The sequence below is a fragment of the Mus musculus genome, chromosome X (genome assembly GCF_000001635.26).
Source record: "Mus musculus strain C57BL/6J chromosome X, GRCm38.p6 C57BL/6J".
NCBI lineage: Eukaryota > Metazoa > Chordata > Mammalia > Rodentia > Muridae > Mus > Mus musculus.
The window spans coordinates 114,585,069-114,657,157 of NC_000086.7; the positions used below are offsets into that span (position 1 = coordinate 114,585,069).

General features: G+C 35.6%; 1 pseudogene; it reads right to left on the reverse strand.

Moving 5' to 3' along the window:
- On the reverse strand, positions 6,064–7,481 carry Gm1866 (predicted gene 1866; annotated as a pseudogene).

Below are 72,089 nucleotides of genomic sequence, written 5' to 3' on the forward strand. Positions count from 1 at the left end.
ACACCAAATACTCTAAAGACACAGATCTCATAATATTCAAGTTGAATCTAATCCAAAGAATCTTTACTGAAGTAGAGTTTGCATGGTACCAGAAAGTACTATGAACCTTCCATGAGATGGAATTAATTAATAGTCCTACCCAACTGTGATACCTATAACCCACAACAATAACCAACATAGCAAGATATCGTTAAAGGTGTAGCAGGGGAACTAACATTCTGGTGCTAACAAAAGCTCTCTAAATGTAGTTAAGGTCCATTCAGAAGATGGTAAATCACGCCCTGGTACCAGAAACTTAGTCAAAAAACCAGAGTTAGTGATGTTATGTATATTGGCAGAGAATACACTACTCTCATTTTGTTGCTGAGGGTAAGTCTGTAACTACAATAAAAATCTTATCTTTATGCTTACAGATAAGTGTAACTAACATCTCTTATCAGAGCTTTTCTTTAAAGCAAATGGAGAGCATCATACACACACACACACACACAACCACAACTGTACCCAATGCAGTAATCAGTGGATTATGTAGACCTCCATCACAAAGGACATATTTGTAGTAGCACAACGTTGTCATCTGTGTCTCAGATAATATTGTGGAAGAGGCATTGGAAATATTGCAAGAGCCAGAATGCTAATAACTCTAAACTGTGACTCTCTCTCTTAGAAACTGATTCATAAGCAAGACCTAAACAACTACAGTATCAATAAACATAGTAATGTGGAAGGGAAATATTGTGAGATTCTTTCTCTAAACAAAGAACAAAGGGAGAAATAATGCATGTTAAGAGAGGGAGTATTAGCTTTTCTCAGGTATGATCATGTTTATTGGTTATTCTATACACAGTGGTCAGCCATGAAACCATATACATACAAAAACAAGTATGGACTCAGTAGGTTGTATTTATATGGTTGCACATATTACTACTACTACTACTACTACTACTAATAATAATAATAATAATAATAATAATGATGAAAAAGGAAGTTATCGATTTGAGAATGTATGTGAGGGACATGGGAAGAGCTGGGTATAGAAAATGGAAAGGGAAAATTATGTCATTATATTTTGATAAAAATGTGATTTAATAATAACATAAAGAAAAGATCCACTATTTTCAACCATTACTCCTCTCAGACCAACACAGGTATTAGGGTTTTTGGATTGTTGAAATGCTCTTACTAATACCTGTCAGTAGCCAGGGTAAGGTGACCAATACCTAACTTCTAAAGTCTTAATTATTGTGTTGTGATGTTATCTTTCTAAATTAATGTGAGTGATAGAATCATTGTTGCCCAATCCAGAGCCTTCTGGTGTCTTCTCATTTTATTATTAGCTATTTTATCACAGACCTCTACTCATGAAATTCAGCAAACAATCTGGGTAACATTTGCATACTATACACAGAATGATTTTTTTTTACTTCATCTCTTTTTATTTCCCATGAACAAGAATGAGTTTCTCAATTTTCTTTTACCATCAATTATCTATCAAGAGCTGTAGTACAATATGACTTAATTCTTTCCTTTGGGTACAGTAAAGAAATGATTCACTAAGGGATAATATTTAACCTGAGACTTAAATGATGTGAAACATCTATAAAATTTCAAGTAGCTGAGTAGGTGGAACAAAGAAACAGAAAATAAAAGGCACAATGAATTGAACATAGTGAAAAAGGGAGTGCATAGTGCAGGATGAAATCAGTCTGACAAGCTCCAACTCCTGTAGCAGTCACTCCATCATGGATCCACTGCAATACACTGATATACAGAGCTCATGTAAACTGTTCACACCTCACAATATGGTTAAGAAGATATATTAACCAGGCATTACACAAATACACCTTTAATCTTAAAGTCCACTAAATATTATGAGTTCAATCATTAGATGTCAGATTTTATGACTAAAGTATACAACGTGTCCTAATTAGTGAGAAGAGAGCCCCACAATGGAGATGAGAGGAAGGAAACATAGCCACTAAAGTTGAGAAACAGACAACTATAATGCAAACCAAGTATGTTGCATTCTTCTAGTTTAGAAAAAAAAAACTCTTTTTTTAAAAAAAAAATACTGTAAATCAGCAAACTGATGTGTTTTAAAGAAATAAATTTAAAATTACAAAGTAACAAGCGTTTTGTTTTTATAAATCACTGTAGTTAGAAAAATCAGTAAGTCCACAAGGACTAACTCTAGGTTTCTTATGGTCATTGCCTTCTCACTTGGAACTGCTGTGATAATGTAACTTAGAAGTGAGAGCCTCACTTAGAGTATGTGAAGTGAAGCCAGTGTAAACGGACCCCTAATTACTGTTGCCACTTTCTAAGGTAGCTGAAGAGCTATTTTGGGCAGGCAGTGTTATCAGCTTTTTGAAAATTTCACTATCCTAGGTATTTGTATGTTTTCTGCAATTTTCTTTCAATGTCTGTCTGTGAGGAGTGCCTACAAAGTCTTACCCTGATGGGGTTCCAGAGTAAATCGTGAAGGTTGTTTGCTGTGTGTTTTCCTCAGTACACTATCTTAGCATGACTGTCTATAGCAGGATCAAGTACCCCACTGGAAGAAATTCTATACTATCAGATGCCCTTATGGTGACCTCTGTCTACTTTATTCTTACTATATAGTCACTTTCTCAGAAAGCTCTGGTAAAGACAGAATAATGTTTAAGTGGGTGAGATGCAGAAAAGGCAACAAAATTAAAGGAGAGAGCTGAAAGAAACAGGCATTGTTTATAAATACTAGAGGACAGACACTCATGAAAGAATATGAAATATGAAACAAAGCACTGTTTGAAAATATATACCTGTGTGCATATATCAGTAAAATGGCAGGAACAAATAAAACAATTGACTGTATAGGTAAAGCGAAATTTAAATGTATCACATATAAAGAACTGAAGCAAATCCCTAACTTGGTCCAGTGCCAGAGTCTTCTTTTTAGAAAAGATGTTGTTGTGATAGTATTTAAAATATTTCTTACTCGATATTTTTAAACACTGCTACTTCTCAGTGTTAATATTGATGCTTCCAAATGTGAAAATGCATATAGTTATCACCACCACCAGTAAGCTGTCTTGCTGGTATTTAAAAAGTAAGATGAGTGTTAATCTGGTGACAGACATATCTCATACCCCGAGAGAAGTTAGGAGATGCTTAAAAATGCTAAAGGACATGTTCTTTAAAGTAGATCTGAGTAATATTTCTTTGAAGACTAAAATTTGGATACTCTTAGGTATCAAAAATGAAAAAAAAGAAATTGTTATAGTCCCATATCTGACTGTTTCATAAATTTTGATGCCATTTGATTTTTAGAGACCAAATATATCGGGCACTGGAAAACTGAAAAACTTTAGGATAAAAAAAAAAAAATCTGTCAGTAAAATTGAAATAAGCAAACAAATGAGCTAACTTACCTTTGTTTTCTCTCTCTGTCTCTCTGTCTCTGTCACTGTGTGTGTGTGTGTGTGTGTGTGTGTGTTTGCACATGTTGTGTAGTGTGCTTTCTCCTGTTATTACTGGACGCACGTTGTCATGCTTGGCAACATGAACCTTTACCTGATGGGGCCTATAAATGCTTTTACTTAATTTTGAGTTAACCTGTAAAACATTGTGATTTACTATGCAGTTTTTGAATATACACATTTTAATTTACTCATATATTCTCCATTGCCTTCTTGAATGATATATTAAATTCAGTTGAAACATTTTATGTGGAGACAAATTAGATTACAGCAACAGTCTGAATACAAATATTGGTGAAATGATAAAGCATAATATTTTCTTCAGAAAATAAATTTTGGAAAATATTTGTGTAATTGTTTATACCAGAAATATTTTGTAACTACTCCCAAATATTACTCTAATATTATGATATTCAGTATAAAATAAACTATTCAGTATTTACCAAGAGGTTTTTGACAAAAAGCAATTAATATACCTCTTCATTGTTATGAAGTTTCTATTGAGTAATAATATTTTAAAGAGTCTTCTAAATGTAAGTACCTCCTTTTGTCTTTGATGTCAATTATTGGTTAGAATTTAAATATATTTAAAAAACTGTCACTTAAAAACAAAGCCCCCTTTATAACTATGTTCAATTAGACTTTTCTATTATTATAATAAATTGCTATTAGCAAATGAGTACTTATTTTTAATTTTTTTCAGGATCAGTTCATAGTCTTTAATGTACTAAGAATGAAATACTTCCCACCACCTCCACCTGTACTTTACTTAGCTTTTATTGTGTCTCGATAATTGAAAATAAAATTTGCTGTTATACAAAAAAACAGACCAGGAATGGATACTCAGGAAGATGAGACAGGACATTAAATTCATGGTGAACCTGGATAATATATACAACCTTGTGTCCAGTGAAAAAGGAGACCTGAGTGTATTTAGCTCAGTAGTAGAGAGCTTTCCTTGTGTACACAAGTTCCATGATTCAGTGTACAGTAATGAAATGAAATGAGGAAGAATAGAAAAGAGAGGGCCAAAACAAGATGAATAGAACTTAAATTGTGTTAAAAATGAAATTCATAATTTTATATTTTATTTTAGAATACCTTGGCTTGTGAGGAGAGGAACTTTTTTAAATTTAATTTTAAATCTGTTGAATTATTCTCTTAATAAGATGGAAAAATTGTCTTTTACTTTTCCACACATAAATGTTATAAAATATTCAGTAGTTTCCTAGATAACTTCTCAGTTATTTTGCAGTTTGAAACATATTTATTGATGGAACAGACTTTTAACAAAGATCAGAAATGATGCATCTAAATCAATAAGCACACAATTCATTATAAACAGTAGGATTGAGAATATAGTCTAACGAGAAGAATTTTCTTTGAGCTTTCTAGATGCCCCAGGATCTAAAGACAAACAAGCAGTGAATAAATACATCAATATCGAGTACATATCACCCCCAATTTATGAAATGTAAAACATGACTATGAAGAATATTTCAGTAAATATTAACAATAGTAAGACTGTATTTTAAAATATACTCAAATTACCACAACCAGTAACTTTGTTGGTGCTTGGAATTAAGTGTTCTGGGCAAGTTGTAGCTCCAATCTCTTTTTTAACAGAAAAGTTCATTCACAGCAGAGTCTCAATCAAATTTCTTGCCTTCTTCCTGGAATTTTAGGCATATTCAACCACTTAAGGCTTCATGTGATATTTTGTATTCAGATCAATAATTTGTCTTTAAAAATGTAAGACTTTAGTTTTTGAAATAGTTTCATTTTGGAAATGGTCTTTTAAATTTTACTTTTATATGCATATATGCCTGAGAATTTAGCCTGGTTGCTTATTTATGTATCACATACACGCCTGGTGCATGAAAAGATCAGAAGAGATCATATCCTATGGAACTGGAGTTACATATGGCTGTGAGCCACAGTGGATGTGGTACATATTTAACTCTGGTCCTCTCTAAAAGCAACAGATGTTGTTAAACCGATCTACCTCTTTAGATGCTTGAGACTAATTTTCTTATATGATCATTTTTGTTGTTTTGTTGATGTTGTTTTGCATGTTGTACTATATGCAGAAGAAAAGAAGGTGAATCACATCAAATGTTAGGGAGAAAATGAATGGATCACACTCAAAGCATCAAGAGAAAGAGTGAAGAAAAGTCACTGTCAGAAAGGAGTTAAAAACTAAAATAGCAAAGCAACAAAGACTCTATGAAACCATCCCCACAAACTTTGGAGCATGTGGTGATTGTCAGTGATGTTTTCCATGGAAAAGTGAATTTTGATTCTTTTGTATGTCATTCTTGATATTGTTTTCACCTAGGGTGGTCATGAAGGTGCTTAGAAAAGTAATAATTACTCAAGTACCCACTTCTACTAGTAACAGGAAATCCCATAAGCATCAGGTTCAGGATGCACAAAAGCCAATAGTAACTCTGCAGTCCACATGAGCAAAACTGCCTGCCATATGGCATGAATGGCATGAATAAGCCATAACACTAGCTCAAAATCTGCAGTAATTAATACTGAGAGAACAGTGAAATTTTTTACAAAATAAATATTTAAAATATAATTTTACCTTTTTTTTTTTGGATTTGTATCTCAGTTGTATTTGATAACTTCCCAGTTGAATTCATGTTCCTTTCTGACATACATTCATATAAATTTGAGGTCTCTTTTCTGAAAATACACAAAAATTACTCATGCTTGCCTATAACTTTGTAAATTGCCGATGAGAGAACACTTACAAACACATACCAGTATTTAAGCACACTTACTTTTTTTTTTTTTTTTTAAGCAAAGTGGCTCAAACAAGAACAAAGCTCAGGAAAGTAGACAAAAACCAAGTAAGACTGAAGATGGTAACTTTATCCATCTGCTGCTCCCATCCGTTATTTTTGTTCCCCTTTTAGACAGGGTGTCACTGTCCAGCCCAGGACGGCCTGCTGGAGTCCCAGGCCCATCAGCACATCCAGCATCTCCTCTCTCAAATCCTTCAACACCCTCAGTGTGTCTGAGCTTAAACTGCCAGCGTTAACTGGAAGGCAGCCGTGAATGGAGCTATTGTCACAACGAGAGCCTAGAGTAGAGTGTACACGGCAAGCAAACGGCACACTGGGTGCGGGTCATGCACACACTCCACTTAGACCAGACGACCCAGGCTTGCCAAGCTCAGAGGCTGACCTGGACCTTCTAGGTCACTCTTACTTTACTGGGTTTTTGTTTTTGTTTTTGTTTTTTTTGTTCCATATTTGCTTGTTCCACTGTTTTGTAATCACCGCAAGGTCAGAGGTTTAGTTAGTCTAAGAATGCTTAGCCACACCTCAAACTGTCTGACTCAAATGCTTTTATCCTTCTGAACATATGCCTAATTCCCACCTACAATTATTTTAAAGATATACAGTAAGTCAGCTGAAAAGAGAGGTGGGGTATGGGGCTAAGGACTGCCACCACCCTTGGGCACAGCACTGATGAGTGAGCTGCTCAATGGTGGGGCTTAGGACCAGCTAGTAAGTCTTCTCCAGGAAGGCCTTGCAGCACCTAAGGCATTGCTGGTACACCACCTCGAAGTCAGAGTCATTGCCATAATAGGCATCTTCAATGATGAGCTGTTTCTGTGGATCATAGCTCCCAAGTAGCTCAATTTTAGCTTTGCAGTTTTTAACTTGATTAGTTTTTCTATTGAGATCTCTCAGATTGCTTTCATCCATACATAGTATATAATCGAATGTGGCAAAGTCTTCTTTTGTAATCTGCCGTGCAATGTGCTGCATGTGGATGCCATGTTTTCTCATGCAGTTCTGCCCTCGATAGTCAGGAGGGTTCCCCACTTCATAGGTGGATGTAGCCGCACTGTCTATCCTCCAATTATCTGAAACTTTTTCATCAGTTACCAGTTTCCTGAATACTGCTTCTGCAATGGGTGACCGGCAAATGTTACCGAGACACACGAACAGCACTGACTTGGACCCAACCTCTGTCATGTTTCGGTGCAGACCCTGGCGCCCAGAAACCGCGTCGGCTATTTTTACCTTTTTTATAGGTGTTTGTGACAATAGTGAAAAAGGGGAGGAATTTAAGAGAGTGTATGGGGGGGGGAATAGGAGGGGCTCCAGGTAGGAAAGGGCAAGGAGAGATGAAGTAATCTTAATTAAGATGTAAAATTACAAAATTATAGAGGAAATAAATAAAATAAAACCAGGTTATACTCTAGGGATATAGATAGATAGATAGATAGATAGATAGATAGATAGATAGATAGATGATAGATAGATAGATAGATAGAGCAATAACCTAGCTTATACCATTCCCTAATTTCATTCTGCAGTTACTCCATTATGCAAATTAGTTTACTATTCTACAAATATAGTTAGAGTAACTTTTAAGATAATATATGATTTAAAATGTATATATACAGTTCTATTTGGTTTGTTTTGACCTTCCTCTTCACTCTGTTAAGTACTGTAGTATAGATTTGTAGACTAGTTTTCAGATTCACTATATTCATTATCCAGGTTCATCAAAGTCACTAGAAGTACCTGTGAAAAGCAAAATGCAGATTTTTTTTTTTTAAATGAGAGTCTTTGGGAATAGTCTTGGATCAGCTTTCTCAAAGATTATTAGTCATACTAAATATTCAAAGGCACTTAATATTCAAAGATAGTGAGGTGAAACTTGTGTGATATGAGAAACAAGTCTCATGGGATCTGCACCAGAAAAAATGGTTTATTTAGTCTTTTATCAAACACCATATTCAAAACAAAGCATTCTTTTTCATAAGCAATAATTTCAAAATATTTTCTTCTTCTGAATGCAATCCGTTTTCATTATAGAAAATTAAAAATTTATTGAGAGGAAATTAAACATGCATTCTACCTCCCTCTGAAGAAAACAGTTCTCGTGGCTCATATTATCCTCAAATATTTGATTTGGGGAATTGCCTTCTACAGTGTTACTTATTGAAGTTTAATTTCAAAGAAGATTGCTTCTATTTCTGTTGAGTGTAGTAAGTCCAGTAGAGTTATACAACAAGTGTATAGACAAATTATGGTGAATGTTTTATTGCTTGTATAGTGTAATTTGTACACAGTTGAATTATACAGAATACTATTGCATGGCTTAAACTTCTAGCTTTAGCTCTGCCTTACTGCATATCTTTAGAAAGTTACTTTACCCCTCTGTGTGTCAGTGTGTGCATCTATGGAAAGGCAGGTCAGTATAGTATCTACCATGCAGCATTGGCAACATCAAATTAAATATAGAAAAAGCACTTAGGGTATTGTGAATGCTGTTGAGTGTTGACAAAATTTTAAGCTTTATTTGCATGGATATCATCTGTCTTAGCTCAGTTAGGGACAAGACTAATTTCAATATTTTCATTCTCAAAGGGCATATTACCTCTCTGAAGGAAAAAGACAAAGATAACATTTTTCCTCTTAAGGATTATTGTATTTATTTTTTAATTTCCTTTAACATCTACTTTTCTTTTCATCTTTTGTTCATTAGCAAAGATTAAATTTAACATAGTGGTTATACTAGGCATTCACTATATCTGTGATCTATAATGTTTGATATTCACTCATCACGTTAAATAAAAATTCTTACCAATTTTATAGGATCAGTACACATCTTGGAATTACCCTTATTTATTACCCTATCCCAATCAATAATTATTGTTAATGCCCTACTTCATATGTACACACACACACACACACACACACACACAGAGAGAGAGAGAGAGAGAGAGAGAGAGAGAGAGAGAGAGCACATTAAGAATACTTTTTCCTCAATTAATATTCATTAAAGCATCAATAACAGGAGAAAAAAATCAGAATATTAACTTAGCTTTTCTTTGTGGAAAGCTACAAAATTGAAAATGGGACTGTTTCTATGCTGAATAAAGATTTGTATATAGCCAACATATTTGTCAGTCTATCTTCATCAATTTTTGACTTACCATGTTTACTTTAGTTTTATTTTCACATCAGATTTAGATATGCAAAAGGGTACAATTAGTTTTGAATCTGGAGCTTTCATTAAATGAAGTGTAATTGTGAATGTGGATTTATGTGTTCTAAGTCAAATTAATAGTACAATTATGATTCATTTTGAATATTGTAGAAATATTTCAGTTGTCCTTGAATATGCATAAATTTCTAACTTCTATTTAAACATACCATTTTTATTTATTTTACTTCTGTCAAATAAAGAATGGCCATGGATTCTAGGTGTCATAGGTTATATCTATATGCTTCTACTAAGGAGGCTGAAGAAGGAGGATTACAACTAATTTGAAGTAAGACTGGGGTATATAATGAGTGCCAGGTCAGTCATTAGTAAAAGCCCAAATCAAAAACAAAGAAACAAAAGGCAAATATATAGTTAGCAGAGGTATTATCTAAAAGGATTATTACCCGAAGAGGTTGACTGTTGGAACAGGGTAAAAGTTGCATGGCTAAGACTTGTCAAGTAAAATAGAAAGAAATGTTCATCATGGCAAGGGATAAACAGGGCTACAGAACACATGAGAATGAACTAGAGAAAACAGAAAATGTGATTGGAGAGTTCAAAACCTGAAATTATTCCTTTGCAGTCAGCCAGATCTTAAGTATAGACAAGGACTTGTGCTGTTTTATAGTAAGGTACGATTCAGATGGATGTTAGGGACCAAAGGATAGAATTAAAAATAAAACCTCTGTTTTATTATAAATATCCACTTATAAGTGAGTACATACAAAGCATGTCCTTTGGGGTCTGGGTTACCTCACTCAGAATGATATTCTCAAGTTCCATTTATCTGCCTGAAAAATTCATGATGTATTTGTTTTTAATAGCTGGATAGTGTTCCATTGTGTAGATGTGCCAATTTTCTTTATTCATACTTTATTTGAGGGACATCTAGGTTGTTTCCAGTTTCTGACTCTTATAAATAAAGCTGTTGTGAACATAGTTGAATAAATGTCTTTGCGGGATGTTTGAGCAACTTTTGGGTATAGGCTCAAGAGTGGAACATCTGGGTTTCTGGGTTTCCTGGGAAACCACCAAATTTATTTCCAAAGTGGTTGTACAAGTTTGTATTCCCATCAGCAATGAAGAATTTATCCCCTTGGTACATATCCTCACCAGCATGTGCTATCTCTTGTGTTTGTTATCTTATCCATTCTTATGGGTGTAAGACAGAACCTCAGAGTTTTGTGGATTTCCTTTTCCTTGTTGACTAAGGAATTTGAATATTTCATTACATGTTTCTCAGCCATACAACATTCCTTCGTTGAGAATTCTGTTTAGTTCTGTTCATTATTTTTAATTGGGTTATTTGGATTGTTGGTGTCTATTCTTTGTAATCACTGGCCCAATCCATGGGCTAGTGATTCGCCCTATTGAAGATGTTCTTTGCCTTCCCGGAGCCTTACAATTTCATGAGGTCCCATTTATCCATTTTTGATCATAGAGCCTGAGCCATTGGTGTTCTGTTCAGAAAATTGTCTCCCGTACCAATTTTTTCAAGGGTATTTCCCACTTTTTCTTTTATTAGATTTAGTGTATCTGGTTTTATGTTGAGGTCCTTGATCTGCTTGGACTTGAGTTTTGTGTAGAGTGATAAATATGGACCTATTTTTGTTCATCTTCATGTAGACATTCGGTTAGTCTACACCCATTTGTTGAAAATGCTCTCATTTTACCATTGATTGGTTTTAGCTTCTTTATCAAAATTAAGTGTCTATAGGTGTGGGAGTTATTTCTGAGTCTTCAATTTGATTCCTTTGATAAATATGTCTGTTTCTGTAACAATACTATGCAGTCTCTATCACTATTGCTCTTTAGCATAACTTGATGTTAGGGAGGGCAATTCCTCCCAATTTGTTCAGGATTGTTTGTGCTATTCTGTTTTTTTTTTTTTTTTTTCATATGAAGTTAAGAACTACTCTTTCGAGGACTATAAAAAAAAAGTCTGTTGGTTCAGACTCTGTGACTCTATCAGTGTTCCTGTGGAGTTCCTATCCCCTTCAGGACCAGCAATTCTTCCTCCTATTCTTTCATAAAAGTCCCCAGTAACAATATAAGTACAATTAATTTTTTAAAAATAATGTGGTGGGATTTTTATGGGAATTCCATTGAATGTTACATCTCACAAATCCAAAGAAGCTAAACAAGAAAGAAGGCCCAAATCAGGAAGCTTGAATCTCAATTAGACAGAAAAATGAAATAGTCATAAGAGGCAAATGGAAGCAGGGAAGTGGGAAAGAGGGAAATTAGATAAGAGAATGGGGGATTCAGGATCAGATGTAGGGATGGACAGGACTTATGGCGATGAAAATGAATGGAAATCAGCAACTGATGGGGATGAGAAGGTCTCGGGCATCTCCAGGACCAGTGACCTGGCATAAGGGAGGTACACAAGAATCAATAGGGGTGAACTTAGCTGTGACATAGGGGATATGGAACTTGAAGAGGCCACCTCCTGTAGTCATGCAGAAACCCCATTGGACCAATAGAAACACCAACCCATCCACAAAACTTTTAATGCAAAACTTACCCTGTCTACAAGAAATGCAGGCATGGGGGCTGGAGTAGAGACTGAAGGAATAGCCAATTAATAACTGATCCAACTTGAGATCCATCCCATCGGCAAGCACCAATCCTTAACACTATTAATAATACTCTATTATGCTGGCAGACAGAAGCATATTGTCCTCTGAGAGGCTCTACCTAGAAGCTGATTCAGACACATATGGACACTCACAGCCATACAGTGAATGGAGCTTGGGGACTCTCATGGGAAGAATAGCAGGAAGGATTGCTTGTCCAGAGGGGATAAGAACGCCACAGGAAGACCAATAGAGTCAAATAACCTGGACCCTTGGGCTCTCAGAGTCTAAAACGCCAATCAATGAACATACAGAAGCTGGACCTAGACCTTCCCACACATATGTAGCAGATGTATTGCTTGGCTTTCATGAGGGTCCTGAATCACTGGAACAGGGGGCTATCCCCAAAGCTGTTGCTTTTACTTGGGATATGTTCTACTAACTGGGCTGCCCTGCCTGACCTAAGATGGAGAGGGAGTGCCTAGCTTTGCAGTGACTTAAAGTGCCAGGCTTTTGGGGGAGGGCATAACAGGGGGGCCTACACCTGCTTAGAGGAGAAGTGAAGGGGGAGGGAGAAGAATTGTGGTTGGAGTGACTGGGAGGGGAATAGTGAGTGGAACGAAAAGTGAGTAGTTAAAATACTAAAATATTTTTTTTAAATAAAATCGTATTAAAATTTTGTCAAGTCATATTATCCAGTACTAAACCCTCATCATTACATGGATAAAATAAGACTATTAATACTGCAATAATGAGAATTTGAAGCTTATTTTCTGGCACTGTCATAGATAAACTATAAGAGTGTTACACAATCATTGAAATTTATATCTTCTTTTTACGTGAATTGTTATTACATACATATGTGAATATTTTTTAAAGTTCATGTACTTTGTATTCATTTATTTTTAAATATTTATGTAGATAGTAAGGATTTCAAGTAAATAAGTAGAAATCTGTCATGCAAATCAACACTAAATTAACCAATGAGTAGTAATGTAATAAGGAAGTGAGTCCATCTTTTTTTTATTTTTGTTGTCATTGTCTGTTTAATTTCCTAGCTGCTATTTTGTTTGAAAGTTATCTTAATAGAAGAAGGGTGACAATATATGAAATTAGTGAAAGCATATCATCAGAAATGTAAGTAATATTTAAAATAGGTTATATTATCCTTTTATATTGAACTAAACTTACGGTTTCATTTGTATGTGTATATATACACACATATATTTGTATCTTTATTAGTAATCTTGAGACTACTAGATTTAAAAAGTTTGCAATTCAAGGGGATTCTTTTTCTTTCTTTCTTTCTTTGTTTCTTTGTTTCTTTCTTTGTTTCTTTCTTTCTTTCTTTCTTCCTTCCTTTATTTCCTTCCTTCCTTCCTTCCTTCCTTCCTTCCTTCCTTCCTTCCTTCTTTCTTTCTTTCTTTCTTTCTTTCTTTCTTTCTTTCTTTCTTTCTTTCTTTCTTATTACATATTTTCCTCAATTACATTTCCAATGCTATCCCAAAAGTCTCTCACGCCCCCCCCTACCCTACCCACCCATTCCCATTTTTTGGCCCTGGCGTTCCCCTGTACTGGGGCATATAAAGTTTGCCTGTCCAGTGGGCCTCTCTTTCCAGTGATGGCCGACTAGGCCATCTTTTGATACATATGCAGCTAGAGTCAAGAGCTCCGGGGTACTGGTTAGTTCATAATGTTGCACCTACAGGATTTCAAGGAGATTCTTATGAATGAACAAGACTTAAGTTTCTGAGATGCATTGACAATTCAAAGAATAGTACATACAATTAGAGCTGAGGTGAAATATGAATATTAGTTAGAAAAATAAAAATTGAGTCTTAAAAACCATTGAACTCAACAAAAAATGTTTTGAGATATGAAGAAAGTTACTTGAGACTATTTGGTTTTTGAAAGAAGAAAGGATCCAACCCCAAGAATAATTAAATGTGTATTGTCCATTCTAATGAAAACTCTCTCTGCTTGCTCTATCTATCTATCTATCTATCTATCTATCTATCTATCTATCTGTCTGTCTGTCTGTCTGTCTGTCTGTCTGTCTATATATCTATCTCTTCCTGTACATTTCACATTATATGTTGTGTTTTATGTGAGAATATTTAAGTTCTTTAATATAATTTAAGAAATCCACCAAAACTGGGATGGGTAACCAGGACAATATTAGCCAAAGTGTTAAGATCTCAACAGGTTATATGAGTGTTAAAGAAAGAGAGAGGCAGGTTACAATAGAATGCAATAGCTCTAACATAGCTATTGCATTTGACTTAACAAGTGAATTGATGATAAAGAAAGAAATTCTAATCCATGTGCAAAACTACTAGTCTTCCTGAATATTATATTACTTCAGGTCACAAGAGCCTTCTTACAGCTAGAAGATGCTCAAAAATTTATCAATAGCCAGAGGATTTCTTCAATGTGACTGAATAAAATAGATTCTCTAAAGAATGTATGAAAGGAACGTTGAAGCAGAAAGTTTCCTTCTTCAAAAATGAATGACTAGAGCCACAATGAACTTGTTTGTTACCTGACTGAAATTTCTAAAGAAGATTTTATCTACTGTCGATACCAATTTGAGGCTATTGCTAACTATTCCATTTTAAAGAAGACATGCTTTCTATAGAACACAAAACCTCAAAATGTCAATGATGTTTTTCTTCCTCTAATATTATTATCCAGTCTTTTCTCACAGATTGAGTGTTTTGTCAAGAGGACAGTGTGTACACATTGAGTCATAGGGGATGTAACTTAGATAGGATTTCTCAAAGATGTCTCAGTAACTGTGCCCCAGTCAATTAGCCTTGGATGTGACCCTAGAGAATGAAAACTTCCATAGAGCTCTGAGAAAATTATTCTAAATTCAGATGACAAAGTAAAAGTTAAAGTTCCAATTTTTATTATTAATAAGGTTTTAAAACTTAAATTGCCTATAAGAAGAAGCACTTTATATAGAAGCCTATAAGCTAGTCAATATGAATTTTCTAAATTACTTTAGCCATTTTCATATATTATATATTGTTTTCCTCAGGATTAAGAGTCTGTGGATATACAATACTTCAAATTATCTCCAAACTACTAGGTGATAAATTTTAGGAAAATGTGTACTATCTTATAATAATGAAATCCTCACTCTGTAGTTTTGTGAGAAAAATGGTATTTTATTAAGGTAAATTAAGACAAGAAAGGAGCAAATTGAAATGGTGAATAAATGTATTTTTAATTGTTGATAACCAATTTATTTTTATCCTAAGTAAAATTTAAGAACAGTGAATACCTTTTACTATTTTTGAAATATATACAATTACATAAACATAATCCTAATTAATATATTAACATTTTAATTATTCCACCAATTTCTACAAATATGCTTTTACTCAGTCTTGGTACCCTTTTGCAGATACATTTTTTTAAAGATTTGTATTTTTTTATATATATATATATATGTGTATATATGTTTCACTATATGGGGATTATAAATTCAAGAGGCCAGAGTCATTACTAGGCATTGAGGTCACTGCCCATAGAGCTACAGGAGCTTGTAAGCCACTCTTTGTGGGTGCTGCATACTGAATTTAGCCCTCTGAACGAGCAGAGCAGCACATGCAGCACTTAACTACTGAGCAATCTCTTCAGCCCCTCAAATGTCATTCTTATATTATCTAACAAAATTTAACTTTGACTGTTATATCTGGAATCTTGAAAAGTGAAGTTATCAAATGTATAAAATTTTGTTCCTATCTTCTTTTGGTCTGCATGTTTTTCTACATTCTTTAATAAACAACATTGAGTCACCTTGTTTTATATGCATAGCTTACATAATTCTTGATTTGTCCTGTAGAGTTGTTAAGCCAGGTAATAAATATATCTCAACTCTAAAAAGACTTGCAAAACTTTTCCTAAAATTGATTGAAATTTATGCTCCTACCAGTAGTGGAGAGTGAAACAATCCTATACAAGCTTATTTTCCTTTTACATTGATTCATTACTCAGACCTTCATAGTAATAAAATTAAAGGACAAGAACTTGTCATCTCTGACTTTATTTTCCGTTTGTCTCTTTTACTTTGAGCCACCCACATACTTCTTCACACTTGCATGTTAACCACTTGAGGTGTATCTATCTATCTAGCCTATCTCACCCTTCTTCATAATTAAAGGCATTACTATGCAATTATCTTAAAACCTCAAGTCAACCTGAGGATCCAGAAGAACAAAAGTTAGAAAAACAGTCTATGAGATGAACCAGTTATCCACGAATATGACATACCACCCTGACACAGAAGCAATCTTTGTCTGAGAACCAATTTGTCCTTTCAAGCGAGGAGGACCACCTTTGCTTCGTCGTTAATACAAGACCAGGAACAATAGTTAACAAGACCATATCCAACTGCTTGATTATGCATACTTCCCTCATTGCTCCAAGTACTCTTTATTTTAAGCCTACAGCTGCTGTCAGTGTTCCAGAGTCAGACTTAGAGCCACTGGATCTTTTATCTGTATGTTTCTCAAAGTCGTCAATTTAAATAAAGATCTTTTTGAGTGCTATTCTTTGTTGTCAACTAGACTGCTATAGAATTAGCTAAATCAAAAAAAATGGCAAACACACCTGTGAGGAACTTTTGTTTTATATGGAGGAAGATCCACTGCCAATCCTCATCTTGAGGCAAGAAGAAACATACCTTTAATCTGGGCCATACCTTCTGCTGGAAGCTTATATAAGGACATGAAAGAGAGAAGCTTTTGTTCTTTGCCTGTGTGCTCTTGCCGACTAGCAACATTTATTTCTTCACTGGCATTAGAGTCCACTTCGAGATTCCAGAGTCTACTGAAGACCAACTAAGACTTCCATTCTCATGAACTAAACAATTTCTGTTATTCTTGTATTAAGTGAACCACAGACTATAAGTCGTTCTAATAAATCCCCTTTATCTTTATATATGTATATAAAGATCCATCTCATATGGTCTGCTTCTCTAAAGGACTCTGACTAACACAATGTTCTTTCTGCTTATAATCATTATCTGTCTCTCTAATCGGCATATTGTGAATAGGAAAGGTGTAGTTTGTTCCAGTTGCTGGACTTTCAGTTTTTGTTTTAAAAATCTCCACTTACAATAATGATGCCATTTATTTTATATCTTTATAAATATTTAGTATATGATGGGCTTTACATTTTATATATTTTGGAAAATTGTAAATGATATCCCATTTATTTTAATTTCTATTCAACTATTTTATAATAATGCCTGTATTTTCATCTTTATAATGACAAATTTATATATACTTTTTGAAATATTTGCAGAGATTTAGATCACCATTGTATTTTTTGATTACCATTAACTAATAGGAATTCTTTATATATCATGCATGCAAATTACTGATTTAAATGTACAAGCATTTCAAATAAGTGATAGCTTTTTTTAAAAAACAGAAATAATATAATTGAGTTTATTTCATATATGTATTGCTTTCTATGGTCAGTCTCTGTCTACACATGAGTGCATTTTCTTATGTTTTAATGCAGAAACTGTCTGGAGTTAATATGTACTGTTAAGTGTATATCACAAATTAGTTTTGTGTAGGGGTTTAGATTCACAGATCTCTTCTTTTCATGAATAATTATTTCTTCTAACACTGTCTGTTGAAAAAAGCCCATTTCTTACATTGAACACAATTTCTTACCCTTTTAAAATGAAATCAATGTGAAGTGACATCAGAAAAAAAAAAACAGTATGGGTAATTGTAAGAGGCTTTCTTGCTGGTAATCAAAGAAAAATATAGTAAAACTGTCAGAATCACCCTGCCTGTGCTGCTAAAGAAGCCAGAAATACACACTGTATAAAAGAGTTTCTGCAACAAATTATACTGGTCAAACTGGACAGTAACACATAACAGAATATAACTAGATACTTAGCTTTCATTCTGTAGAAAACACAATCCCTAATTGATCAAGAACCTCAGGATAATATCTGATATCTGGAATCTGATACTGAAGAAAGTAGGGAATAGAATTCAACGTAAAGACACAGGTAAGACTTTCTCAATAGGATTCCACTAACATTCACATTAAGACAAACAAATGACAAATGGAACTTCATTAAACTAAAAAGCTTCTATACAGGAAAGAACACCATGATTTGAGTGAAGAGACAATGACAAAATATCTTTAGCAGATATACATCTGACATAGGGTTTTTGTCTATAAAAATGCAAAACATGAAACAACAAGAAAACTAACAAATCATTTTTAAAAACTAATTTTTTAAAAAGATTTTTTAAAAACTAATAAGAAAACTTTGAAGTTGGGAGTTAGGGAAATTATGATTAAGATGATGAGTTGAAAGGAATTGCAAGAGGGAAGTGAGTATGTTCAAAATATAGTATATGGAATTCTAAAAAAGTGATTACATTTTTAAGTGAGTCATAGAACTAGTAAAGTTTTCAAAAGAAAAAATAAAAGTACATGAGGTTTTTAACAATATATTCAACCTCCTTAGCTGTCAGAAAGATGCAAATTAAAATTTAATTTTTCTCCACTCAGAATAGTTTATAATAAAAACAAAAATGACAATAAATACTCTGATGATATGGGAAAGGTGAATCAGTTATCCACTGTTGGCAGGAAAGCAAATTGGTCCAAGCATTGGTGGAAATTATTATATATGTTCTTCCTGGTAAAAATGGATATACCACATGACCCAGATACTACCATACCTGGAAACACCTCAGAGGTCATTGTATAAGTGAAAAGGTTGAAAAAGCCAGATTGTGTATGAATGAATTAAAACTGTACATTCTACACATGAGAACATTCTTTTAGTCATAAAATAAGTTGAGGCAGGAATGGCAGATCCATCTCTATGTAAACACTGGGGGTAGGGGCCTGCACAGCCACAAAAGCATCTCCTGAAGGAGGACCTAATTGAGTATTGCCCAAGAGACCAAGGATTGCTGGTGCAGACAATGCCAGCCAATCAGGAACTGCTGTTCAGAAGAAATGCTTTCTTGAGACCAATGGGGATGCGGATGGAGGGTACTAAAGGAACTTGCAGCAGTATTCAGAGAGCTTGCTGCAGCATTTCTCACCTGCTCTAGGAGTCTGTGTCATTGACTATGTGCCATGTCATTTCCAACCCCTAAGGGCAGGTAGGGTCAGGAGGCAAACAGACCAGAGCACGGGCAACACTCAGTCTCTGTGAATACAAGCAAAATACCTACAGAAGGTCAAGCCAGACAATAACCAAACACTGTTCGGAGATGGGGTTCTGAAGTCTTACCCATAGTTGAGGAGATATTTGCAATTTGTAGCTGATTCAGAGTGGACTGTCAGTTTTTGTCTGGGAGGCAGGCCCACAGTGACTACCCACACTCTTGTAGATGGTCCAACCTACAAGTACAGATGGCACTAAGTGTACTCATGTGTTTAAATAAAAACTAAAAAACACACATGAAGTTGGGCTGGAATAGCAGGAGGATAGAAGAGATTCTGAGGAACTGGAGGGAAGTAGGTTGGGGATAAAAGATATATTTTATTATTATTATCTACTCATAAAAGTTAAGTCAAATGTAGTTATTGGAAAACACCAAAATATACAGGAATAGGATTAAAACAAGGGAAAAAAGTAACTTGCACACTGAGAATTGTAGAATACTACTGAGAGAAATTAAGTATGTATGTTAAGTAGACAAATATGGTCTTTTCACATATTTAAAATGTAATATATTTTAGACATCAACAATCCAAAATTAAGCCACATATCCAATACCTATCAAGTCCAAATAATTATTTTGCAGAGCAAATAAGAAGTTTTCATTTATAATTAATCTGAAGAAAACTGATTATTATTGCAAATAAAAGTTGGAAATACTTGGCTTCTTGATTTGAAAACCTACTATAAACTTGCAGTAATTTAAACACTGTAATGTCAACAAAAGTTCAGGTACATATACCACCAAAACAGAGTAGATATTACACCAATAAATCTTTTCAAGGTATTTTTAGACAGGTAATAAGAAAATTTAACAAAGTAAATGATGTTGAGAAAAATGAAAGTCAAAAACAAGTATTCACATTTAAATGACTTAATTTTGCCTGATCTTAACATGACAAAATTATCAAAATATACCAATGACCAATGGGTTTGACAATGATTTTTGAAGTATGCCAAGAAAGTAAAATCTATGTAAACAAAAAGTAAATGTACTAGACTTGCTAGAATTTTTATATACTTAGAAATAGGACAAGCTAAAATCATGAAAATTCTATTCTGGTTGGGTAAGAATATCTACAAGGAAGATAAGCAATAGTTAAAAGTATATGACAGGTTTTTTTATTAATCATTATAGGATTACTAGTGATGTAATATTCTATACCATCTATTATGGCTAATACAAAAACCATAAATAAAATAAAATTTAAGTCAAATATGTTAGCCTGTCTCTACAAAACTAGAAGAAATAGGCATGTCAGATAAGAGTTATAAGTTCAAGACAACACGTGAATGTTAGGATTCGGTCTGACAAAGAAAAACACAGGACTGGTAAGACGGCACACATAGTTGAAAGGGCATTAACTGTTTAAAACTAGTAACCTGAAATCTGGTACTTGGTTACATGTAAAGGTAGAAGGAAAGAACTGATTTTAAAATGTTGACCTCTGATTTCCTCATGCAAGCTATGGCACCTGTGACCAACATATGCCATGCACATACAATGTCATGCACACCAAATAGTGATAATAATAATTTTTAAACATAAAAACATACATACAGACTATTCTCAAAAATATTCCAAAATGAAAAAAAAAAAAAAAAAAAAGAAAAACCTCTTTCTAAGTATGTATCCAGACAACAAACCCAAACAAGTATGTATATTTCAAGTGTAATGTTAGGACACACACAATACTATTTTTGTCCATTTTTATTAGGTATTTAGCTCATTTACATTTCCAAAGCTATACCAAAAGTCCCCCATACCCACCCACCCCCACTCCCCTACCCACCCACTCCCCCTTTTTGGCCCTGGCGTTCCCCTGTACTAGGGCATATAAAGTTTGCAAGTCCAATGGGCCTCTCTTTCCAGTGATGGCCGACTAGGCCATCTTTTGATACATATGCAGCTAGAGTCTAGAGCTCCAGGGTACTGGTTAGTTCATAATGTTGTTCCACCTATAGGGTTGCAGATCCCTTTAGCTCCTTGGGTACTTTCTCTAGTTCCTCCATTGGGAGCCCTGTGATCCATCCATTAGCTGACTGTGAGCATCCACTTTTGCTGGCCCCGGCATAGTCTCACAAGAGACAGCTACATCTGGGTCCTTTCAATAAAATCTTGCTAGTGTATGCAATGGTGTCAGCGTTTGGATGCTGATTATGGGGTGGATCCCTGGATATGGCAGTCTCTACATGGTCCATCCTTTCATCTCAGCTCCAAACTTTGTCTCTGTAACTCCTTCCATGGGTGTTTTGTTCCCACTTCTAAGGAGGGGTATAGTGTCCACACTTCAGTCTTCATTTTTCTTGAGTTTCACGTGTTTAGGAAATTGTATCTTATATCTTGGGTATCCTAGGTTTTGGGCTAATATCCACTTATCAGTGAGTACATATTGTGTGAGTTCCTTTGTGAATGTGTTACCTCACTCAGGATGATGCCCTCCATGTCCATCCATTTGGCTAGGAATTTCATAAATTCATTCTTTTTAATAGCTGAGTAGTACTCCATTGTGTAGATGTACCACATTTTCTGTATCCATTCCTCTGTTGAGGGGCATCTGGGTTCTTTCCAGCTTCTGGCTATTATAAATAAGGCTGCTATGAACATAGTGGAGCATGTGTCCTTCTTACCAGTTGGGGCATCTTCTGGATATATGCCCAGGAGAGGTATTGCTGGATCCTCCGGTAGTACTATGTCCAATTTTCTGAGGAACCGCCAGACTGATTTCCAGAGTGGTTGTACAAGCCTGCAATCCCACCAACAATGGAGGAGTGTTCCTCTTTCTCCACATCCTCGCCAGCATCTGCTGTCACCTGAATTTTTGATCTTAGCCATTCTGACTGGTATGAGGTGGAATCTCAGGGTTGTTTTGATTTGCATTTCCCTGATGATTAAGGATGTTGAACATTTTTTCAGGTGCTTCTCTGCCATTCGGTATTCCTCAGGTGAGAATTCTTTGTTCAGTTCTGAGCCCCATTTTTTAATGGGGTTATTTGATTTTCTGAAGTCCACCTTCTTGAGTTCTTTATATATGTTGGATATTAGTCCCCTATCTGATTTAGGATAGGGAAAGATCCTTTCCCAGTCAGTTGGTGGTCTTTTTGTCTTATTGACGGTGTCTTTTGCCTTGCAGAAACTTTGGAGTTTCATTAGGTCCCATTTGTCAATTCTCGATCTTACAGCACAAGCCATTGCTGTTCTGTTCAGGAATTTTTCCCCTGTGCCCATATCTTCAAGGCTTTTCCCCACTTTCTCCTCTATAAGTTTCAGTGTCTCTGGTTTTAAGTGAAGTTCCTTGATCCACTTAGATTTGACCTTAGTACAAGGAGATAAGTATGGATCGATTCGCATTCTTCTACATGATAACAACCAGTTGTGCCAGCACCAATTGTTGAAAATGCTGTCTTTCTTCCACTGGATGGTTTTAGCTCCCTTGTCGAAGATCAAGTGACCATAGGTGTGTGGGTTCATTGCTGGGTCTTCAATTCTATTCCATTGGTCTACTTGTCTGTCTCTATACCAGTACCATGCAGTTTTTATCACAATTGCTCTGTAGTAAAGCTTTAGATCAGGCATGGTGATTCCACCAGAGGTTCTTTTATCCTTGAGAAGAGTTTTTGCTATCCTAGGTTTTTTGTTATTCCAGATGAATTTGCAAATTGCTCCTTCTAATTCGTTGAAGAATTGAGTTGGAATTTTGATGGGGATTGCATTGAATCTGTAGATTGCTTTTGGCAAGATAGCCATTTTTACAATGTTGATCCTGCCAATCCATGAGCATGGGAGATCTTTCCATCTTCTGAGATCTTCTTTAATTTCTTTCTTCAGAGATTTGAAGTTTTTATCATACAGATCTTTCACTTCCTTAGTTAGAGTCACGCCAAGATATTTTATATTTTTTGTGACTATTAAGAAGGGTGTTGTTTCCCTAGTTTCTTTCTCAGCCTGTTTATTCTTTGTGTAGAGAAAGGCCATTGACTTATTTGAGTTAATTTTATATCCAGCTACTTCACCGAAGCTGTTTATCAGGTTTAAGAGTTCTCTGGTGGAATTTTTAGGGTCACTTATGTATACTATCATATCATCTGTAAAAAGTGATATTTTGACTTCCTCTTTTCCAATTTGTATCCCCTTGATCTCCTTTTGTTGTCGAATTGCTCTGGCTAATACTTCAAGTACTATGTTGAAAAGGTAGGGAGAAAGTGGGCAGCCTTGTCTAGTCCCTGATTTTAGTGGGATTGCTTCCAGCTTTTCTCCATTTACTTTGATGTTCGCTACTGGTTTGCTGTAGATTGCTTTTATCATGTTTAGGTATGGGCCTTGAATTCCTTATCTTTCCAGAACTTTTATCATGAATGGGTGTTGGATCTTGTCAAATGCTTTTTCTGCATCTAACGAGATGATCATGTGGTTTTTGTCTTTGAGTTTGTTTATATAATGGATTACATTGATGGATTTTCATATATTAAACCACCCTTGCATCCCTGGAATAAAACCTACTTGGTCAGGATGGATGATTGCTTTAATGTGTTCTTGGATTCGTTTAGTGAGAATTTTATTGAGGATTTTTGCATCGATATTCAAAAGAGAAATTGGTCTGAAGTTCACTATCTTTGTTGGGTCTTTCTGTGGTTTAGGTATCAGAGTAATAGTGGCTTCATAAAATGAGTTGGGTAGAGTACCTTCTACTTCTATTTTGTGAAATAGTTTGTGCAGAACTGGAATTAGATCTTCTTTGAAGGTCTGATAGAACTCTGCACTAAACCCTTCTGGTCCTGGGCTTTTTTTGGCTGGGAGACTAGTAATAACTGCTTCTATTTCTTTAGGTGATATGGGACCGTTTAGATGGTCAACTTGATCCTGATTCAACTTTGGTACCTGGTATCTGTTTAGAAATTTGTCCATTTTGTCCAGGTTTTCCAGTTTTGTTGAGTATAGCCTTTTGTAGAAGGATCTGATGGTGTTTTGGATTTCTTCAGGATCTGTTGTTATGTCTCCCTTTTCAGTTCTGATTTTGTTAATTAGGATTTTGTCCCTGTGCCCTCTAGTGAGTCTAGCTAAGGGTTTATCTATCTTGTTGATTTTCTCAAAGAACCAACTCCTCATTTGGTTAATTCGTTGAATAGTTCTTTTTGTTTCCACTTGGTTGATTTCACCCCTGAGTTATTATTTCCTGCCGTCTACTCCTTTTGGGTGAATTTGTTTCCTTTTTTTATAGAGCTTTTAGATGTGTTGTCCAGCTGCTAGTATGTGCTCTCTCCCGTTTCTTCTTGGAGGAACTCAGAGCTATGAGTTTCCCTCTTAGAAATGCTTTCATTGTGTCCCATAGGTTTGGGTACGTTGTGGCTTCATTTTCATTAAACTCTAAAAAGTCTTTAATTTCTTCCTTTATTCCTTCCTTGACCAAGGTATCATTGAGAAGAGTGTTGTTCAGTTTCCACGTGAATGTTGGCTTTCCATTATTTATGTTGTTATTGAAGATCAGTCTTAGGCCATGGTGGTCTGATAGGATATATGGGACAATTTCAATATTTTTGTATCTGTTGAGGCCTGTTTTGTGACCAATTATATGGTCAATTTTGGAGAAGGTCCCATGAGGTGGTGAGAAGAAGGTATATCCTTTTGTTTTAGGATAAAATTTTCTGTAGATATCTGTCAGGTCCATTTGTTTCATAATTTCTGTTAGTTTCACTGTGTCCCTGTTTAGTTTCTGTTTCCATGATCTGTCCATTGATGAAAGTGGTGTGTTGAAGTCTCCCACTATTATTGTGTGAGGTGCAACATGTGCTTTGAGCTTTACTAAAGTGTCTTTAATGAATGTGGCTGCCCTTGCATTTGGAGCGTAGATATTCAGAATTATGATTTCCTCTTGGAGGATTTTACCTTTGATGAGTATGAAGTGTCCTTCCTTGTCTTTTTTGATAACTTTGGGTTGGAAGTCGATTTTATCCGATATTAGAATGGCTACTCCAGCTTGTTTCTTCAGAGCATTTGCTTGGAAAATTGTTTTCCAGCCTTTCACTCTGAGGTAGTATCTGTCTTTTTCCCTGAGATGGGTTTCCTGTAAGCAGCAGAATGTTGGGTCCTGTTTGTGTAGCCAGTCTGTTAGTCTATGTCTTTTTATTGGGGAGTTGAGACCATTGATATTAAGAGATATTAAAGTAAAGTAATTGTTGCTTCCTGTTATTTTTGTTGTTAAAGTTGGCATTCTGTTCTTGTGGCTGTCTTCTTTTAGTTTTGTTGAGGGATTATCTTCTTGTATTTTCTAGGGCGTTGTTCCCATTCTTGTATTGGTTTTTTTCTGTTATTATCCTTTGAAGGGCTGGATTCGTGGAGAGATAATGGGTGAATTTGGTTTTGTCGTGGAATACTTTGATTTCTCCTTCTATGGTAATTGAGAGTTTGGCTGGGTATAGTAGTCTGGGCTGGAATTTGTGTTCTCTTAATGTCTGTATAACATCTGTCCAGGCTCTTCTGGCTTTCATAGTCTCTGGTGAAAAATCTGGTGTAATTCTGATAGGCTTGCCTTTATATGTTACTTGACCTTTTTCCCTTACTGCTTTTAGTATTCTATCTTTATTTAGTGCATTTGATGTTCTGATTATTATGTGTCGGGAGGAATTTCTTTTCTGGTCCAGTCTCTTTGGAGTTCTGTAGGCTTCTTGTATGTTCATGGGCATCTCTTTCTTTAGATTTGGGAAGTTTTCTTCAATAATTTTGTTGAAGATGTTTGCTGGTCCTTTGAGTTGAAAATCTTCATTCTCATCCACTCCTATTATAAGTAGGTTTGGTCTTCTCATTGTGTCCTGGATTTCCTGGATGTTTTGAGTTAGGATCTTTTTGCATTTTCCATTTTATTTGATTGTTGTGCCGATGTTCTCTATGGAATCTTCTGCACCTGAGATTCTCTCTTCCATCTCTTGTATTCTGTTGCTGATGCTGGCATCTATGGTTCCAGATTTCTTTCCTAGGGTTTCTATCTTCAGCGTTGCCTCACTTTGGGTTTTCTTTATTGTGTCTACTTCCCTTTTTAGGTCTAGTATGGTTTTGTTCATTTCTATCACCTGTTTGGATGTGTTTTCCTGTTTTTCTATAAGGACTTCTACCTGTTTGGTTGTGTTTTCCTGTTTTTCTTTAACGACTTGTAACTCTTTAGCAGTGTTCTCCTGTATTTCTTTAAGTGAGTTATTAAATTCCTTCTTTATGTCCTCTACCATCATCATGAGAAATGCTTTTAAATCCAGGTCTACCTTTTCAGGTGTGTTGGGATGTCCTGGACTGGGCGAAGTGGGAGTGCTGGGTTCTGATGATGGTGAGTCGTCTTGGTTCCTGTTAGTAGGATTCTTATGTTTACCTTTCGCCATCTGGCAATCTCTGGAGTTAGTTGTTATAGTTGTCTTTGTTTAGAGATTGTTCCTCTGTTGATTTTGTTACCCTCTATTAGCAGACGTGGGAGACTAGCTCTCTCCTCTGGGTTTCAGTGGTCAGAGCAGTCTCTGCAGGCAAGCTCTCCTCTTTCAGGGAAGGTGCACAGTTATCTGGTGTTTGGACCTCCTCCTGGCCGAAGATGAAGGCCCAAAACAGGATCTTTCTCAGAAGCTGTGCTGCTTTTTCCAGGAAGGTGGCCGGTTGTCTGGAGCCGAAGAAGGTGCCGCCTCAGAAGCTCTCTGGCTCTCGCCTGTCCAAGAAATGGCTGGCCTCTGTATTCCACACCTTCACTCTTGCAGCCTGCCCTCCACGGAGTCCTGGAGCCAAGGAGACTCCCTATGCCGCAGGGGCCTGAGGCACAAACCTCTTGGGCTGGCGGATCCCTGTGCACTCACCAGGAAGGTGGCCGGTTGTCTCCACAATACTTTTTAAAAACCATTTTTATATAATAGAGATTATATAAAATATAAGTAAAAGGTGTGCTCTTTTAGTGCATCCTTAGCTTCATTCCAATAACTCTAGCTTCATCCTCATACCTGTAGCTTTGAAAATGGCTTTCTGTTATTCCAGTTTCCATGTTTCTTAAAGGTTAGCCAAGAATCCTTACTAAGGTAACCATGTAAACAGAACTGAGTGTTCTAGAGTATCTGTAGCTGTCTACCTCTGAATGCTTACCATTACTTGCAGTCCTAAGCTAAACAAAATTTCATGTAGCAAAAACTGTGTCTTTTTGTTGGAAGATTATATTTTATGACTACAGAACTTTCTTTAAGGACATAGAAAGTTAAGCATGGTAACAACACATGGATGAGTTTGTGGCACAGCAGAAAGCCCTAAGGATGCTTAAAAATCAGCCTCTGCTAAGAAACTTGCCCAAGGCTTTTACTTGTTTTTCCCTGGAAGAAGAGGTTACCTATTGTTTATACTGAAGAAAAAACAAAACAAAATCAAAAATTGTACTCTCCAACCAGGAGTGTATAACAGTCAAATATAATTAACAAATGTCACTAATGTCTTTTTTAAGACTAAGTATGAAGACTCAACAGAGAATTGTCTTGTGACACAATAGCAAAATCTTCATGTCTGAATTATTACAACTATTCCAGAATATGAGATTTGTGTTCACCTCATGTAAGTTCTGAACAGTTCAATCTCAAGTAGCATAACTCCTATTGTTTCTGAAAAATTGGTATTATGTACTCCACAAAAGGAAGTGTTGAGATGAGGTTACACAACTCTGAGTCTTTTATACATTACTGATTGGTACACTGGCTTGGGGCAAGTTACTAATGTTTTCCAATTTTCAGTTTCCTCACCTGACAACTTATGGGAAAATAAATGTTTCATAACAGAATTGCTATATAAAATTTCAACATTCATGCAGAAGAAAACTATACTTTAAAATTATACTTTATGTGCAAGTATCCTCACTTATTTATTCATTATCAGCTTACTAATGATAAATAAGTTATGAAGTAGCAGCAAAATAATTTTATGGTTGGGGCTCATCACAACATGAGAAACTGTATTAAAGGTTCACATTAGGAAGGTTGAGAACCACTGCTGTAGGGAGCACATTGTGTATGTATCAGCTGAAAACTGGGCACCTCATGATCACTTCTCTACATTTTGAGAAATGTGGATCTCTGTAATAGTCTTCATGTGTTGTAAATAAATTGATGAGCAGTGAGAGCTATGCTTATCAGTGGGTATAAGCATAAGATTTCAGAATGCACTTAGAAATTTTACTGGTATAGGTAAGTGGCAATAGTCACTTCTCCTTTAGGACCTATGATCTTACCAGCAGTTGGCTAGCTTTACAGTGTGAGACATGAATTCCTTCCTATTTGGCAGTTCTTAAATCCAACTGCATAGCTGTTGATTACTCCTCAAATGCAGGGACAATTATTGTACTACTGGGAATATCTTTCCAAGCCAGTCGCTGTTGTGGTTCATAGGCATTACAGATTGCTAGGACTATTTTTTGCTTCCCCCCTTGGAAGCTTACATAACACCTTTGCATCCTTGCATTATAATAGACATTAGAAAAGGATGTAAATGTCAATTTTGTGTATTGTTCTGAATCTGAAGAAGCAATCAATAAACTCTACAAGAGTATAAATTCTGTCTAGTCAATCTATGTCATCATATCACAGATTCCATTCTACAAAATTGAATGCTTATAGCAGCAAGAAATGCTAAAGAGGTATTACCTTAAAAACTCTCTGCATTTTGGCTTTCGTGGCACATTCCTTTAATCTCAGCACTTTGGGAGGCAGGGGTAAGCAGATCTCTGTAAGTCTAAGGACAGCCTGGTCTCCATAGTCAGGTTTACGATAGCCAGGTATACATAAAAAGACATTATCTCAAAGCAAACTAATAAAGCAAACAAAAATCCATAGCAAACTAAGCATGGTGGTTTGAATATGCTTGGCACAAGGAGCAATACTACTAGGAGGAATGGCCTTGTCTGGGTAGGTATGGTGTTGTTGGAGGAATTATGTCACTGTAGGGGTGGGATTTCAGCCCCTCCTCCTAATTGCCTGGAGACAGTCCTCTCCTGGAGGCCTTCAGTCCAAGATGTAGAACTCTCAGCTCTTTCTGAGCCATGGCTGCCTGGATGCTGACAAGCCCCAGCCTTGATTATACTGGATTAAACTTCTGAATCTATAAGTCAGACTCAAGTAAAGGTTATATCTTATAAAATTTGCCTTGGTCATAGTGTTTCTTCACAGCAATGGAAACCCTAACTAAGACACCAGGAAAGGATGGAAACTCCAAGTTTTAAAGAGCAGGATAAGAATGTGTATAATAAGATGAAAAGATAAAGTATATTTATTTTTACTTGTAGTAAACATTATTTAGCAGTTCTAACTAAGGCAATAAGATGCCAAAAGCATAGAAGATGAAATGGCTCTATGGATAGTTGTGTTTTTGATAAAAGACTTATGATCTGAGTTTGGTTTCTAGGCTACATATAAAGGTAGAAGAAGAGAAGCAGCTGACCAACTGACTCCCCATAATTATCTTCTGACTTCCACACAGGTGCCCTACCACTTAATAATTTTTAAAACACAGTGAAAAGAAAGAAAATGCATATGCATCTTGGTAAACACTAAAAAAATTCTTGTTCTCAGATAAGATAATAGTTTATAGAAAATTCTAATGAATTGAAAAGGATGTGGAACTAATAAGGAATCATAAAATGGTAGATATAGACAGGAACAGGATCGGACCTGGATAAGGCACAGAAGATGTTCCAAAACTTACATTGGAGATGAAAAAATAATGAGGATACAATCAGGATAAAGACCAGATTTGATACCAGGGTATAGCACACCGTTGGGGATAGGGTGAGTTTCACAACTTGCACACAAGCTGCAAACCCAGGATCACACACACAATTGCCATTACCTTTGGTAATCCAACATAGCTACATGGCAAGATGGTATTGCTGATACCACCACATTTTGGACCATAAAGTTAGCAATCTCAAACCAAAATGGAAATTCCCTCCTGTTGACTAGATTTAGTAGTGCCAGAAAGAGTTATGCTTTGCTGTTTGGTCAAAGGAGCTGTAGGACGTAAAACCATGCCAGGAAGTTTGGAAAGGTAGAGCAAGTCAAGAACCAGAGACTCAATGGGTGCATACCTGAGGCTTTGGTGACTCCCAGCTCCCTGCCAAACTACTGACTTGGAACACATGCAATGCTTCTCACATAAGAGGTGTGACTTGGGGTCAAGTAGGCTGAAGACATAGTTCTCCATCCTAATGAGGTGCCTAGAGGCCTGGAAGGCTTATCCAATAAGCTTCCTTTCCCAGATATTCCTTCCTTTCAAAAGATATTTAATCTCAGGCCCACCCTGTGAAGTGGGCATAGTTTTACACATCCAGTTTCTGCCATGACAATAAACTGGTTAGAAATACTAACTGTCTCTTTACATCAGGATCCGCCATGGGGAGCCATGGAGAAGACCTTTGCCTACAGAGGCACACACAGCCTAGTGTCCCTTAGAAGGCCTCTGTGCTCTCAGCCACCACTACCACCAAGCCTGACACAGACAAGCTAAGGACCATCTGTGCTGGCACAATCGCCCCACCCCCAACCTCAACCCCAACCCCTGCTGCCCCCTACAGGCTAGATTCTGTCCCCAGCTAGCAGCTCCCAACTACTTTCTCTGCTCTTCTCTGACTCCCAGTGGTGCCTGGGTGTCTAAGAGCCTGAGAACCCCACAATCTAGCCTCAATTCAAGGCACGGGACCCTGGAGCCAGCTCCAGATTTCCCACATCTCAGACTGCACTTTCCCACCCCCAGAGTATTACCTAGGTGCTTCCTTACAGCCCAACACCCACCCCAGTGATGGTATGGGATAAAAGCAGTCAAACTCCCCTTATTCTGCCTCCCCAACCAGCTTTGCCCTGTGGCAGAGTGGATTTGGACCAACAACTCTACAAGACACTTGTTTTTGTAGTGGGTGGCATGCAATGAAGATTTGCCTGACTGGTCAAAGTGTTGAGAAGAAGAGACTGAGTATTCATCCTTAGATGGAACATCTTTTGTCAACTACACTGTCTGCCCTAATAAAGCTCTGGGAACATTGTAGAATAAGAAAGCAGCAGAAAGAGTATAAAAGCTGGAGTATTTGAAAGAATGCTGTGAAATAGTGCTTTCTGGACATGGTACAGTTAATATAGCCATAAACTCAGCCAATGTGGTGACATGTTCTGGATCTGCACAATAACAAGCAATCCAAAAATCCAACATAGATGGAGGAGCTCTCAAAGCCTTATTGAGGGGCTAATGGAAGTTCATGAGTGATGGAACAGGAGAATTGTTCTCTTTTAGCACTAGTAAAATTTTTGTACTAGTAAATTATGTACTAGTAAAATGTGCAAAGGGAGGAAGGGACCTGGGAAGGAATGTGGATGGGCGGGAGGGGGAACCTGACCAAAGATAGTTTGCTACTAGCACGAATTCACTTGTGAAATATTTCTTATGGGAGAACTGTGTATTTAGCAATAATCCAGGGCCTGCTTGCTACCACCAATTTAACAAAGCAATTTGGTATAATTAATAACATTGGTCCATCAAGAATTAACCATGAATCTAAGATTTGAGGAGTTTTCACTTGTGCTAATCAGTAGGCTCAAACTTCATAGCACAGATGAAGCTTTTCTATGTGGAAGACACGAAGTTCATGTTTCTTCAATCAGGTGTCTCAAAAACTTTCCTTTAAACAGCTACTTAATGGGACTTCATGCAGGAAGCATTGTCATATGCAACACAGGTCATTCTGACTATTCTGAATACAGTAATAGCAGTCCACTGGAAAGGGGGAAATTAGAAGAACCCAGCACAAGAGAATTTAATGGACTAAGCATTATAGCATTATAAAAGCTATATGCCATCATTTTGCTAAAGATCATTTATACAACTGTATACAAATTTAAGGAATATATATATATATATATATATATATATATATATATATATATGAAGAAAATAGAGGTTTTTTTTACAGAGTCTTCCAAAACTGCCAAAGTTATAGAATGAAATTTCCATGTCTAGAGATGAATTGATAAGCCTGTTTTCCTAGCACCAAACTGCCACACTAACTCTGGGAACTTAGGGAGTCAAAATCAGTGGCAGACAAAAAAATTTGCCATTCAATAATGCTTTATTAAATGCATTAATAAATGAATGAATTAGAATGAGTAAATGAAATAAAGTAATTCATGAGTGGATGAGTCTGTAAATCTAACATTTAATTACTTAAGGAAAACATAGCTCTTTTAATTACAGTGTAATGGTAACATAGTGCTCTACCGGGGTGGGGTTGGGGATTGAAATTCAACACTGATTCTAAAGCTTAATTTTTTTCTAAATGTAACTAGGTACTAATCTTTTTCTTTTCTTTTTCTACTTTTCATTGTGTGTGTATGCATGGATGTGTGTGTACAAATGCATGCTTGCATGTGTGTGTGTCTGTGTCTGTATGTGCCAACAGATTATGTCAGTTATCTTCTTACCCCCTCCAAATCATAGCTCTCCAATTTGGCTAGAATGTCTAACCAGCAAGTTTCCAGTATATTCATGTCTTCATTTTGTAGCACTTCTATTATAGGAGAATGTTGCCATTCTGGAATTTTATTTGAGTGCTGGGGAATTCAAATTCAAGTCCTTATGTTTGTCTAGTAAACACTTTACACACTGAGCCATCACCCTGTACCTTATTTCATGTAACCCGGGATACCTTCAGACTTGTTATGTAGCAGAGGATGACCTTGAACTTCTAATGATGCTCCAGTTTTTACCTGCAGAGGGCCCATATTATAGGTACAAAGCATCACTAACATGTTTTACTTTTTTTAAATGCAGTAGGAATCTTTCCCAAGGTTCCCTGCATGCTAAGCAAGCATTTTACCAATGGTCATATTTCTAGCCTGACTTAGTTTTAGTAAGATTTAGTATCTTTTAAAAAATTTTATTGCTGTATTATTGTATCAGTTGCCTTTCTGTTGCTGTGATAAAACATCATGACCAAAAGTCTCTTATGGAAGAAGTTATTTTGGTGTACTGTTGGATAAGGGTTCCAGCTGGCTAAGAGTCTCTCCTGGCAGGAAGGCATGGTGGCAAGTAGCAGCTACAGCAGCAGGAAGAGGAAGATGTACTACAAGCACAAAGCAGAGAGAGTGAATCAAAATAGCACAAAGCTTTTAATTTCAAACTCTGCCCTCTTTCACATACTTCCTCTTGCCAGGCTGTACCACTGAAACATCCAAAACCAGGGCCAACAAAGGGACCAAGTGTTCAAGACTATAGGGGATCTCATAGAAACTACCATACCTATTCATTATAAAAAGTATTGTGTCTTGTGATGACAATTTCTTTAAGATAAAGCATGTAAATTTACAATATTTATTCCCCTTACTCTTCCTTTATATTCCTCTCCTCCCATTCCTATTATGCTTCTTGCCTCTAGTTTCTTTTCTGCTTTCATATTGCAAATATAAAACAGCAGTATGTATCTACATAAAATATGTGATCCATAATTAAAGAAAACTTAGCTTACAGAGCCTTGATGGTTTTGTTAATATAATGATATCCAGTTGAATTTTTTATGCAAACATCATTATTTCAATATTATTTACCACTGAATAAAAGTCATTTTCTTTTCATTTATCCATTGATAAACATCTAGACTGGTTTGCTTTTTTGGTTATTGTGACTAGTAAAATTACAAATATGGATGTGAAAATACCTCTATGGTATGTTCATTTCAAAACAAAGAACAGTATACAATGCTTATTCATAGGCATTCAAAGCTGGTAATTTTTCCTTCTGTTATGATTGTTTTTACTACTACAAATGAAAAATTTGAGAGTAATACTAATTTCTAATAGGACATCAATGTTAGTATTGAATGGTTGCTTATTAAAATAACTAAAGATGGAGTTTAGCATGGCCTCACTTCTTCTCTGAGTCTTTGTTAGTCTTACTTTTCCTATTTTACACACGTTATAGACCAGTTTTAATATACTTTGAGTATTTGCATTTACAATATAGTTCATTAGCAAAGAAAAGTCCTCTAGCATAGCAAGGCTTTATCATTAGAAGCAAACTGATAAAATCAAAGTTACACTATAAAATTGAGCAAATCCAGTCATCTGATATCGATATTGTTAGGAATTATATTGTATAATTACAAAATTATCCTCGGTAAGAAAAGCACAATGAACTCATACGAATTTATAAACTTTCTGTTTCTCATTATTTTGAATAATTTATAACCTCAAGGTTGACTAATCATATACATAATTGTACAAGTTGTCATATTTTGTTTTCAAATTTTCAATAACTTTTTACAGTTTTCTTCCAAATTGAAGTATATTTCTTGTTCCATTTCGATTTTACTTTGAATTCCACACTCAAGTAGCAGTAAAATATTCAAATTAATTACCCTGTGTCAGACTTCAATTTCAACCAATTCTTTGTATATAAGTATTTAGGCTTTTCAAGTGACTTATAACACCAAAGTGTTTAAAATCCTTAAAAACACTTTCAGTTTGTTAAATTCCCAGGAAATCTATATAAAATACTTATGCCTCCCTTGACATCTTTTCACAAGTTTATATTTTCAAGGGACCAAAGCTGCAATTCTAATAGTTATTAGGATTTAAGAACTTATTTAGTAATTGAAAATGCCTTAAAATATTTAAAGTCTCAAAGGTAGAACTGAAAGCTTAACATTATTTCTACAATGTATACCACAAATATGTAATTATTTTGGATTGTAACATTTGATACATTAAATCATCTCTCAGGAACTGTAAGCCACTACTCTTGAATGACCAAAAGGTCATCTTGTAAATACAGATATTAAACAGACTGGCTTTGGCAAGAAGTCAAAAAAAAAATCATCCAGTGTTTATTCTGAAAATGCAGTAGAAAGTAATAATTCCTTGAGGGCTGACTGATTATCCTCTCAGAATAAGATTGATATATAATAAAAATATTGATATCAAATGAGAAAATCAAAAATATACTTTGAAATTCTTAATTTGAAGAATAATGTAACATCTATAACTGTGTTGAAATTATAGTTATTATATGTGTTCCCACTGCAGTTTAAATTTTAAATTAGCTTAACACATAGTTTATAAAATACTATTTAGAAACATTTAATTTTACCCATAAAATCTTAAAACATTAACAATAAAAATTATTAGTATAATCCTTATTAACAGGAGACCAATGAATTGTCATGAAATCCCATAGGTCATGTCAGTATATTAGAAGAGAAAAACAAGCCTTCTGCCTCTTTACTGGATTCAGAAACAGAAACATTCACATAATCAGGAGAAAAACGTATGTTTTATCAGCAAAAAACTTTTCCATTTACTATTGTAATATCAGAAAAGATAATTACTTCATAAAATGCACCAATGAAATGTACCAAAATATTATACTATTCCAACATTATTTGATGTTCAATGCTACCGCCTAATGAGCCATTTAATGAAAGTTATTTAAACACTGACTATTTAGAGTTAAGATCAGTAACAGTTTCTTCAAGTTCACAAGAGTACTCCTATGAAAAGCTTCCAAAAAGTGAAGAATGAAAAATAGTTTGAGAAAGAAATAAATATAAATCAATAATAACAGAAAACCCTCATGAATTTCCCAAGTGACGGGCTTGGTGACAGTTTTAGTTGTGTCAACTATTGCAATCAAATATGATTGATGAAATACAATGTGATGTGTCTGGTATAATGCATCTAAAGGGAAATACTAATCATGAGGAAAGTCAGCTCAGAACAACAACCAAAAAATACAAACTGGAAAGCCTGTCTGCTGGATGCTATGAATACATTTTTCTCCCAAAAGAAGCAAACAATTTTTAAAGTGCAAACATAATGTGCACCTTTACATATGACCAACTATTTAATTCTGATATTTTTATATATTCTAATGGAATTGGCAAGCAAACAGATAGTCCTCTAGTAGAAGTTGTGAAAATCAAATCTTCCTAAAACCCTCAGTAAGGCGTTTCTTTTACAAATATGAGAATAAATCTGAGAGTTTTGCTAAAAAAAAAAAAAGTAACAAAACATGATGATGCTGCCAGTAGGAGGATTTGTATATAACCATCAAAATTATCCTCTGTCAACATTTTCAGTGTTTCTATAAAGTTTTCACATTCTGTCCATATCTATATTCATTGTAACTTTTAGAGTGACTTTATATAGATATCAAAATATTACCACTCAATGTCTGTGATATCATAATGACATGTAAATTTTAATGGCTATATAAGTTAACTTTCGAGAAGATGTCAAATACAAAAAAAAAAATAGCGTATGTAAGAAACCTAAAATAGATAAATTCATGAGCTTACTTCAGACCTGTTTAATAGAATTCCTGAAATTCCCTATTATTATAACTTATTTTATTAACTTACAGGCATAGAGTTTAGGAATAGAAAACAGATAACAAGTAAGTAGATACATTATTTGAGGAATTGACATTATGCTGTTCTTTCCATGCAAGACACTATTTGGTGTCTACCCAACAAATATCTTCTTACTAGTTTCTCAAATATATTAAATAAAAATTACTAGATTTCAAGAAAAGAGGTCCTGTCTTTACATTACTGTTAGCCATGTGATCTACTTTTGTACAGTAAAGTAAGGATAACTTTCCCAAGTAAGAAACACTAGAAAAATGATCTCTTCCTAGCTACAAAATAAGCATGAAAAAGGGGAAATCAAATCTACACCATCATGTTATCTGCCTTTCAGCACATGTATATGTGGAATGAATATCATATTTGGTGCTATTTGTTTATGGGGAAAAATTTAAAAGTATAAATTTTCCTTAAATTCCTTATAAGGAAAGATATTTATTACGACCAAGATGAGACTCTAGTGTCAATAGCACATTCTTTTTTTGTTTTATATTTCGGCAAAGAAATCTTAGTCAAACCATAATAAATGACCATTTTATTTCTTATAGCCAGCATCCTTAATTTTTTTTTATTTTCTCATCTTAGCTTTGACTTTTTAAGTGTATTATTACTTTTCTATTGTGTTTATAAAACACTGTGACTGATGCAACTTGTAAAGGAAAGGATTTGTTTGGGTTTCAAGTGCAGAGTATTCATGATTGTATAGCTAAGGTAGCAAATGAGTGGCTGGAGCCACAGTTGGGCGCTCTCATCTTAAATCACAACCAAGAAGCAGAAAGCTTGCTCTTTACATGGAGGAGTCATTTCTAAACCTCAAATCCTGCCCTCAGTGATTTGCTTCTCTAGCAAGGTCACACCTCTTAAGCTTACCCAAACAGTGCCATAAACTGGGGACGAAACATTCTGTAGTCCAAGAGTATAGGGAACATCTCATTTCAAGCACAAGGGTCCATATATGATATTGAGGGTTTTCAAAATAAGGCAATAAAATTCTCACATGGTTCCATTATAGTTAAATGACACAAAAATCATGAGAATAGTAACATGATAAATAGCGGAGAATGAATAGAAAGTCATTAGGAACTGGAGTGGAGAACTATGTGAAGCATAGAGAATAAAGTAGGGAAGATTTCAGGTTTTGGTACGAACTGAATATACCGTGTAATTATAACAGATGTACTATTTTACTTGAAAACTTTGGATGGTGTCACAAGTCGCTTATCACATCGATTACAAATAGATGATTCTCAGGCTGTTCTGACTGATAATTAAATATTTGAACGTTAACCATGAAGAGTGGACAAATAATAAAAACTGTTTCAAGAAATGCCTCCCTAATAAATTTTAGTACAGTTCAACCTTGAAGGAAAATTCTAAATAAAAGGAACATGGAAGGTATTTTTACCTACTTTGTTGGAAATTCTTCATGATTTATGGAATCCAAACAGAACAATTGTATTCCATCTACAAATTGCTTTGGTCTGTCTCAAAAATTTCTGCCTTCAACAATCCATTAAGTAAATTGCATTTCCCTTAGGACCATCTTATATGTATTTCTTTTGAAAGAATTCAAAAGCAATAATTTGATGTATATATGTTATGTTAAAACATTTAGCTAAAATTTAACATGAAAAAGTAAATTAAAATAGATACTGAGACATGTTATTAAAGTTGGAAGAATGATGATAAGCTAAATATCTCATTTTGTCATCATAAATTAATAGTTTTAACACATGGTATTTTGAAATTCTAAACCACAATAGAAACCTTTTTTCTTAAAAAAATTAACCATATTTATTTGTTTCATTTTTATCATGCATTAAGAAAACAAGAAAAAGTCCACCAGTTTTCAGAGACATTCTTTATATATATATTTTTTTAACTGCAGACAGTTTCACTGACAAATTGCTTACTCTCACGTAGTTTTTATACTAATACGTTTTTTAGTAATGCAAATCTCTAAAATGAACTTAATTTTAAATATTCTTTAAAAGTAGTAATTTTCAAATTATTATACAATTATTATTTTCTGAATTTTATCGCTGTAGATATTTTTGAAACTTATATTTATAAAATAATACAATAGAAATGATTAAATCAAGTAATATTTGTCAACATTTTCTTAATATTAACATACAAAAAGTGAAATGTATTTGATTATAGATAGTCAAAACACACCATACATCTTCTACCTTCATACTGACATAATATACTGTTGTTGTGATGGTACTATTTCTTTGATATGCTATGTGAAATATAATTTTCTGCTAGGTCTAGCTTATGCAAGTTCTCTCCTTTGTAGCAAACACTACACATCTATACTGTTTATACTCTACCAGGTATCTCTAAGAATTTTTCTTAAGATAGATTTTAGTTATAACTTACATTGTCACTCTACTTGAAAATAAAAATGCCAGCAAAGAAGTTTTAATTATACTCAGTTTTATTTTTAATACTTGGAACACAGAGCAGGGATAAGTACACCGAGCAACAGAAATTCAAGGTACTCTGACCTGATCACTACAGTTTATAACTATGCATGGAAATGTCACATTGTAACCTTTAGCTGTGGATAATTTCTATGTCAATTAATAATAATAATAAAAATAGGTGATGGTATAGATCATTGGTATAATGAGATTAACATCCATGTGGTCTTTAGTCCCATCCCAAGCTTCCAGCAATAATAATAATACTGATGATAATAACAATAGTAATATATTGAGGCTCATATATTTGAATCATATTTTCTACATGTCTAGAATTGGAAATTTTTGAATTTTAATATTACAAGTTGCTGCCATTAGATTGAATTCTCATTGGTAACAAGGTTGTTAGAATCTTCAAGTGAGTTTTGCTGTATCAAAATAATAAGTTAGGCAATAGGGGAGTAAAAATAAATTCTTAAATATGGGTTTGGGCAAGTGATACCTACCTTGAATCTCAGTAGTTAGAAGACAGGAGCCAGAGGATCTCTATGAGTTTCAGTACCAGACTTGGTGACTTACAGGCTGATAAAGGATACATAGACAAACCCTGTTTCAGTAAATAAAATAAAGCAGAAAGTAAGTTAAATTAAATGTATGCAATATTTGTGTGATCTAGAACAGTCACAAAGCATGAATGCACAATTAAAATAAGCTTTGTCTGTATGCAATACAATTACATGAAAATGCTAATTTTGTAGAAACATGTGGAGGAATATTAATTCAGCAACATGGTGTTCTGGTAAGAGATCACATTTTCTGCATCTGTGTGATCAGGCTGCAATGCAGGCATCCCCTGGATTGTAGCGTAATATGACTGGAAGCCAGAGAAGCCTTTAAATCCCAGGGGCCAGAGGCAAGCAGATCTCTGAATTCAAGGGCAGCCTGGTGCAGAGCAAGTTCCAGGTACAGAAAAGCCAAGGTCCAGGGGAGGTGGTATGTGTGTTTAATTCCCAAACTAAGGAGTCAGTTGTGGGACAGTGCAGTGAAGTTGAGGGGGCAGGTTAGGTGGTAGCAATTCAGTTTACAGAGTTCAGAAGCAGTTGGGGTTTTTGTTTGTTTGTTTGTTTGTTTGTTTTGTACAGGTATTGTTTTACAGACAGGTCACAGAAAGAACAACCAAGACACAGGTGAAGACAGAATGAGCCGGAGAATGATATGAAGCCCAAAGATTATAGCAGATTGCTAGAGTTAGTTTGAGGCCAAGCAGAACAATAAAATGAGAAGCCAAGAGAAGCCAGTTTGAAGCAGTTGGCTTGGAGAGGAGTTTGAGCCAGAACAGCTAAGTTGAATCATCTAGCCAGAGTTCAGAAAGAGACAGAAAGGGCAATTGTATTCATCAGTCAGCTTTCAAGATAACAATGACATCAGATGAATAAAAGTTACCTTTACAGAAATGCAGTTTTCCTTTTGAAATTATTATTTTACAGGCATGAGTATTTGGCTTCATGTATGTCTGTGAACTGCATATGTGCCTGGGTGTACATCATTCCATAGAATTGGAGTTAGGGATGTTGTGAGCTGCTGGATAGGTGCTGAAAAACAAACCTGGATACTCTTTATCACTGGGAAATCTCTTCAGTCCTGCAATGTTTTCTTCCAAACCCTGCATGGAAGGGACAGTATAACATTGTTCCTTGCTCCTGGAACAGAGACAGAAGGGTGTGGGCCTCTACGAGAGTTGATAGATGCTAGATGTGATGCTTGTTAAAAACCACATATATTTTACTTCAATTTCCTCCTTTGGGAAATAGTCTCCCTGCTAAGGTTATCAGGGAATATCTACTTTGCCAAGGTTAGCTAATATGATAATCAAAGAAATCATGAGTCTGGGAGGCAAGGGTATATCTGAAGTCTCAGCAAAATGGTAGAACACTGTGACCGTCAAGACAGCCCTTAAACATGTGGAAAAGGACTCTGAAAGCATGAATAAAAATATATATATAATTTCTCAACTATACAAAATATAAGGATGCAATATGAATTATATGAGGAGCTTCCCAGAACTAAAATAACAAAGGCAGCTGCACTATGAGCTAGCTTGTCAGATATATACATAGGCAGACAGATACAAAGGCAGGCAGATTCTTGAGTTCCAGTCAGTGTGGGACAGAGCAAGTTTGGACCCACACATAGTGGGAATGGTAATTTTAGGATGGGATTCCACCCAGCTAAACTTACTGCCTTTACTTACAAAAGCAAGCAGATATTCATTTGCAATTTTTAAAAGAAAAGTGCTTGCTGTCTTTTTCTAAGACTGGGGGAACTGGGGTCATGGAATCCTGATTCATGGGATAATCAAAAGGTAACCTGGAGTAAATGGCTGAATTGCTATGTAAATGAAAGCCTATACCTTGGTCTTGAAGAGCTGAGCTGTCTGAAGGTCTCCAGCAAAAAGCTGCAGCAGATCACAGGCCATCAACTTGTACTCCATGATTAAACAACCCCTTCCTACAGGAACCCTTCTCCAAGCCCAGGATGCTCCTTGGCAGTTTTCTCTGGAATATAAATTTAAAACATACTTTTCACCTTTAAATTTAGTCCTGCTCCTTCTCCTACCTCTCCCCTCCTCCTCTTCCTCTTCTTTTTCCACCTCATCTCAACTCTTATCTTGTTCTATTCTTTTTCTTCTACTATCCCTCTTCTTTCTCTTCATCCTCTTCTTCTTCTAACAGGTTCTTACCATTTATTCCTTACTGTCTTAGAACTTGCAGTATCTGCAGTAAAGGCAATGTTCATCTTAAATTCACAGTTACTTCTGCCCCTGCTTTGAGTGCTGGGCTTAGAATGTCTTTGGAAGTTTCATATATTTATATAATGTATGATTATGCCCATCCAGTATTACCTCAAACTATAATAGTATACCCTACCTGACCCCCAGGTTCATGTACTCTTTCTACTTATTTTGGTATTTATAAATCCTGAGCCCAAATAATGCTGCCTATGTGCACACGGGTATATGTTTATCCAGTGGTACACAAACAACCTAAAATCATCCATGATTACAATGGAGAATGATACTTCCTCCCTAACAAACACTATCTGCCAATAGCTCCTTTTACAAGAACAAGGCCTATGGGTGTTGCCAGAAATTTTAAAAAGAGCAGCAAGTCCCCATTCTATACCCAGCTACTCTCTGCCCTATCAGTCCTACTAGCCAGTTTTTTTTTCACACCAAATATTCTTATATTTGGTATAATTGGTAAACATGAAAAGAGTCCAAGCCCCATGCATGTTACTCATTTTCTTTTTTTTAATTAGATATTCTTCATTTACATTTCAAATGCTATCCCCAAAGTCCCCTATACCCTCCTGCCATGCTGCTCCTCAACCCACCCACTCCTGCTTCCTGGCCCTGGCATTCCCCTGTAATGGGGCATATGATCTTTGCAAGACCAAGGGTCTCTCCTCCCATTGATGGCCGACTAGGCCAAACTCTGCTACATATTCAACTAGAGACATAGCTCTGGGGGGGTATACTGGTTAGTTCATATTGCTGTCCCTCCTATAGGGTTGCAGACCCCTTTAGCTCCTTTGGGTACTTTCTCTAGCTCTTCCATTGGGGGCACTGTGATCCGTCCAATAGATGACTGTGAGCATCCACTTCTGTATTTTTCAGGCACTGGCATAGCCTCACAAAGGAGAGCTATATCAGAGTCCTGTCAGCAAAAACATTATGACATATGCAATAGTGTCTGGGTTTGGTGGTTATATATGGGATGGATCCCCGGGTGGGGCAGTCTCTGGATGGTCCTTCCTTTCATCTCAGCTCCTAACTTTGTCTCTGTAACTCCTTCCATGGTTATTTTGTTTCCTATTCTGAGGAGCAAAGTATCAACACTTCCTTCTTCTTGAGTTTCATGTGTTTTGCAAATTTTATCTTGGATATTCTAAGTTTCTGGGCTAATATCCGCTTATCAGTGAGTGCACATAATGCATGTTCTTTTGTGATTGGGTTACCTCACTAAGGATGATATCTCCAGACCCATGCATGTGCCTAAGAATTTCATAAATTTATTGGTTTAATTGCTGAGTAGTACTCCATTGTGTAAATATACCACATTTTTTGTATCCATTCCTCTGTTGAGGGGCATCTGGGTTCTTTCCAGCTTCTGGCTATTATAAATAAGGCTGCTATGAATATAGTGGAGCATGTGTCCTTATGACAAGTTCAAACATCTTCTGGGTATATACACAGGAGAGGTATTGCTAGATATTCCAGTAGTATTATGTCCAATTTTCTGAGGAACTGCCAGACTGATTTCCAGAGTAGTTGTACCAGCTTGGAATTCCACCAACAATGGAGAAGTGTTTCTCTTTCTCCACATCCTCACCAGTATCTGCTGTCACCTGAATTTTTGATCTTAGCCATTCTGACTGGTGTGAGGTAGAATCTCAGGGTTGTTTTGATTTGCATTTCCCTGATAATTAAGGATGTTGAACTTTTTTTTTCAGGTGCTTCTCAGTCATTTGGTATTCCTCAGTTGAGAATTCTTTGTTTAGCTCTGTATCCCATTTTTAATAGGGTTATTTGATTTTCTGGAGTCTATCATCTTGAGTTCTTTATATATATATTGGATATTAGTCCCTTATCTGATTTAGGAATGGAAAAGGTCCTTTCCCAATCTGTTGGTGGCCTTTTTGTCTTATTGACAGTGTCTTTTACCTTACAGAAGCTTTGCAATTTTATAAGGTCCCATTTGTTGATTCTTGATCTTACATCAAAAGCCATTGGTGTTCAGTTCAGGAATTTTTCCCTGTGCTCATATGTTTTAGGCTCTTCCTCACATTCTCCTCTATAAATTTTAGTGTCTCTGGTTTTTTGTGGAGGTCCTTGCTCCACTTGGACTTGAGCTTTGTACATGGAGATAAGAGTGGGTCAATTTGTGTTCTTTGACATGCTAAAAACCAGTTGAGTTGGCAAAACTTGTTGTAAATATTGTCTTTTTTCCCACTGTACGGTTTTAGATCCTTTGTCAAAAAGATTAAGTGACCATAGCTGTTTGTGACCCTATATGTGGGTTCATTTCTGGGTCTTCAATTCTATTCCACTGGTCACTGTACCAATACCATATGGTTTTTATGACAATTGCTCTGTAGTATACCTTGAGGTCAGGGATGGTGTTTCCCCCAGTTCTTTTATTGTTGAGAACAGTTTTAGCTATTCTGGGGTTTGTTTTGTTTTTTTGTTTTTTGGGTTTTGGTTTTTTGTTTTTTGGTTTTTGGTTTTTTTTGTATTCTAGATGAATTTGCAAATTACTCTTTCTAACTCTGTGAAGAACTGAGTTGGAATTTTGATATGGGTTACATTGAATAGGTAGATAGCTTTTGGCAAATGGACATTTTTACTATATTAATCCTGCCAGTCAATGAACACAGGAGATCTTTTCATCTTCTGAGAACATCTTTGATTTCTTGAATTTCTTATCATGCAGATTTTCACTTGCTTAGTTAGATATTTTATATTATTTATGACTATTGTGAAGGTTGCTGTTTCCCTAAATACTTTCTTAGCCTGCTTATCTTTGTGTAGAGGAAGGCCACTGAGTTGTTTGAACTAATTTTATATCTACCCACTTTGCTGAAGTTGTTTATCAGGCTTAGGAGTTCTCTGGTAGAATTTTTTGATTCACTTATATATACTCTCATATTATCTGCAAACAGTGACACTTACACTTCTTCCTTTCTAGTTTGTACCCCATTGATCTTTTGTTGTCTAATTTTTCTGACAAGGACTTCAACACTATATTGAACTGGTAGAGAGAGAGTCAGCAGTCTTGCCTAGTCCTGATTATATAGGGATTGCTTCAAGTTTCTCTCCATTTAGATTTTGGCTACTGGTTTGGTGTATATTGCTTTTGCTATGTTTAGTTATAGACCTTGAATTCTTGATTTTTCCAATACTTTTATTATGAACGGATGTTGGATTTTGTCAAATGCTTTCTCAGCATCTAATGAAATGATCATGTGTTTTTTGTCTTTGAGTTTGTTTATATAGTGGATTACATTGATGGACTGCCGTATATTGAACCATCCCTGCATCCTTGGGATGATGCCTACTTGATCATGATGGATGATTGTTTTCGTGTGTTCTTGGATTCAGTTTGCGAGAATTTTATTGAGTATTTTTGCATTGATATTCATAAGGGAAATTGGTCTGAAGTTCTCTTTCTTTGTTGGGTCTTTGTTTGGTTTAGGTATCAGAGTAATTGTGGCTTCATAGAAAAAAATGGGTAGAGTACCTTTCGTTTCTATTTTGTGAAATAGTGTGAAGAATATTGGTATTAGGTCTTCTTTGAAAGTTTGATAGAACTCTACACTAAACCCATCCGATCCTGGGCTTTTTTTGGTTGGGAGGCTCTTATTGACTGTTTCTATTTCTTAAGGGGTGTGGGACTGTTTAGATCAAGAATCTGATCCTGACTTAACTTTGATGCCTGGAATCTGTCTAGAAAATTGTCCATTTCGTCCAGGTTTTCCAGTTTGGTTGAGTATAGGCTTATGTAGTAGGATCTGATGAGGTTTTGGATTTCCTCTGATTCTATTGTTATGTCTCCCTATTCATTTCTGATTTTGTTAATTAATGTACTGTCTCTGTGCCCTCTAGTTTGTCTGGCAAGTGTTTATCTATTTTATTGATTTTCTCAAAGAACCATCTCCTAGTTTGGTGGATACTTTGTATTGTTCTTTTTATTTCCATTTGGTTGATTTCAGCCCAGATTTTGATTATTTCCTGGCATCATCTCCTCTTGGGTGAATGTGCTTCTTTTTTTTCTAGATTTTCAGGTGTACTGTCAAGCAGGTAGTATATGCTCTGTCCAGTTCCTTTTTAGAGGCACTCAGAGCTATGTTTTCCTTTAAGCAATGCTTTCATTGTGTCTCATATGTTTGCATATGTTGTGGCTTCATTTTCATTAAACTTTATAAAGTCTTTAATTTCTTTATTTATTTCTTCCTTGACCAAGTTATCATTGAGTAGAGTGTTGTTCAGCTTCCATGTGTATGTGGGTTTTCTAGTATTTTATGTTGTTATTGAGGATCAGCCTTAGTCCGTAGTAATCTGATAGGATGCATGGGATTATTTCAATCTTCTTCTATCTTTCGAGGTCTGTTTTGTGACCAACTATATGGTCAATTTTGGAGAAGGTACCATGAGGTGCTGAGAAGAAGGTATATCCTTTTGTGTTAGAATAAAATGTTCTGTAGATATCTGTTAAATCCATTTGTTTCATAACTTCTATTAGTTTCACTGTGTCTCTGTTCAGTTTCCGATTCCATGGTCTGTCCAATGATGAGACTGGGGTGTAGAAGTATCCCAGTATTATTGTGGGTGGTGCTATGTGTGTTTTGAACTTTGGTAGAGTTTTTTTTTTTTTTTTTTTTTTTTTTTTTTATGAATGTGGTCCCCTTGCATTTGGAGTATAGATGTTCAGAATTGAGAGTTCATCTTGGTAAATTTTACCTTTGTGTCCCTCCTTATCTTTTTTGATAACTTTAGGTTTAATGTCGATTTTATTCGATATTAGAATGGCTACTCCAGCTTGTTTCTTGAGATACTTTGCTTGAAAAATTGTTTTCCAGCCTTTTTCTCTGTGGTAGTGTCTGTCTTTGTCACTGAGGTAGATTTCCTGTATGCAGCAAAATATTGGGTCCTGTTTTATGTAACCAGACTGTTAGTCTATGTCTGTTTATTGGGGAATTGACTCCATTGGGGAGGGGAGGGTATGGGGAACTTTCGGGATAGCATTTGAAATTTGAAATGTATATAAAGAAAATATCTAATAAAAATAATAAAATAAAAAAATAAATTAATTAATTAATTAAAAAAGATATATTAAGGAAAGACATTGTTGCTTCCTGTTATTTTTGTTGTTAGAGTTGGAATTTTTTTCATGTGGTTATCTCTTTTAGGTTTGTTGAAAGAATACTTCGTTGCCTTTTCTGGAGTATTGTTTCCCTCCTTGTGTTGAATTTTTTCCTTTATTATCCTTTGAAAGGCTGGACTTGTGGAAAGACATTGTGTAAATTTGGTTTTGTCATGGAATACCTTAGTTTCTTCATCTATGGTAATAGAGATTTTGCTGAGTATAGTAGCCTGCGCTGGCATTTGTGTTCTTTTAGGTTCTGTGTGACATCTGCCCAGGAACTTCTGGCCTTCATTATCTCTTGGGAGAAGTCAGGTGTAATTCTGATAAGGATGCCTTTATATGTTACTTGACCTTTTTTCCTTACAGTTTTTAATATTCTTTCTTTGTTTTGTGCATTTGGTGTTTTGATTATTATGTGACAGGAGGAATTTCTTTTCTAGGCCAAACTATTTGGAGTTCTATAGGCTTCTTGTATGTTCATGGGGTTCTCTTTTTTTAGTTTAGGGAAGTTTTCTTCTATAATTTTGTTGAAGGTATTTACTGGCCATTTAAGTTGGTAATCTTCTTTCTCATCTTTTCCTATTATCCTTAGGATTGGTATTCTCATTGTGTCCTGGATTTCCTGGATATATTGGGTTAGGACCTATTTTTTTTCACATTTTCTTTGTTTTTTTTTTTTTTTGTCAATGTTTTCTTTGGTATCTTCTGCACCTGAGATTCTTTCTTCTATCTCTTGTATTCTGTTGGTGATGTTTGCATCTATGGCTCCTGATATCTTTTCTAGGTTTTCTATCTCCAGAGTTGTCTCCCTTTGTCATTTTTTTTTTGTTTGTTTCTACTTCCATTTTTAGGTCTTGGATAGTTTTGTTCAATTCTTTCACCTGTTTGGATGTGTTTTCCTGTAATTCTTTAAGGGATTTCTGTGTTTCCCCTTTAAGGGCTTCTACCTGTTTACTTGTGTTCTCCTGTATTTCTTTTTTTTTTTTTTTTTTTTTTTGTCTTTACATTTTTTTATTACGTATTTTCCTCAATTACATTTCCAATGCTATCCCAAAAGTCCCCCACACTCTCCCCCCACTCCCCTATCCACCCATTACCATTTTTTAACCCTGGCATTCCCCTGTACTGGGGCATATAAAGTTTTCCTGTCCAATGGGCCTCTCTTTCCAGTGATGGCCAACTAGGCCATCTTTTGATACATATGCAGCTAGAGTCAAGAGCTCCTGGGTACTGGTTAGTTCATAATGTTGTTCCACCTATAGGATTGCAGATCCCTTTAGCTCCTTGGGTACTTTCTCTAGTTCCTACATTGGGGGCCCTGTGATCCATCCAATAGCTGACTGTGAGCATCCACTTCTGTGTTTGCTAGGCCCCGGCCTAGTCTCACAAGAGACAGCTATATCACAGTCCTTGCAACAAACGCTTGCTAGTGTATGTAATGGTGTCATCGTTTGGACGCTAATTATGGGATGGATCCCTGAATATGGCAGGGGAGTTATTTATGTCCTTCTTATAGCCCTCCATCATCATCATGAGAAGTGTTTTTAGTCCATATCTTGCTTTTCTGGTGTGATGATGTATACAGCACATGCTATGTTGGGAGAGTTGGGTTCTGATGATGCCAAGTAACTTGATTTCTGTTGCTTCTCTTCTTAAACTTGTGTCCTGCCATCTGAGTATCTCAAATGCTCCCTGCCCTTGATATATCTGATTGGAGCCGCTCTTTCCTCTAATCCCGTTTGAGTCAGAACTCCTCTGAGTCTAGCTTTCTCTGTGATCCTGTGATTCTGCGTTTGTCAGAGTTCTTGGCAGGCAAGCTTCTTCTGAGACCCTCATGTGATGAAGTTCCTGGGATCCTGGGACCCTGGGATCCTAAGATACTAGGTGTGTTAGAGTGCTGGGAAGTAGTACCTCCTCTGAGGTGGGGCTGTCAGCTGAGTTCGAAACCAAGGTATACCAGTGCTGACTGGAAAGAACCTGAGTCACTGGTTGGGCAGGGTTCCTGTGTCCATGTTCCTGCTGGCCCCAGGCACTGCTGGTTCTTTTGGAACCGATGTTGTATTCCACTCACCAGTGATCCTAAGTTCCTGGGCATGCTAGGGTACCTGGGGAGTAGAAAGTCCTTGACTTTTTTCTTTTCCAACAATATCTCCATTATCTCTATCAGTTGTCTTATTACTCTAGCTAAATCTTTACTTCAAGTACCATATTAAATAAATTCAATAGATATTGAGATAGTGGACTGTCCTACCTTTACTTGATTTTACTTTAATTGTTTTGAGTTTTCTGTATTTAATTTAATGTTGGCTATAGGTTTGAAATAAATTGCCTTTATTGTGTTTAGATATCTCCCTTGTATTCCTGATCTCCATAAAACTTTTATCATGAAAAGGTGATATATTTTGTCAAGGACATTTTCAGTGTGTAATGAGATGATTGTGTTTTTTTCTTTCTTTCAGTTTGTTTATATGTTGAATTACATTAACAATTTTTTTGTATATTGAACCATCCCTAAGTCTCTGGAATGAAGCATATTTGATCACAGTAAATGATAGTTTTGATGTGTTCTTTGATTTAGTTTACACATATTTCATTGAGTATTTTTGTATTCATACTCATGAAGGATATTGTCTGTAATTTTTTTTTTCATTGTTGAATCTATTTTGTAGATTGGGTATCAATCTGAGTGACTCTGTCTTCATAAAATAAATTTGACAGTGTTTTTTCTGTTTCTATTTTGTGCAATAATTTGTTCTTTGAAAGTCTGGTAGAAATCAGTGCTAAAACTATTTGGCTCTGGGCTTTTTTAGGGGGTGGGCAGGCTTTTAATAGCGATTTCAATTTCCTTGAGAGTTATTGGTCTGTTTAATTTGTTTATCTGATTTTGATTTAACTTGGTAAGTAGCATCTGTAGAAAAAATATTCACTTATCTATATTTTCCAATTTTTTGGAGTATAGGTTTTTGAAGTATGACCTAATGATTCTGTGGATTTCCTCACTATCTGTTATATCTCCTTTTTAGTTTATAATTTTGCTAATTTGGATATTTTGTTTCTTTCTTTTAGTTAGCCGGGATAACGGTTTGTCTAACTTGTTGATTTTCTCAGGGTTGGGGTGGGTCTCTTGCAGGGCAGGAACAGGTCAGGTAGAGGGGTGGTCTAGTTATAGTGACAAGGAAAGTAGGAGCCATTGGGATTATAGTAAGTGGGCACAGGGCCAGGTCATGTGGGGTATAGTTTACTAGGTTTAAAGGGAGATAGCTTGGCCTCTGATAGGGTAGGAGTCTTTCACAATAAGTGTGGACCATAATATTATAAAGAAGAAAAGAGGGTTAGTTGGGGTTTTGCTGAGTAGATATAGGTGAGATGAAGGGTCAGCCTTACCTTGGGTTCAGGGTGCTGCTCTGGTCTCTTGTTAGGGTAAGAAGTTTATGCCATATCCTACCACTCTTATTGGGTCTAAACCCTATAACCCATTTCTAGTTTCCTAGCTTCCATATGTATTACAAGTTTGGAGTACCCCAGACTCAAAAATATTTTTCTTCAACTAGAGTCTACATATCAAAGGGAATATGCAGTGCTTATACTTCTGAGTCTAGGAATCTTCAATCCAGAATATTTTTCTAGTTTCATTCATTCACCTATAAGTATCAGTTTTTATTTTATATTTGAGTAATGTATTATTTATGTGTACCACATTTTCCTCATCCATTCATTAGCTGATGGGCATATTAACTGATTCTACTGTAAATTGAGCTGCAACAAGCAGTATCTTTGTACTAAGATATAAAGTTCTGAGCTAATATCCACTTATGAGTGAGTGCATATCATGTGTGTTCTTTTGTGATTGGATTACCTCACTCAAGATGATATTCTCCAGATCCATCCATTTGTTTAAGAATTTCATAAACTCATTGTTTTTAATAGCTGAATAAGTACTCCATTGTGTAAATGTACCACATTTTCTGTATCCATTCCACTGTTGAGGGACATCTGGGTTCTTTCCAGCTTCTGAATATTACAAATAAAGCTGCTATGAACATAGTGGAGCATTTTTCCTTATTACATGTTAGAACATACTCACTGATAAGTGGATATTAACCCAGAAACTCAGAATCCTTCTAAGAAGGGGAAACAAAATACCCATGGAAGGAGTTACAGAGACAAAGTTTGGAGCAGAAACTGAAGGAATGACCATCCAGAGACTGCTCCACTTGGGGTGGTTTATGGGTCCATCCAACCACCGAACCCAGACACTATGGCAGATGCCAACAAGAGCCTGCTGACTGAAGCCTGATATAGCTGTCTCCTGTGGGCCTCTGCCAATGCCTGGCAAATACAGAAGTGGATGCTCACAATCATCCATTGGACAGGGCACAAGGTTCCCAATGAAAAAGCTAGAGAAAGTACCCAATGAGCTGAAGGGGGCCGAAGCCCCATAGGAGGAACATTAATATAAACTAACCAGTAACCCCAGAGCTCCTTGGAACTAAACCACCGATCAAAGAAAACACATGGTGGGACATGTGGCTCTAGCTGTATATGTAGCTGAGGATGGCCTAATTGGTCATCAATGGGTGGAGAGGCCTTAGCTCCTGTGTAGGTTCTATGCCCCAGTATAGGGGAATGCCAGGACTAGGAATGAGAGTGGGTGGATTGGGGAGCAGGGGGAGGGAGAAGGGGATAGGGGATTTTGGGAGGGGAAACAAGGAAAGGGGATAACATTTGAAATGTAAATAATGAAAATACCTAATAAAAAAGAAAAAAAAAAGATATAAAGTTCTAAGGCTGGAGACATGGTTTCATTGTTCAGAACACTTGTAGCTTCTACAGATGGCCCAAGTTTGGTAAATCCAGCAGTAGTCAGTTCTCTGTAACTGTAACAAAAAAGATATGATCCAGTCTTCTTATTTCTGTGGACACACAGCCACATGTGCCTATAGGCATACACAACAGCATACATGAAAATAAATTAAAAATACATAAAATTATTTTGGGTATATTCCTGAAAGTAATATAACTGTATCACATGGTTATTCTGTTTTTTACTTTTTGAATACCCTCCAGACTCATTTCATAGTGATCTCATTATTTTATACTCCCAAGAGTATATAAGAGCTCACTTTTCATCACATCCACATCCATTTTTACAATTTGTATTCTTAATCTTTTGACCAGTTAACTCTAGTGAGATGAATTTTTTAATTGGGATAATAGAGAAAGATATTCTGTGAGCCCCCAAAATATGGACTCCAAAATAAGATCCTAAAATGAGATGAAGTCTAAATAGAAGACCAAGAATCTGGATATCTGAATAGTCTTCATCCCACATCATTGACTGGTTGTCTGATATGTTGATGAAACTGTCTGAAATCTCTTTCCAAAAGAAATATTTTCCCATCTGACTGAGTATTTTCCTTCTCTCAGCATCAGATTCCTGAAGAAATTCTCATTCCCTTGATGTCTGTTGGTACAATAGTCTGACAGCCTATTTAAGAGCAAGTGCTCTTAATATCTTCAGTTCTGTCACTTTCTATTTTAACAATGTACCTTGAAATGGAATAAATGTACATAACATAGGCAAATAAATTAAAAGAATATAAGTACAGACTAAGGTTAGAACACATTTAGTTAGTGCCAGGTAGTCATGGTTAACCTTTAATTACAGAACTCTGGTTGGAGAGGTGTAGTAATCAATATTTTACTAAATATCCTGGTATGGGATTCCTTCCCACGTTAGACTACTGTAGTCTTTCCTGGATGAAACACACACATGTAGCCTTTATATTTAAATATGCCTTAAATTCAGTCAACTTGGTTTATGATGTGAGCTCCAGGCATACCAGGGATGCATAGTAAAATTCTTGAATTTTAAAAATTTAAACAAAATTAAAAAATCAAATGGATACACAACATATGCATGCTCACTCACACACACACACACACACACACACATGCCAGTAGAACATGACAGTTTCAATAGCTAGTCATTTTGAAAGACAGCTTTCCCACTTATACCTTTTTGGTGTTGTGTATCCATTTCATCTGAGATTGACAAAATTCTGTTTCATATCATTATAAATTAATGTTATTAAACAATGCACATTTATACCAAACTGATTTGTTCCCTCCTTAGTGGATTTTTTTTTTTTTTTTACAAATCATTCCTATTAAGCTTGTCTGACTTTTTGAACTCTAACTTCAAAAGAAAATTTTAAAAACTTTGAATTGGATTTTGAATATTGACTGAAATCAGATACCTGGTTATTGTAACAGAACAGAGTAAAATTACAAAAGGTAAACAACAAATTTTAAAGAAAAAAAATATGTTTTCTCCAGAAGAAAGTATCTTGACTTAGCAAACCATGGAAATGCAGAATAAAGAAAGCCCTGGCATGCTCACCTGCTCATTCACCCACCTCCACTCTTCCCTGCAGTTCTCCTTTCTGTTTTTTTTTTTTTTTTGGGTATTTATTTCATTTACATTTCCAATGCTATCCCAAAAGTCCCCCACATGCTCCCCCACCCACTCCCCCACCCACCCACTCCCACTTCTTGGCCCTGGCGTTCCCCTGTACTTTGCACGACCAATCTTTACCTATGAGTATGTTGATAAGAATGCAAGACTTAACATAATATAAAATGCTCTGAAAGAGTGATGTTCTAACCGTCAAGGAACTCTCTATGGAGAGGAAAGAATTTATCCATGTACAAAATTTTTTCATTAATTGTCCTGCAAATGCTTCTGAGATGCTTTTCCCTTTAACACAGGTGACTGCACATCTGTGAGGCATATAGTTTCTGCTTCATTTTCTCAAAGCCATCCTCTACCAATTATTGTCATTTCTATAGAGGTGGCAGGTAGTAGGACTGTCAAGTGCAGGTAACATCGCTGCTTTGGCTTACTAAACTTCCAGATTCCATACTGAGGAGACCAGGAAAACGGAACCCAAAACCCATATTGAGACATTAAAATTCATATGTTCCAAACTGTATATTATCTCTCAGCAACATTTGCAAAACAAAATTTAGCTCGTGTAAGCACTGTCAGTATGTGTACATTTTAAATGGGCCATGGCAAACGTTTCCCTGTTTAGGTGAATCCGGAAATTAATCTATGAAGTTTACATTTCAAGTTCGTCTAGCAAAAGGAGATATTATTTGAGCACTTAATAGTAAAAAGAGGCTTTGTAGCTATTTTTAGATTATACTGTCCAAAAGCTGTAGTCAGATTTCCTCAAAACTGGATTTTCCATAAATAATAACCAATGTACCAGATTAACAATTCAAAAAGTATTTTTGAAAAGGCTTCCAGAATTAAAGTTCAAAAGCTAGTGTTTTCCCCTTAAATTTAATTGTTTATTTTTTTATTTTAACTTTAAAAATATACAGAAGCAACTCTTCTTATGCAGTCTAAAATTATCCTAGACACATTCATTTCCACATATTTTTAAAGACATGCTAGTCATGATTTTCAGTACAAAATATGTTAAATGCAAAACTGAAATGAATGGCCAGAATTTTGTTTTCAGGGGCAGAGACTGGCTTTTGCCCCATTAATGTCTTAGAAATCACTCTCAATTCTTAAAAGATTAATCAGCTAAAAATCTCCTAAGTATTAGGGTTTTCTCAGGAATCGCAAATAAACTCCCAACTCATTTTTGTTTTCCAACAAGTAGGGGCAAAAATCAGCTGGGAGTCACTGGAGTGGGCATATAGCAAAATCGCTCTGAAGTAAAGACTCCAGCAGCAGCTTGGGACTTAATGTCTTTTCTTCCAGATAAGTTCACCTTGAGTGGTAGACACAGTGACATCTTTGTCCTTTCCTTGTATGAGAGAAAACTCAGAAAAATAAGCTTTGTCTGTAGTGATTGATTGCAATTTCAGTATTGTGAAGATAGTTTCGGGTCCAGAGGATAATGAACTTACTTTGAGTTGTTCCTCCAGAATATCCATTTTTTACCCTTGTCTGTGTCAGACATAATATCTCTTGACTAAAAGATAAAAATTCTTTGGAATATATTAACTTAGCAGATCACTAGCTTCTACCAACCCAAAAGTTAAGAATGTGATCTGGTTGGGAAGTGAAGAGGGGAAGAAGTAAGAGGAATAAAGAGAGGGGAACCATAATCAGAATAGATTATGTGAGAGAAGAATGTATATTAAAAAAAAGAGTTAAGATCAAGTTAAAAAATAACATAAATACATGTCTTTTATCACTTTATAATTACACATTAATGTGAAATCATGGTATTTGACATATAGGATAGCAAGATGAGATCTTTGCTTCTTGGAACAGCAGTGGCTGCCATTTTGCTATATAAACTGAAAGTCGCATCCTGTTCCCAAAGCCAGGCCCAGCAGCATATCCTAGGGAAGATAATTTTATTTAAAAGAAAAAAAAAGAGAACGCTATATATATATATATATATATATCTTCAATGCTATATATATATATATATATATATAGCTTCAACGCTATATATATATATATATATATATATATATATATATATATATATATATATCTTCAATGCAGCCACATCAGGAAGAGAGACAGAGAGATCCAGTGAACTTTCCCTACCTACTCCCAAGAGTCTGTCTTCCAATGATATGTAATTAAGGTTATTTAATCTTCGTTTCTCTGATGGCTAAGGGTGTTGAACACTTTAAAGATGTGTTTACTAGCAGGTCAGATATGGTGATGAAAGCTTTTAATCTTAGAACTTGTGAGCAGCAGGGAGAGCAGGGGGGATAGGAGAGCAGGGGGGATAATATGAGTTCAAGGCTTGCCTGGTCTACACTAAGGTCTTAGCCAGGGGTACATAGTGAGTTAGTCTGTCTGTCTGTCTATTTGTCTCTCTCTCTCTCTCTCTCTCTCTCTCTCTCTCTCTCTCTCCCCCCCCTCTCTCTCTCCCTCTCTCTCACTATATATACATACACCCCACACACACACATATATATACACACATATATGTATATATACATATATATATACATATATAGTATATGTATATATACATTATATATATATATATACACACACACTATATATATGTGTATATATAGCTTTCATCACCATGTCAGAATGGCTAAGATCAAAAATTCAGGTGACAGCAGATGCTGGCGAGGATGTGGAGAAAGAGGAACACTCCTCTATTGTTGGTGGGATTGCAGGCTTGTACAACCACTCTGGAAATCAGTCTGGCGGTTCCTCAGAAAACTGGACATAGTACTACCGGAGGATCCAGCAATACCTCTCCTGGGCATATATCCAGAAGATGCCCCAACAGGTAAGAAGGACACATGCTCCACTATGTTCATAGCAGCCTTATTTATAATAGCCAGAAGCTGGAAAGAACCTAGATGCCCCTCAACAGAGGAATGGATACAGAAAATGTGGTACATCTACACAATGGAGTACTACTCAGCTATTAAAAAGAATGAATTTATGAAATTCCTAGCCAAATGGATGGACCTGGAGGGCATCATCCTGAGTGAGGTAACACATTCACAAAGAAACTCACACAATATGTATTCACTGATAAGTGGATATTAGCCCCAAACCTAGGATACCCAAGATATAAGATATAATTTGCTAAACACATGAAACTCAAAGAGAATGAAGACTGAAGTGTGGACACTATGCCCCTCCTTAGATTTGGGAACAAAACACCCATGGAAGGAGTTATAGAGACGGAGTTTGGAGCTGAGATGAAAGGATGGACCATGTAGAGACTGCCATAGCCAGGGATCCACCCCATAATCAGCATCCAAACGCTGACACCATTGCATACACTAGCAAGATTTTATTGAAAGGACGCAGATGTAGCTGTCTCTTGTGAGACTATGCCGGGGCCCAGCAAACACAGAAGTGGATGCTCACAGTCAGCTAATGGATGGATCATAGGGCTCCCAATGGAGGAGCTAGAGAAAGTAGCCAAGGAGCTAAAGGGATCTGCAACCCTATAGGTGGAACAACATTATGAGCTAACCAGTACCCCGGAGCTCTTGACTCTAGCTGCATATATATCAAAAGATGGCCTAGTCGGCCATCACTGGAAAGAGAGGCCCATTGGACTTGCAAACTTTATATGCCCCAGTACAGGGGAATACCAGGGCCAAAAAGGGGGAGTGGGTGGGCAGGGGAGTGGGGGTGGGTGGATATGGGGGACTTTTGGTATAGCATTGGAAATGTAAATGAGTTAAATACCTAATAAAAAATGGAAAAAAAAAAAGTGTTCAACACCCTTAGCCATCAGAGAAACGAAGATTAAACACACACACACACACATATATATATACACTATACACACAAGCACACACACACACACACACACACACACACACACACACACACACATATATATATATATATATATATATATACACACACACACATATATACATATACAGTATATGTATATGTTGTGTCCATCCAGCAGATCACAGCCTAGGTTCTAGCCTGGAAAGGCATTTTGGAACCCTGGAAGTGAAGAGGGGCTGGGCTGTGCGAGATAAGGAAGGAACCAAGACAAAGGTCTCTGGTCAAGGTTCAATTTTTACTATTCCGGCACTCCGTTATAAAGGAAGGGGGAGGGACCCGATTCCCGCCAATTAATCTTGGAGTCCAATAGTAGGGTGACCACATGTATGGCTCCGAACAGCAAAGCGGCAGGTTTCAGCAATGGGCATGGCAGAACGATTGAGCCGGCAAGCTCCATCCAGGTGTAAACCGTGGAACCATTAAGGCTGGGGGAGGGGAGGCTACATGTATATATACACAATACACTATATGTGTATACATAGCTTTCATCACCATGTCTGACTTGCTAGTAAACACATCTTTAAAGTGTTCAACACTCTTAGCCATCAGAGAAACGAAGATTAAATACATACATATATGTGTGTGTGTGTGTGTGTGTGTGTGTGTGTGTGTGTGTGTGTGTGTTTATGAAAAGTATTTAGTAGCCATTTGTATTTCTTATTTTGAGAAATTTATAGTACTACAGTCCATTTTCTTTTAGTTGGATTGTTTTCTTAGTGCTTCTTTTAATTTTAGTTCATTGTATATTTAGGCCACCAATAATCTGTCAGATGTAGAACTGGCAAAGCTATTCTCTCATTCTGTGGGTTGCCTTTTCACTCAACTATTTACATTACTGTATAGAGCCTTTTAACTTTATAATGTCTCATTTGTTGATTATTTACATCTATGTCTTGTCCTAAGGGAGCTCCTTACAGAAAGCCCATACCTGTGTTTAATAGTATATACATTTTCCATTTATTAATCATCCCATGATAAACAAACTCAGTATACTTATTGCCAAATGATCTTTAATTCTGTCAATAAAAAGTTCCGAAAGGAAGAATGGAGAGATGATTCAGTAGTTCGGGTCACTTGCTCTTTCAGAGTAGTGAGGTCCTAAGCACATTGCAGTTCACCAGCATTCATTACTATGCCTCCAGGGAAACCATTTCTCTTTTCTGACTTCTGTCGGTACAAGTCATGCAAATACAGTGCATTTAGACATTCAGGCAAAACGCTCAGATACATAAAATAAAATAAACAAAAGTTAACAAAATTAAATAAATAAAAATAAATACAAACATTTAAACCTCTTTAAAACAAGTTCCCAAATTGAGTAGGTGTAAATATAATTTAAAACTGGTATTCAGAAAGCCTATTTCACTTTTTACATTATCATTCAAATATTCTTTATTCTTATATAAACCATATAAACACAATTATTACCTATCAGATGTAGTAAATTAGATGCAGAAAGTACTTCAAGATCATTTGGTTTATACTCCCCAAACCCTGATTAATTGGAATATAGTACAAAGTTATAATGCTTACTGAATAGTGAAGCTGATAAAATCTAATGTTATGTAAAAAAAAGAAAACTTATATGTGCAGTAAATATATGACAATCCAATACACTAGTGCACATTCTATATTACCTCATAAGTTAGTAGACTTCTTACCTAATTCTTCAGATCTTCTGTGTTCTTAAATATCACTTCAAAACATAATTTTTGTTTGGTGGCTTTTTCCTGTGTAAAAATTGTATGAATTGACTAGAAGAACTAAATTTCATTTTCCTCCGATCAAGAAAAATAAGATAATATATATTTTTATTTCACGTTGAAAAGGAAGAATTCATCCAAACAAAAGTGTGTAGTATGTCTTGTTAATAAAGAAACAATGGTAGGAAGTCAAACAGTACATACATATTAATGTCTCTTTTCAGCAAAGGCAGATGTTTTTGTCTTTATAGATAAGTATGCTATATTGGAAATCTTTCAGGCACAGACAGATTTTCTTTATTCGATCTGACTTTCTTGGGTGACCATAAATGCCTTCTACTACATTATAAATACCATATATACCTTAGAGTTTCTTGGCAATCAGCTGAATAATGCACATATATCCTTATTTTTGTATCAGTCAATTAACTGCATTAATTCCCAAGGATCATTGGGACTGAGTTACTTCTTTAGTTTGTTTTGGGGGTGTATTTTACTGTTCATTAAAGAGGACATTAAAATTTAGTAGTCTCATTATCAAGATATAATTGGATTTATTCAAATTAAATTCTGCTGAATGTAACACTAATGGACCCTTCTTGTCATTGAAATTCTTATATTCAGGGATATATTGTCAGACAGGGAGTGGCATATCCTAGCATTATATAAAAAAAAGACAGTGAAAAGAAAGGCACAAGCTGTTGCTATAAATGGATGGAAATAGACAATTGTCAAAATTCATTTGCCAAATGTTGAGCTATAAAATCTATACTTCTCTGATGACAATGTGTGCATGCGGCTATTCTCCTCTGCCCAAGAGCTGATAAGGCTTTGCTAGTTACCACCTTCCAACTCCCCAGAGAACATTTCAGAACAGAACTGGAATGAAATACAACCCCGTTAGACATATTTTCAATTGCTGATAATGTTTGATGAACAGAATCCTTAAAACATCATTGGAAATAAAAGTAGCAAAGCATTCAAAAACCAAGACAAAACAATTACTTAAAAATCTAGCAATTAAGATTTTCAGTTATTCATATCATTTTATTTTTCATATTCAATTTTTTGAAGAGTGCTACACTTTCTTGAACAAAGAAAACTAAAATCATTCACTAAACATTTTTGTGTAACAGACATGGCAAGATGAAAATTATACTTTGAGAATAACTTTGGGAGTACAGGTAGATGGAGCACAACAAAATAGGAAAAATATGGGTGAGAGTACAACAAATGTATTATAAATTTATTAGTATTTTTAAAACAGTGAATAGCAAAATCAGTGGAAAAATATTTGTTAAATAATTATTTTAAAAAAAAAATGAGGCAGTAAAATGTAGCAGTTAAAAGCACTGGCTGTGTAGAGGATCACGGTTCTGATTCAATTCCTGGGACCCTCATGGCATTACAATATGTAACTTTAATTTTAAGTCATCTGATGCCCTTTTTTGGCCTCTGTGAGTACTACACACATGTGGTGTACAGATAGATATATGCAGTCAAAAACACCTATAGACACTGAAAAATAGGAAAAAAAAAACATAATTCAGTGAGGAATGGATTTTAGAGAAAAAGAAATAATATAACTTCAAATTTTCAACTATAGAAACTAAGTGATAAGAAATAGTAATCTAAATAGCAAGGGAGGCTAGCTTTTTATTTTTGTTTTAAGTTTGTGGATGTTGCCTTTAATTTGATACATTTTGAGTCTGAGATATCAGTGCAATATTTCATATAATATCCATACTACATTTTCACAATCATGTAAAAGTTCATATATATGTTAATATAAGAATAATTTGTACTAAGATGTTGAGATAAGAAAGTGTGAACAATGTTTAACTAGTCACTGAGTTTAATTTCATATTCACAATTATATGGTACAATGAGAAGATATAAGCAGCACATACAATGAATGAATACCCAGCATAGTAAGTTTCAGGACATCAAAATATTATCAAACTTTAAAAAAATTATCCATTAACAGTGCATGATTTGAGTTTTAATAAGTTATCACTGTATTCATTTATTAATTTGTTCCTCAACCATCATCAGAAAAGCTTTGTGCTGTAAACAGATATTACCATAGAGACCCACAATTAATCAAGTTGCAGAAAAGAGAATGTAGAGCACACAGATTTAAATGGAACACCTGTATCACACCTTCTTTTCCCAAACCGAAGGTGTCATCAAAGAGGTAGGGGTCATAAAGATGGGAAGAGCCACAGGTGGTGGATGACTTCATGCAAACAGTGTTTTCCAGACACAACAGGGTAGTTGCACATATATGAATGCACAAAAGTTGGGACAGCATGCACAAACCCTGGGAAACTAAAGACACACAAAATTACAGAAAGGAAACAGCGGTTGGACATGAATCGCACTCCAAGCTAGGAAATAATTCAGAGTGGAATCCACTATATTCCAGTGGATTGCCCCACACCTAAACTTACCTAATTCAATTTGTGCAATACAGATTGGAGCCTGTGTTGTAAAAAAAAAATGTCAACTCTACAATCTACAACTATTAAATTACATTTTCCTTGGTGTGCCATATCTAAGAAAGATGGATACATCTATTATGAGGACACACAGAATTGAGTGAGTGGGGCAATAAGAAAAAATGAAAATGTATAAGAGAGATCTATATAATACTTTTAAAAGGAGGTATCAAATCCCATATACTCACGAATGAATCAATACTATAAATTAAAGATCAGTAAATTAAATATCATTCAGTGGTTGGATCTCCCTTTCTGTGCTTGAATTCATTTTATACTATTATCTAAAGCCATTTTTACTAATGTTTAAATTGTTTTAAAAGTTTGACTCATATTCAGAGCTAAAGATTCTCATCTAGTTTTGTGATGCAGCTGGTATTCTGCCTCTCATCTTCTCATTTACTAATGAGACAGCACAAACATGTAAAGCAGCTTCTTTAGACGTCCACACTGATTCGGGGAGAAAATCATAGCTTAAACCTCCTCAGTGACTTGTAAAGCCATGAACTAATATACTTCCTTGGATAACTGTCAATATAATCCTATTTCAATCTGACTAATAACAATATTTTAAAAAAAAAACTGTGCAAAGCTGGGTATCAGGTATCTAGACTATAGATTGTTAGTCATGTTAATATTCATATTAAATATAACAATCATATTAAATATAATTAGTCTGATTTAAGATAATGTTTTCTTCTAATAAAATCATATAAAGCAATGGAAAAATAGAAAGCTTCCATTTTTTTTCTTTATTTAATAAGACATCTAACAGGTAAGAACCTTAGTTATCTTCCATAGTGACAAAGATAAATGCCATATGCTATCCTGAGAAGATTTTGAACTATTGGTTATATATTAATATTTCAGTTATTTTAAATAAAATTACAAATCTTCAATCAATAAATATTTTTTCATTTCACTGTTATTTTGGCTCATTTATATTGTTGAGTAGGCTTAAAGAAAATAGTAAGTATACAGAGGTCTTATCATACATGACAGACTAAGAGTCACACATAAAATGACTTGTTAGTTCTACCTTTCCCTGTGAAAAATGAAGCATTATCATTATAGAAACCCTATACCTTCCCCATACACAAATCTCTGTATGGTCTTCATTCTAAATTTTCCATAATTCAAAACACAGTTCAATGACTTATATCCCACTTCCCAGGTTAGGTATGCAAGCATTCACAACATTGGACTTTCTACATTTTTTCTTTCTATATCTTTAAAGACCACAAATTCTTACTATTTCATTCATTTTTCCCTTTTAAGACAGTCTCATTATTTAGCTCAAGGTCTCCTATACCTGTCTATAACCAAGGTTGACCTCCAGTTCATGATTCTCTTGCCTTAGATTCTTGAGAGCTTGAATTATAAACTTGAACTACTATACGTACTGGTTTCATCCCATTCTTCACTTAAGAGCATTATACTTTAAATATACTGCATTATTTCTACTGTTAAAGGATAATTTTCACAAAAGATAAAAAAGCATAAGTACCATGCAGACATGAATTGAACAATTTGGGCTTCCATTTAACCCATTGATGAAGAAAGTAGTAAGACAACATAAAATATTCAAAGGAGAAACAAACAAAACAGGAACTTATTTTGAATATATTGAATGGAAAACGTAGAAGGCTTTTTGTCCTCCAACATTTCTACAGTGGATGATAAATTTCAAATTAATAATTCCCATAGTTGTATTATGCCTCTTACTAAATCTCAATTATATGACCCAGAATGATGTATCATAAACGATATAGAAACATTTTATGTGTAAGTTCTAAGGTGTATATGCTTTTTCTTCAGAAATGGACCTTTATTTTCAAGAGGCTGTGAATTAAAATCAATTGTTTATAGTGTTGTTGATGATATCATTTTTCCATGTGATGTTTTAATGGTTCTTGAAAGATTAAAATTTATAAAGGCATGTATTCTAAGGAAAAAGTGTATGGCCAAGCTCAAAATGCCTCACCCCCCCACACACACACACATATGTCTGATTATAATGTAACAGATAACTTTGTTTGAGATTACTTGTGCAGTGATTTACATGGAAGTTCAAAACAAGTGATAGAAATACTTTAGTATACTTATGTAAGAAATATTAATGCGAGAAAAGGGGCCTCCTAACAGGTGTTCATCAAGAATGTATGTAATAAAAGTACACAGTTTTATTAAATAGCATAAATAAGGCTTTGTTGATGATGTAACATCCTATTCCGTCTCGTGCCTATCTACACTCCATGTCTAAGGCTACTATTGTTGGGTTTTACTACATTTCTGAATTAGTGTTGAATGCCATTTTATATAAAAGCAAAAAAAAATTGTACCAATTATTCTTTTTTGTGGTGTTATCTCCTTCTATTATATATCTATTAAATGAGTGTGTACAGCAGTGTTTCATGTGCTGGAATCTTTTTCCCCATTCTGATTGAGGATGATGAGAGACACTTAAAGAGGTGGGACATATGGGGAGGTTGCTAGACAACAATATCCTAATCTCAGAAGATATCAATGCTGCTTTTCAGTGTACATTTCTGTGATATTGGTTTATTACAAAACATTTTGACTGGCCCCTTTTCAATCTGTAGATTTCTGGCTAGCATATGATACACAATCTTCTGAGCATTCTCCATTCTTCTGAAGCTATCTGCTAGGAAGGTATTGCCAGAGACAAAAACAAATGAGGCCACAGGATCCTTGAATTTAAGCATCTATAATTAATAGTGAAGTACATTTATTTTAGTTTTAAATATCTTAGCTTGTAACAAATTATTATAAAACTAAATATGGACATATATTCTTTTGACTGCTAAAAATAGGATGGGCATTTGAAAGTATCACAAGTGTGTATGCAAACAATGTGACTAATAATATGACTGAATCACATTCATTGTGGTCCCTGTAGTTGAATCAATGCCCTTTTTGTCAGTAGTATCTGTTTGCTTTTCTCTATTGGCTTTACATGAAAGAAATTAATTATTTTTTATTGAGATTGAAATCTGTCAGCCTACAATAGTAAATCTTGATTGACTTCCCAAAACGTCTATTCTAATAAACACAACAAAACTGTAAAGGAAAAAAATATTTATGGTTTTATGGTCAACAACTGAAATGGCAGGATCACAATTTTAGGTGTATAAACTTAGATGAAAACAAAACCTGGAATATAATTATACAATCAATGGCAGCAAGAAAGATAAAAGTGGAACTCAGAAGTAAAGTTACCTTTGATGAATTGAAAAAAAATAACTCATATAAACAAAAAGAAATGACAAACAATGAATTGCTTAATAATATAAAATATCTGTAGGAACGTATTAGATTGAATATTCTTTATATTTTATTTAGATGAAGCCAGTTATTCTCATTGGAAATCTCTGTTGGCATTTCTTATATTAAAGCTGAATTTGAAGATAAATTGAAATCAATAAAAGCCAGATTTGTTTGAGAGTTCCTGACTATATTTTTTGAAGTCATTGTCATTTGAGTGGGTGATTTCTATTGCTTTATGGAGGAATTTTTTCAAGGGCTTCCTAAAGCACTCAGAAGCTGTAACTATTATTCTTCTAATCTAGTTCATATGAAAGTAATTCAATGAAATTTAGCTTGAAATGGTATGATAGTATGAAAAGATCTGTGGCACTTAAGATGCAATCTGATATATTTTAGCAAGTGCACAAAATGCCATTGTTTTATTCTGACTGGATTGACACCTTGTAAAAACTCTCCAAAATTCAAAATTACTTCCATGATCAGATTTTGATAAAAACTACAGTGAAAGAAAAATGAAAGAATGATATTTCATATGTATTTACACTGGAGTGAATCTCAGCGATGTGTTAAATGAAATCCTTTATCAAAGATAGAGAAAAAAGAAAACCTTATACACGTGGGTGAAAATATAGCCCTATTGTTTTATGGAGTCATAGTTCTTTCAGATATTTCACAATTACCAGCCTAAAAGATGTATTGAGTGCAATTCTACATTTGATGAACCAAAACTGGCAGGTTTATGTTCATGTACATTCCCTGATTTCTAACATTCCTTAGTATAGAGAATGCTAGCAGAGCAGAGAAGGTCTATAAACTCATGCAGCTCTGAATTACAAAGAAGAGATTCGAGTGTCCCAGAACTTGCAAAGGTCATTTAAAAATTATGATAGAGGCCATAATAGAACATAAGAAGAGTAAATTTATGTATTGCTACTCCCAGGGCTATTAGGGAAAGTATCAACAAAGAGGAAATGACATTTAAAGATTAAGGGTATTATAGAATTTTATATATCAAATAGCTTTGGGAAGTACATATTAATATGATTTTTCCAAAGCTCCTAAAATAAAGGTACAAATTATGATTGTATCCTATGACTCCATGTACAAAATAGCAAGAAAGGGAATGGCCCATTTGAGAGTTACACACACGTGTCTCTTAGTTTATTAGATACATTAGGTTTCAAAAGCCTGTGTAGATTGGAATGAGCCTCTGAAACTTCCTTTGCAAACCTCTGGGGATTAGAATTATTTCTAATAGGAACATTAGCAATGACATTGTCGATATTGTCAAATTAGTATGGTAACTAACTGAGCTGAAATACAGGACATGTTTACAATGCTAAGTATCATCATAACACTAAAGGGGATATAAAATATAAAGAGTAATGCTGGTCTATGACCAGTCTCACTCCCTAAAAATGCTAAAGCACAAATTAGTTTCTGAGGAATGTGCAGTAAGTAGTAGGCTCCTTTGTAGTAAGACAGATTTCCTGACTTAATCTTCCTTGATTTGGTACACACTAATATGGTGATGTTGTTACATAATCCAGACCTTTTGAGCCAAGGAGTCTGACAAGCTTATTTAATAGTAAATATTCCCTTAATGTCAGAGATAGTTTACCACTTCAGAGTCAATTGAAATCTTAGTTCATGTTTGCTTCCATACCAAAGTTGTAAATCTGGAGTTCTTCGCTTCCACCTAGTCCCAAGAACTCATTCATATTTTAGTAGTAATATAAAGCCTCTTACTCTCTCCAGAGGAGTAGATAGTCAGGTTATGTCAGTAATCTTATCTTATGATATGAAATCACTACACACATGAGCAACGTTTGGAACTTTCTGTGTTCGTATGGGAACTAAGGAACTAGACTAGATACAAGGACTAAGGTGGCTTTTCTGCTTACTGCTATTCTTGGAGTGATAATAGGATTTTAAAGGTATTTTTATCAGTGTAATGTGATACATTGTTTTAATTTATGATCTTCTACTTAAATTTTAAAATGAATCAAACATGTTTAAAGGGTTTCTCAAACAATGTGATGTGTACCTGCTGGAAAAAAAGGCTTTAAAATTACTCAGCAGGGGTCTAACATATAAATACACAGCTTTTTTTTCTATTAAAAATGTTACTAGAATAATACTTTATATATATATATATATATATATATATATATATATATATATATATAGAGAGAGAGAGAGAGAGAGAGAGAGAGAGAGAGAGAGAGAGAAAGGAATTTTAATCCAGCAACATGGCTCCTCTGGCAAGTGATCAAATACAAAGACCTAGGTCTGTGTCATATGGGTGGAATACAGGCATACCTTTAGGAAAGACCTTTAAGATAAAGTTAGTTTGTAGAAGGAAAACAGCCATGTTTCAAAGTAACATCTAATTGAGGGGGTGACAAGTGATGAATCTGATAAAGATTTGACAGACTGAGTAATAGATAGGATATGCCCAACTCTCATGAAAACAGCAGAGGGCTATTTAAGAGTCTTGTGGGTCCTCTGAAGGCTTGATGCTGCAGCATAGGGGAATGCTCGGGTGGTGAGGCATGAGTGGGTGAAAGAGTGGGGGAGCACCCTTATAGAAGCACATAATTATCAAAACCCTAATCACACAGAGCAAAGAAAGAATGTTAAAAGCTCCAAGGAAAAAAAAAGACCATATAATATATAAAGGTAGACCTATCAGAATTACAGCAGACTTCTCAACAGAGACTATGAAAGCCAGAAAATCCTGGTCAGAGGTCATTCAGACCCTAAGAGAACTCAAATGCCAGCCCAGGCATACTATACCCAGCAAAACTCTCAATCAACATAGATGGAGAAAACAAAATATTCCATGACAAAACCAAATTCTAACAGTATCTATCTACCAATCCAACCCTACAGAAGATCCTGGAAGGAAAACTCCAACACAAGGAAGAAACCTGGACCAAAGAAAGGACAAGATATTAAGCATCTCACAACAAGTCAAAAGCAGAGAGCCACAAGTACATAAAGCCACCTACAAAAACAAACATATCAGGAACCAACAGTCTTCTCTCTTGGATATTTCAAAATATTAATGGACTCAACTCACCTGTAAAAAGACATAATCTAACAGACTGGATATGCAAACAAGAACCAGCATTTTGCTGCATGCAAGAAACATATCTCAACAAGAAAAACAGGCACTAAACTTTATATACCCCAGTACAGGGGAGCGCCAGGGCCAAAAAGGGGGAGTGGATGGGGAGGGGATTGGGGGGTGGGTTTGGGGGACTTTTGGGATAGCATTGGAAATGTAAACGAGGAAAATACCTAATTTAAAAAAAAAGTTTAAACAGGAAAAAAAAGAAAAAGAAAAACAGGCACTATCTCATAGTAAAAGGATGGAAAAAGGTTTTCCAAGCAAATGGTCTCAGGAAACAAGCAGGAGTTGTCATCGTAGTATCCAATAAAATAGTCATTCATCCAAAAGTTATCTAGCATGATGCAGGAGGACACTTCATATTAATCAATAGGAAAATTCACCAAGAGAAAATCTCAATTCTGAACATCTATGCCCCAAATGTAAGAGCACCCAAATAAATAAAAGAAACTTTACTAAAACTCAAAACACACATTAAACCCCACACAATAAAAGTGAGAGACTTCAACACCCTACTCTCACTAATGGACAGGTCATTGAAACAGAAACTAAATAGATACACAATGAAACTAAGAGAGGTTATGAAACAAATAGATTTAACACATAACTATGGAATATTTCACCCCCAAACAAAACAATACATCTTCTTTTCAGCATCTCATGGTACCTTCTCCAAAATCGACTATATAATTGGTAACAAAACAACCCTCAACAGATACAAGAAGACTGAAATAATACCACGCATCTTATCAGATCACCATGGCCTAAGGCTGGTCTTCAATAAGAGCAAAAACTACAGAAAGCCCACATACACGTGGGAACTGAAGAACTCTTTACTCAATGATAACTTTGTCATGGAAGAAATAAAGAAATTAAAGACTTCCTGGAATTTATGGAAATGTTGGCACATTATACCCAAACTTATGGGACACTATGAAAGCAGTGCTAAGAGAAAAGTTCATAACAATAAGTGCCCTGGCAAAGAAACTGGAGAGATCTTACACTAACAACTTAACAGCACACCTGAACGCTCTAGAACAAAAAGAATCAGACTCACCCAAGAGGAATAGGAGGCAGGAAATAGTCAAACTCTGGGCCAAAATCTACCAAATAGAAACAAAGAAAGCAATACAAAGAATCAGCAAAACCAAAAGCTGGTTCTTTGAAAGAATCAACAAGATAGATAAACCCCTATCCAAACTAACGAACAGGCCAAGAGGCAGTATCCAAATTAATAAAATCAGAAATGAAAAGGAAGACATAACAACAGAAATGGAGGAAATTAAAAAAATCATCAGATACTACTATAAAAGCCTATAGTCACCAAAACTGGAAAATCTAGATGAAATGGATGGCTTTCTAGACAGATAACACGTACCAAAGTTAAATCAAGAGTAGGTAAACTATCTAAACAGGCCCAAATCACACAAGGAAATAGTAGTCATAAAAAAAATCTCCCAATCAAAAAGAAGCAGAAGGCAAGATGGATTTAGTGCAGAATTCTACCAGATCTTCAAAGAAGACCTGATACCAATTTTCCTCAAACTATTTCATAGACTAGAAATAGAAGGAAGACTACTTAAATCATTCTATGAAGCCCTAATTGCTTTGATACCTAAACCACACAAAGACCCAACCAAAAAAACAACTTCAGACCAATCTCACTTATGAATGTCGATGCAAAAATACTCAATAAGATTCTTGTAAACCAAATCCAAGAACACATCAAAACCATTGTTCACCAGCTTCATCCCAGGGATGTAAGGTTGGTTTAATATATGAAAATCCATTAACATAATCCAGTATATAAACAAACTCATACGAAAAATCACATGATCATCTCCTTAGATGCAGAAAAAGCATTTGACAAAATATACTCCTTGATGTTAAAAGTATTGGGGAGATCAGGAATTCAAGGTCCATACCTAAATGTAATAAAAGTAATTTACTGCAAACTATACTGGCTGCTTTTGTGTGTCAACTTGAAACAGGCTGGAGTTATCACAAAGAAAGGAACTTCAGTTAAGAAAATGCCTCCATGAGATCCAGCTGTAAGGTGTTTTCACAATTAGTGATCAAAGGGAGAAGGCCCCTTGTGGGTGGTACCATCTCTGGACTGGTAGACTTGGGTTCTATAAGAAAGCAAGCTGAGCAAGCCAGGGGAAGCAAGCCAGTAAGGAACATCCCTCCATGGCCTCTGCATCAGCTCCTGCTTCCTGACCTGCTTGAGTTCCAGTCCTGACTTCCTTCTGTGATGAACAGCAGTGTGGGAGTGTAAGCTGAATAAACCCTTGCCTTCCCAAATTGCTTCTTGGTCACGATATTTGTGCAGGAATAGAAATCCTGACTAAGACACAAACCAAAAGCCAATATCAAATTAAATGGAGACATACTTGAAGCAATCTCACTGAATTCTGGGACAAGACAAGATTGGAATGCCCAATCTTCCCTTTTCTATTCAATACAGTACTCGAAATGTTAGCTAGAACAATAAGAAAACAAAAAGATATCAAGTGGATACAAATTGGTAAAGAAGAACTAAAAGTATGACTATTTGCAGATGATATAGTATACATAAGTGACCCCAAAATCTCCACCAGAGAACTTCGCCAGGTGATAAACAACTTTTGCAAAGTGGCCATATATAAAATTAACTCAAATAAATCAGTAGCCTTTCTTTATACAGAGGATAAACAAGCTGAGAAAGAAATTAGGGAAACAATTTACTTCACAATAGCCACAAATAGTATAAAATATCTTGGGATAACTCTAACTAAACAAGTGAAAGTCCTTTATGGCAATAATTTCAAGTCTCTCAAGAAAGAAGTCAAAGATCTCAGAAAATGGAGAGACCTCCCATGATCATGGATTGGCAGAATTAACATAATAAAAATGGCTATCCCACGAAAGGCAATCTATAGATTCAATGCAATCCCCCAACAAGATCCAAACACAATTCTTCAAAGATATGGAAAAAGCAATTCTCAAATTCATCTGGGAAGGCAAAAAAAAAAAAAAAAAAAAAAACACAGAATAGCAAAAACAATTCTTAAAAGTAAAAGAAGAGCTGGGGAATCACAAGCCCTGATCTCAAGCATTACTAAAGAGTAATAGTGATAAAAACTGCATGGTATTGGTACAGAGACAGACATGTTGATCAATGTAATAGAATTGAAGGCCCAGAAGTTAAACCTCACAATTATCGTCACTTGATCTTTGACAAATACACCAAAAAAATATAAAATGGAAAAAAGAAAACATATTTAATAAATGGCTCTAGTTTAACTGATTGTCTGTGTGTAGAGGAATGAAGGTAGAACCATATTTGTCGCCTTGTACAAAGCCCAATTCCAAGTGGATTGAGGACCTGAACATAAAACCAGATACACTGAATCTAATGGAAGAGAAAGTGGGAAAGAGCCTTGAACTCATTGGCACAGTGTTGTGCTCACCTCGTCCGGCAAGGAAAAACGCAACATGGTCGGATTCTTCTCAACAGCTTTATTGCAGGAACGCCTCAATGCTACGGGAACCCCGGGAACCCAGGGAGGACTGCTTATATACACCCCAGCACTGGTGAGGGCTATGTGTCCTCCTGGGATTGGTCAGTCTGCCGGCACTTTAATTTGCATGCACCCGCTTGGGAGGGGTGGGCACCAGATTTGGGCTAGCGCCTGCGCAGTGGCGTTGTTTATGGTGACGGTGTATCACAGACCAGCGCCATCTTTTAGGCACCGGCTGCCTACATCTTCCCCTTTTTTGTTTTTTTTTTTTTTTTTTTTTTTTTTTCCATTTTTTATTAGGTATTTTGCTCATTTACATTTGCAATGCTATACCAAAAGTCCCCCATAGCCACCCACCCCCTCTCCCCTACCCACCCACTCCCCTTTTATGGCCCTGGCGTTCCCCTGTACTGGGGCATATAAAGTTTGCGTGTCCAATGGGCCTCTCTTTCCAGTGATGGCCGACTAGGCCATCTTTTGATGCATATGCAGCTAGAGTCAAGAGCTCCGGGATACTGGTTAGTTCATAATGTTGTTCCACCTATAGGGTTGCAGATCCCTTTAGCTTCTTTGGTACTTTCTCTAGCTCCTTCAT